This window comes from Cryptomeria japonica, chromosome 7 (assembly GCF_030272615.1).
Source record: "Cryptomeria japonica chromosome 7, Sugi_1.0, whole genome shotgun sequence".
NCBI classification, from domain to species: Eukaryota; Viridiplantae; Streptophyta; class Pinopsida; order Cupressales; family Cupressaceae; genus Cryptomeria; species Cryptomeria japonica.
Window position 1 is genome coordinate 55,735,996 of NC_081411.1, and position 72,089 is coordinate 55,808,084.

The 72,089-nt window shown below is 34.0% G+C and overlaps 1 protein-coding gene across 1 annotated transcript; it reads right to left on the bottom strand.

The window, feature by feature from the left end:
- Positions 1 to 40,694: 40,694 nt before the first annotated feature.
- On the bottom strand, positions 40,695 to 41,189 carry LOC131856412 (disease resistance protein Roq1-like). Its single transcript, XM_059208195.1, has one exon. The coding sequence runs from the start codon at positions 41,187 to 41,189 to the stop codon at positions 40,695 to 40,697; it is 495 nt and encodes a 164-aa protein (XP_059064178.1).
- Between the last annotated feature and the right edge of the window lie 30,900 nt (positions 41,190 to 72,089).

The window sequence follows — 72,089 nt, forward strand, 5'->3', positions numbered from 1 at the left end:
TGAATCAACACCTATTAATTCGATAAGATACAAGTCTATGATTGGAGGTTTACTGTATTTGACACAAACAAGACCTGATATTATGAATGCAGTATGTATTATTTCAAGATTTCAGAGTAATCCTACAGAAAATCATGAATCTATAGTGAAAAGGATTTTTCAGTATCTACAATGCACAACAAATATTGGTTTATGATATCCTAAAGATGAAAATTTTGATTTATGTGCATACACAGATGCAAATTGGGCAGAAGATGTAGATGACAGAAAGAGCACCACCAGCGGAGCATTCTTTTTTGGTAGTAGATTGATTTCATGGTTGAGCAAGAAATAGAGTTGCACATCTTTATCAACAATTGAATCAGAAGATGTTGCAGCAACAACTAATTGTACCCAGGTATTATGGATTAAGCAAATGTTGAAGGACATAAAGGTAAAATGCAAGGAACCTATAACCATTTACTATGATAATATGGCAGTAATTGATATATCTAAGAATATGGTATTTCACTCTAAAACTAAACATGTTTTTATCAAATTCAATTTTTTGAAAGAGAACATTGAAGCAAAGGAAGTGAAATTGGTTTATGTGAATACTAAAGAGTAGATTCCAGATATTTTTACTAAGCTTTTGCCTAAGAAAACTTTTGAATATCTTAGAGAGCGGCTTGGAGCTATACCCTCACTGGTAGAGACTTAGATAGTTGATGCTTGGCATCAAACCGACAGAAATTACAGAGAAATCTTTTTTCTGGCTTTGATGAGGAGAGCTACTTCTTAGGGGGAGTAGTTCGATAAATTGGAAAAATTGGATAAGTTGGTATTTTATAATAAGTTCTATGAACTGTTTGTATCTGGTTTTTGTATTGCTTTGGCATTTGATGTCAAAGGGGGAGAGATATCTATGGAAAAACACATTATCTTTTGGGGAGAGATTGTTACTCTCTGTATCTATATTTTGATTTCTTGTAATTGATCTCTTTGGGAGATTGTTGGTTTTTGGTTTTTGGCATTTATGCTTTGGCACTTAGATGGTTATTCCATCTTGTGTTTCCATCAATGCCAAAGGGGGAGATTGTTGGTATTTTGGATGTGTTGCACTGGTTTTTTCATTGATGTCAACACTTGTCAACACCTATCAGCACTGGAGATATTTGGTTATGTTCACCAGCATGTTCACTGACTTATGCACAGTCACTGGTATCTGGTTCACCGATAGGTTATATTGTTCATCGACACTAAGGATGACTTCCAGGAGATTACTTGGTTATGTCGAAGACATTGTTTGGACACTTGGTTTTGATGATTTGGTTATTGGTCTAATCGAGTTTGCATAGTAACTGTTACCGGCAAATAGGTCTAGGTTATGGACCAACAAGCATTATCTATTCCAGATCAGCACAACACATTATGGAGATGATTTGTTTATTGGTTATTATTGTAAATGCATTGAGCCAACATGATGCATCGCATATTGATTCATTTGTAATTTATTTTATTGTAATATTCTTAGTGAGCTGACCTACACATTTGGTCTTAGGTTTTGGTATATATGTAAGATCTCATTTGTGAGATTGAGATGGGAAACTAATAAGTGGTAGAGCATAAGTTATTTCAATATATGTAAATATAAGCAGAGCTATACACACAGACATCATTTGAAGATTCAAGGAAGGTTTGGAGAAGGCAATTGGAGCTTAACCAGTACTAAATCCAGCATATGAAGATGCTATTTTGAGCAGTACATTATCATTGGATTTAACCATCCAATTATAGTCAGTGTGACTCCCATTTTGTGATTGAGTAGTGAGCTCTAGGCAATTGGCCTTTCTGCATGTGCAGACCCCATATTGTACACACATACTATCTGCAATAGTATCATCTGATTGTGGGTAAGGTTTCCCACCATGGTTTTTCCCCTTACAGGGTTTCCATGTACAAATATTTGTGTTATGTGTTGTGGATGTTATTTGTCTTTCTGTTTCATGCATTAAAATTTACTGGTATTATAATTAACTGTTAAACTGTCAACCAACATAAAGTTTGGTTTACCGGTATTATGCATTAAGTTTGGTTAAGTTATATTTGGGTTGAAATTAATAGACAAGTGATTCACCCCCCCTCTCAGTTGCCTCCGGGTCCTAACAAAATAGAGACACAAAAAGGAACCTAGATGTGAAATTTTGAATAGACTATGTAGGTTAGGGGCGTTGGGCGCTATAGTGCAGATATGTTTGGGTTTCAAAAGGTTTTGTACCATTATCTCCTAGAAATCCAACTCAGAATGAAAGGATAGTGGTGTTGGGCACCTTGGTCTATTCAAAGTTTTTATAGTCTATCATTGTCTATTATATACTTTTATAACTTTTCCATTGTTGAATCTAAACCTGTGCACACAAAAAATGAAAAAAAATGTTATTGCATTTAGGGGCGTTCCTAATTCAAAATTTATTTTTATCTTTTCACTTCCAAAACAACTAACAATGATATCTAAGTGCATGCTATTACAAGTTCATAGGCTAATACAATAATGAAATACTGAATTGATTAGATATTTCCTCATATATGAAACCCTTTCATGGAATCTCACACAATTCTTGATTTGATGAAGTGGAATCCAACATGTTAGTTCATTCTTTTAGCATGAAGAAACATAATATATATTTTTTTAAGAAACACAATATAATTGATCTTTTTTTGTAGGAGACTTAAATGTTTGGCTCTATGAATGCATATATGTGCTTCAATTGATTGATAGAGTGTTATGATACTTATTTGAACTTTCTTGAATTGATGGCAACTTCAACCTTTTTGAAATATTTTTTTTGGGGAGAACAAATCAAGGTTAATCCTCACTAATTATAAATTTAACTTTCATTCTTCAAAAGTTTAGTTCATTTTGAACTTAAAAAAGGACACTAGGTTCCCCAGTCCTAGCAATACAATCTATGAAAATAATTGAGAATATTGGAATAATTTCAAAACTAGGCACAATCATCAAATCATCTAAGAAAAGAAAATCCACACATCAATACATGAGAACACTATATTTATGTGGAAACCTAGAGAGAATATATGCTTGGGTCTATGTTGCCCAAATATAGCCTCACAAAATAATAATGAACTTACAATGTTTTTTAGGCACCAATTCATGAGAATTTCAATTCGAGATGGAGAAACCAATCCCCAACCTGATTTGCAAGCATCAATCTATAGGAGACACCAATTCCGTAATCCAAATAACTGAGTACTAACATAGATTATGAGGAACCAACCTCAAATACAATTTAAAATATAAAAATATTATGTAGACCTTCCAAGCTCAATCATGATCATAGATATCTAATCCAATCGACATTAAAACACTCTTACAATATGCATAGGATATGCATCATATTTTGCACACTTCAACAAATCTATATTCTTCTTATTGACTATATAAATTTTATAACTTTTGCCTCTACCAAAACCACACCACATTGGAATGGAATTGATGGATATTGTAAATGTATTCGATTATAAATTATACCTTCATGTTGGCCTAGAAAATGTAAATTGCTATATTTAGAAGTCATCCACAAGTACATTAATGAAAACAAATGTGTAGTTGGCTCAATCCCAACATGTTATACTAGGAGTAAGATCACGTTATGCATTACCCAACACAAATGCAATTGGTCCCAAACTACCTTCAAACACTTCCTCCAATTGGTGCAAATTATTTCTGATGCATCCAATAGGAACATCTACATAGACAACAAGCTAACACAATTTGCTCTCTATCACTTCTAAATTTCTATCCACTTGATTAGATCTTTTGAAACTATAGGATGTTTTTCTTCATGTGTAGCATGACTTATCTTCCAAAACACATGTCATGATACCTCACTATGATAGAATATGGTGCTAAAAATCATGACTATGCAACCAGGTGCACATATTGTCTCTAAGCAATAGACCAAAAATATACTACAAACATTTGCAGACCTTCCCGAATGTACTAGACAATAAAGAATAATTGGTGTCTGTAATTGACATTATCCTTCAATATTCCTAAATGCTTTGGCATGACATTGATATCAATCACAATGCTATGTTCAATAGTAATGCCCACTTGTTCAACAGGAAGTTACATTCCAAATATTCAATATTATGAAGAATATAAATTAAGAATAACAATTTTCCACACATTTTGATGGGTAGTAAAACTTGTATGAGTGTTACTAGAGTGGTTCTATTGAGGTTGATCATGGAATATTCAATAGTTTTCTTTATGTCCCTTCATTATCTTTCAACATCCTTTCTATCTACCAGATTTCTCACAATGAGATAGGTAAGACAATTGAGTTCACCCTAGATTTAGTGATGATCAGAGATTTACATAGTAGAGAGATTATTGTAATTGGCAATTTTGATCATTCATCATAGTTATATGAGTTCTCACATTTTTCTCCCATTGAGCATGCTATTTCATTTATTGGTCTTTCCTCTCATGCATCAAGAGTGGATCAAGTATCTAAGGAGAGGTTTGGTCACTTGAACTTGTGTGTTCTTTATTCATCCATTGTGGTTCCTGGGCCTTGTTTTTTATCTCCTCCTCCACCTCCCGCTTCTTCAAAGATTAGTTTAGTTCAACAGGTTGATTTTTTCATTCTAGATTCTACTTTGTGTGATAAGTACTTGCTAGATATTTCAAGGTTGTTTGATAAATCACACACTCCAAATATTGGGGACATGATTGAGGATATTCTTTCCTCTTTGATGGAAATTTGAGCTCTTTTTACATCCCATCTTTAGTACCTTTTGAGGTTGTTCATTAGGTACCTTCATAATTGTTTGATCTTGTTTTAGCTGATTTGGCACATCATGATTCATACATGTGGATATTTGAGTTATCTTCTATGGCATGCACATCATGAGATTATTCCTTCCATCTCATTTCATGGAATTATTTCCACCTTGACCATTTGATTTGTTTCTTCCCATGGAGAGGAATGTAGTTTTCTTCTCTTGGATCTTGCATTTGATCTTCTCTCTTATGGGGGGATACATTGTCTCTTCTTTTATCTCCTATGGGGGGATATTGATTGTATTTATGTGAATAATTGAGTACTTAGGGGAAAATCTTAAGTCCTTCATTCTTTTCCTATGTACTCCCTTTTCATTTAATTCTCTCTCTTTTAGAGAGGAGCTTTCTCCCAATGGTTTTCTGTCCTTTTCTCAATTTGTGAGAGCTCCATTTCTTTACATTGGTAAATATACTTGAGTACTTGATTGAAGGCCTTGATTGTTGGGAATCATTTATGCTTGCATATTTGCATCCATCTTAGCTTTACTCCCTAAGTTAATCTTAAGGGGTTGTTAGGCCCAATATGGAAAGCTAATGTACTGAGAGGGGAGGGGTGAATCAGTACTCCAAAACTTCTCTTGAATAATAACTTTACTGTTATGCATAAACCAAATAGTACAGTAACATAAAATAAAGTTAAAACAAATAGATAACAATTATACATGATTCACTCCATAACACATATATTTTGGTTACGCAGAAACTCTTGGTTAGAGAGAAAAACTACGGTGGGGATGGCACCCACAACTTCACTACTGAAATGATAAACAGTGCTTGGTTAGAGCTACATGTTTAGCTATTTTTGATAGCTTACCCTATTAGGAGTAACAAGATCTGTTAGATCTACCTTGCTAAAGGATTTTACAACACTTAATCTAAATGCTGCACCTGGTTAGAGGCTTTACAATTTACAGACTTGATTAGAGTCTTTTACCCTATTAAAGGTTTCTCTTACAACTTCACAATATTATAATAAAATCATTACAAATATCTGCAACTTTACATCTGAAATGTTATAGCAGATTCTATGTGCTCAGAATAGATTACCTTGCTTATAGCATACCTTGGTAACCCATATAGTAACTTGGTAAACCCTTCTGTTTACTCTGTTCTTGGACTGTTCTCTAAACACCTTCTCAGTGACCTCTATGTCTCTATAACAGTCTTCTTACACTCATGCACACACACTTAACTCATGCTGTATAAATAGATCTCTTATGATGGTGATCCAATTCATTGCTTCGATCTTACAAACATGATTTATTGAATGAATAATCATGTAAAATATTTCATTGGTTAGATGACCTCAAAATCATACACAATCTTCTAGTGTAATTTCCAATGTGATAACGGTTAGATGTGCCTCGATCTTGTAACACATTTTCATATACGTCTAGGTTCAATGAATCTAGTAACACGTTTCACTCGGTGTGTCATCTTTGCTGCTCGGTAGACATGAAAAGATGCTCGGTAGATAGCTCGATGTATACTGCGTTCTGTGACTACTTTCTTCAGTAACCGACTAGACTGTGCATACTAACTGAATATTTCGGTAATAGTAACTGACTAGAGTATATAGTATAACTTTGACATAAAACTAATGGCAATCTGATAAGTAGTAATAATCTCCCCTTTTGACATTAGTTAAGATGTTTGGCAAAAACTACTTTCAAAGTTATAACCCAAAAATCTATATACTTTGCAAAATGACTACACTTGACAATATATACAATAGTCAATAAAATAATATATCCAGATATAATCCCCTTGTCATTATATAGTACATAACTCTGATTTTGCATGCTCGGTTCTATTCTTGTGTGCTTTGCTTACTGTGCTATATACTGCTCTTGGATACTCTTCTTTTTCTGCTCGGTATACTCCCCCAGTATACTATACTCTGAATACTATATCATTCTCTCAAATATATTGTATCACACTCAAGACTATCATATTACTCCCCCTTTTTGACAAACATAAAAAACTTAATTTCCATCCAGGGGCGGTAACTGATCAAAAATGGATTTGTACTTGTTCTGGGCGTCGGTGAGAGCGACAGAGAGTGCATCCTTTACATTGTCCATTAAAGAATTTTGCACGTGAATATCAACCAATAGTGATATTAAGCTATCAAGCGTGCTTCCCTCTTATGTAGTAGACAAGTGTGTAGCTCAGTTGATCTGTTCTTGGACTGGTGAAAGATGTGGAAGGAATAATGTCTCAAGTGTCATTATGTCCATCTTGATCTTGTGTTCTTCATTTCTTAAGTCCAATTGTTGAGCCATGAGCTGTTGTAACCTTGTATAAAAATTCTGAATTGAATTTGACTCTATGGTCAACTTGCTTGAGAGATCGGTGATCTCTTTCTCAATTGTCTTTGTTTTATTCTTAATGTCTTTAATGAATAAATAAAATGTGCACAGTTTCTGAAATAAATAATGAATGTGCTTGAGTTGAGGAGTCAACTCAGCAATAAATTTGACAAGTTTGACTTTGCCAATAGCTAGAGCTTTCTATACTTCTTCTATCATTTTTGTACTGAGCTCCTTGTCTTTTATCTTGCTCAAATACTCAAATGCATCAACTCCAGATGTTTCTATTTGATTAAGGAGTTTATCCAGTTGAACATGGATGGCTGCATTGGTTGACATTGTAGATGTAGGTAGCATATCTGATAGCAGTATCTTCACCTTCTGAAGTACTTTATTCTTCTTTTGTATGGCCATCTGTTTTTCTTATTCGGCCTTTGCTTTGCACAGTTCACCAAAATCAGTGAGTGCTTGCCCCTTTAATTTTGATATATCCACATTGGGCAACACTATTGGTTTAGACAAATCAACTTTGAAACTATGCTTTTTCACTTTCTTTTCTTTACCTTTGGCTGGTTGGACCAAGACGATAGCTTGGGAGGCTTGCTGACCCTGGATAGGTTGCTTGGTAGAGGCAACACTTTGGTCGGTTCCTGTAGCCTCTGTGGTGTCTTTTGGTGTCTTGGTACTGGGTGTCTCAGCTGTAACATTTTCAGTGCTCAAAGGTGCTTGTGAGGTCTGTTCTAGAGTAGTAGCTTCTCATGATGTAGACTTGTGACCTTCGGTGCCTTGTGCTATATCCTGAGGAGCTTCGGTAGAGACGGGTTGCTTGACAAGTGGATAAGGTTGAACTTGTTCTAAAATGGATTCACTAGATACAATTTTTGCATATGTAGTGCCTTCTATCATTTCCTACTCCGATGCTTTTGCATCCATGACATCTTCCTCAATTTGAATAGTGTCAGCAGGGTCTTGTTCGGTAGCATTAGGACCTTGCTCGATGACATCAGGATCGTGCTTGGTGACATCAACGATTTCAACTGTAGTTTGTTCACTGACATCCTTGATTTTGAAGATTTCCTGCCACTTTACTTTTGTCTCATTTTCTACATCAATATATAGCCCATTCATCAGTTTTAAGGCTCTTTGTTTCACAAGAAATTTTGAATTGTAGGTTGTCAAATGTTCCTTTATTTCAGCTACTGACATATTAGGAAAGAGATGGACTAGACTTCTTTCTCTGATTTGTTTCTCTGAGTCCATTGCATACTTCCATCTATTATCAATATGCAAGTAAAGTTCATTTGGAAGTGACTTTGCTAGTTCCAATGGAGCTAACCGAAACTTTAGAAGTGTGCATATGACAGCTTCTTCAATTTGTCTCTTCTCATCATCATTTCTAGTTTCATACTTGACATATCTAAATGAACCAAATCCACAATATTCTTTCAGATTAGCACAAAAGTTTTCAACACTATGTATGTTTACCTTCTTGCTCTTGACAATTTGGAATTTGTTTGCATCTTCTGATTTTGTATCACTAGACTCTTTTGCCAAAATGAGTCTCCAAGTAGATTTCTTATAGGTCTTTGTTACCTTGGGAGCAATAACACTCTTTTGTTTCTTACTCAATGATGCTGCAGATGCTCTTGTGTTAGGTCTCTTGGTTGGAGGAGTCGGTAGGGCCTTTGAAGTGTCCTGTTTCTTTCTTTTTAACACTTTACCCTTAGGCAATTCGGTGCTCAGTGTTATAGCTGCCTCTTGAGCTTCTGATTCCTCTTCGGTGATGGCAAGAGTGCCTTTGAGAAGTGTAGAGGAAGAGTCTTCTCTTAATTTTTCTAACAATGCCTTAATCATCTTTGTTGCCTTTCTTGTAGCTTTAGGTACTACAATATTCATTTTTACCTTTTCCTTTACTTCTTCATAGGTACCATACCTTAGCTCGGTAGCATGCCTTGGTAATGTAAGAAATGCATCAATTTGTTGTTTTGTGATGTCAAAGTCAATCTCGTAACCCATTGGTGACAAAGATTGAGTCCTCGGTTCCACAACATTCACATAACAGTAATTGGTGTCAAATTCAAAACATATATCATTCTTGTATTTCTCTACTAGTCGGGATGGGATTCGGTACCTGTTATGCATCTTCTCTTGAAATTTACTAAAGTAATCATCCATGATATCATTGAAATTATCTCCTAACTTCTTGATGAAGTCATTAATCTGATGGGTGATTGGTCAGTGTAGCTCCCAAACTACTTTACCGACTGATGGAAATAACTTTTCAAAGTAGAAAAACATGCATACCAGTAGTGATCCAAACTTTAGAGTATTAGCCAAGTTGTTCTTCTTCGACTTCCTGATTGTGTTCAGATTCTCAAACAAATTCTTCAATAACACTTCACATAAGTCAATTTTCATTCCCTTTTTCACAATTTTGTAAGCTAAGTCAACTGCTGCATAGGGTACATTGTTTTCCTTTGCTGATTGGAAGAAATAGTAACCAATTACTCTAATAGAAAACTTAAGTTTTGCATCAGTGACATTGTTCAGTTTTAGTCCTCTGTAATCAGATTCTACTCCGATTAGACTGATCAATTCCTTCTGTGATATCATCTTTTGGGCTCGGGCATGATCATAGATAGGGTAACCGATAATCAGATGAATTATTTCCTTGGTTATCTTGAATGGTTTCTCTTCTAGCCACATGAAATCATCATTAACTCTGCTCAGAACAAACTTGACCCATTGGGGTTGGAACACACGAGGATAGGTTAGGGCTTCAGTTAATCCTTTGATTTTGATGTGTTCATACTTGTTGTTTAATACACCATCGGTACATAGCTCATCATAGGTGTCTCCGATTTCAACATGACTGATTTCTTCAACACAACGTTTGGTGAAGAATCTCACATCTTCGACTAACAATACTCTGTCCAGGATGAGTGAAAAGGCAGTTTTGTCATCCAGTTCGGAAGCGACTTTGGGAGTCAAAGAGTATTTCAGCGAGGGCTTCTCTACATTCTTGACAACTATGGGATCTTGGATCTTGGGCGCCATTTAAGATTTAAGGTAAAAAATAGTAAAGAGTCCTTAGGGTTTCAAGATTTCAAAAGATAGATGCTTTATACTTAGCAGATAATGGCAACTAGATACGCTTGGTAAATCGGCTTAACAATCTATTGAGATTTGATGTAAATACCTTGGATTCACTTTGAATGAGGTTTTGATTGCCTTGGAATCGCTTTCTCTTCTCTCTCAAAAACTTTGGTAAGTGTGAATGACCACAAAAATGCTTTTAAGTACACAAAATACTTGATCGGGCTCTGTGCGGGTTAGGTCAAAAACATTAAATGCACTTGGTTCAACGTTAACCAATTTATTCTCCTTTTTCCATTTTAACCAAGTAACCAAGCTTCCTTCATTTATCGACTTGGCAGGCTTCTTGTATTCACCGACTTGACAGGTTTCTTGTAAAGTGCTTCAAAAAACTTTGATAGAATTTCAAACTTGCTAATACATCTTAACTATGTAGATTTTGAATTTAGTACATAATAGAATAGGAACTGTTATGATTTTAACCTTCAGAGAATGCAGTCCCTTCATACCTTTACCAATTAATTTGGAATAGGAGCACCTAACTCGGTAGGTAAGGTGTTTTATTCATTTGACACAATTACCTTCTTTTTCCAAATCATCTTTTATTTTTCTTTTATTTCCTCAGTGTCTTTTCTAGGTTGATCTCTGCAATCTCCAGCTAAGTGTCCTACTTTGTGACAATGAAAACATGCCATACCAGGATTTCTCCATGATCTTCGGTTATTCATTCCAAACCTTATAAAATAGTTAGCACTAATATGTCCATATCTTCCACAACATTCACACCATATCCTTGTATTGTAATCCCATGGTACTGTTGCATATTGTCGGTAAGGATTTGTGTGAGCTCGATAACCTCTAGCATTTGCTCGATGTGCAGACCACATATAGTTCTTTTGCTTAAGCCAGCACTTCTCGGTACTATGCCCATATCTATTGTAGTTTTTACAAAACCCTTTGAATTTTGCCTTCTGATAATTGTTAATAGACTTTGTCCTACATTGATTAGATGTGTGACCATATTTATTGTAATTGTAACAACAACCATTAGACTTAGTGACATTCAGTTGCTTACCTTTTTTGATTTGGCATATGTTGGCAGTGTGACCTTGATTTCCACAGTAGTTGCAAATAGGCTTCTTTCTGTTGATGTTATTCCTGTTTCCAGCTTGCTTTGATGATTCTCCTCTCTCGGTAGTATGAATTCCTTTCTCAGTAAAGTCTTTTCCTTTGTAACCAAGTCCTGCATCTTTGTTGGGTCTTCTTGTATTCAGTTGTTCATCCAACATCTTTGATGCTTCATAACTCTTCTTCAATGTTTCTTTGGATTTCTTCTCTATTTCAAGTTCATCAGTCAACCTTGATACTTCAAGTCTCAATGCTTGATTCTCATCATTCTTCAGAATTACTTCATGATGTGCATAACCTAGTTGATCTGATAGGTTTTGTTGAATTCTAGTCAACCTTGAGATTTCATCATTCTTATCAAATACTAAGACTTCAAGTTGTTGTTTCTCTCTTTCTAGATTTCTTACTTTATCCTCAGTTGTTCTTAATGCATCTAGATTTTTAGTCATCTCTGTGCTGAAATGTTCATGTTCTCTTTTCATTTCTTTTAGTTAATCAACCAATGCTTTGTTCTTTTCTTTCAATACTCCAATCATTTCTTTAGTTTCTTCAGATATACTGTTCTCAAATGATGTCTCAATTTGTTCCACTAACTCTTGAGTCCTGCAAATCATCAGATAATCTTCTTCTCACTTTCAAAGATTTTTGCATTTGCCTCTACATGTCTGCAATCGCTTGATTAGCATGATCCAGCTCTTCTTGCAGATATACAATCCTCTAAGATTGTTTATAGCCTTCCATTGATAAGATCTTTCTCTTTAGGTAGTTAAACCCTTTTCCAAGATTCAAGATTTGATACCAATTGTTAGGCCCAATATGGAAAGCTAATATACTGAGAGAGGAGGGGTGAATCAGTACTCCAAAACTTCTCTTGAATAATAACTTTACTGTTATGCATAAACCAAATAGTGCAGTAGCATAAAATAAAGTTAAAATAAATAGATAACAATCATACATGATTCACTCCATAACACATATATTTTGGTTACGCAGAAACTCTTGGTTAGAGAGAAAAACTACGGTGGGGATGGCACCCACAACTTCACTACTATAATAATAAAGAGTGCTCGATTAGAGCTACATGTTTAGCTATTTCAGATAGCTTACCCTGTTAGGAGTAACAAGATCTGTTAGATCTACCTTGCTAAAGGATTTTACAACACTTAATATAAATGTTGCACCTGGTTAGAGGCTTTACAATTTATAGACTTGATTAGAGTCTTTTACCCTGTTAAAGGTTTCTCTTACAACTTCACAATATTACAATAAAATCATTACAAATATCTGCAACTTTACATCTGAAATGTTATAGCAGATTCTATGTGCTCAGAATAGATTACCTTGCTTATAGCATACCTCGTTAACCCATATAGTAACTCGGTAAACCCTTCTGTATACTCTGTTCTTCGACTGTTCTCTAAAAACCTTCTTGGTGACCTATGTGTCTCTGTAACAGTCTTCTTACACTCATGCACACACACTTAACTCATGCTGTATAAATAGATCTCTTATGACGGTGATCTAATTCATTGCTTTGATCTTACAAACATGATTTACTGAATGAATAATCATGTAAAACATTTCATTGGTTAGATGACCTCGAAATCATACACAATCTTCTAGTGCAATTTCCAATGTGATAATGGTTAGATGTGCCTCGATCTTGTAACACATTTTCATATGCATGTCCAGGTTCAATGAATCTGGTAACACATTTCTCTCGGTGTGTCATCTTTTCTTCTTGGTAGACATGAAAAGATACTTGGTAGACAGCTCGGTGTATACTGTGTTCTGTGACTGCTTTCTTCAGTAACCGACTAGACTGTGCATACCAATTGAATATTTTGGTAATAGTAACCGACTAGAGTATATAGTATAACTTTGACATAAATCTAATGGCAATCTGATAAGTAGTAATAGGGGCATGAGTGTTGAAGTAATTAGGACCCTTTATTTAATTATTTAATCAATTAGGTCCTTTAATTACTTTATCCACTTTAGCTAAACCTAGGTTCTTTTTCCTTTTATCTAACTAAGCCAACAAGAGATTAATTTGTCTCATTTAAATCTAATTTGAGGGTTTGCATATAGTTTTTAATCATTATGATTTATAAATAATTCATTCATTCATTGTATCATATTCTTTTGTGGAATCAATATGAAATTCTCAATTTGTGTTGAGAAAATTATCCTTTCATGATTTCTCTGTGTACAGGTGTTTTTCTTGCAAATGATTCTTGGCTCCTACCATTGTATCATCAACTTCTACATCCACAAATAGGGATAGTACAAAAAACAACAATGCCTCCAAAAATAGGGCACAAAAATTCAAAAATTATTTATACATAAGAAATCCTTCAACAAACTAATATTTTATTTAGATTATTGACCTAATTTTTTTATAATATATATAATTTTTTAAGCATAGAAAAGTTAGATTAAAGCACTCCAATTTTGCCTAGAAATTTTAGAGATGGTTTAGATTGATTTTCTTTTATTTTTCGAAGATGAAGATGATTAGAAGTATGCATATTTAGACACAAATACCTTAGAAATGTCTTAATACCCTAGTAGTCCTTGCCAAAATTCCAAGAAAACTATTGTTAGCTTTGTCCCACTTGTCACTTTTGTTGCTATCTTCAAGGGCAATAAAAAATATGAAGACATTTTGCTAGAGATTATCTAAATATGAACTTGTAGCTATGAATCTCACCTCTAAATTTGCCTCCAAACTTGATAGAGAAACACATCTCTGAAAAATGATGTGCTAGGGCATCACAAACCAAATCCCTTCCGTTTAAACACATCCTTTTGACTAGGGAGATGCCATATGTTTCCCTAAAACATGTTTCAACCTTTAAAATTTTTTCTAGGAAGATTCATTTAACACATAAATAATATTATTTACATGCAAGCTCTACTTGACTTAAGTTCACTCTTCTCCTTCCCATAATTGCCTATCTTGTTTCAAGATTTTTGCACCAACCTTGATTTTTATGGGATCTTCTTTCTTACCTCCTTAGCATAAGGAATATTTTTAAATGAACAAATTTCTTATTTATATCATGGAAGTAGACTCTACATAGCTTAAATTTTGTTCACCATAGTGACTCAAAAACACTGGTTCTATTTGGAAAATTCTATAAAAAATAAGGTATTTTATGTTTTCTCCATGTCATCTTCTTTCTCATACTAGTGAAAAAGAGAGGATCGTCATAATTTATATATAATTTAACCTCATCAAAATAATATTAAAGTTTATAAATATTTAATATTATTCTAATTTTTCATTAAACGTAGAGGCCTTGGTATGAAAAGCACTTTGTCTCTTCAAATTTACAATTTCCTTAAAAATGTAGAAATATGAGAGTTCCCTTGATTTCCATGAGAAAGAACCCAAACATTTATTTTTATTTTCTATTGAGAGAGTCATCAACTCTACTACAATGAATATAGAGATATTATCCAAAGGATATTTATAATCTCCAAGATGTTTGGTGGATCTAGTTCCCATGTTGTAAAGGTAAGAATATTCGTATTTGTCATGATGTGGTGCATTAAAAAGTCCTTAAAGAATGAACCCAAGGAGTTATAGATAGCAGCAAAACTCAATAAGTTATAATAGGATAGAACCATACATAATGTTGATTAATTGAAATCTTAGTTTGAACTTAATTTATATTTTAAATTGAAACATTTTTTATTGATTTCAAATCACTCCAAGTAATTTTAATATTAAATGTATCTTGAATCTAAATAAAATCCTTCATGATGAGAAAGGCATGAAGGATGCTTCCTTTTCTAATGTGCTCGATGATGTAAGTTATGTCTCATAATTACACTCTACTTAAGATGACTTAGGATAATTCATCTCATATTAGTTTGCATATGAGACACATAGGGAAGTGTACACATAGGGAAGTTGCTTATAGGAGAAATTCCACCTTTTTATTGTCTTATCTTGTTATAACATTCAACCTTTGGTGGGTTATTAACCTTTTGTGTAATATTCTATTATTTGTCCTACCTACCCTCACCTACCATTGTATTTCATTGGGCCACATGTCATGATTGTGTGATCTTATAACCTTGCCTTTATGATAGGCTCTTTTAAATTGTAAGCAATTTTCAAATCTAATCCAATCCAATCAACTCAGTTAGTTGGGTATTTTGTATCTTGATATGAATATAATTTATTCTTGTCACATATTTTGTTCTCTCTTGTTTGTGCTATCAATTGGACTCTATATCTTGGAAAATTTTCATAGTGCCTCACATATGAAATTTATCAAGAGATGAATTGACATATCAAATTATTTAGACCTTATTTCCTTCTAGAGCATGGATAGTAGAGGAAGACAAAATAATTATTTGAAGAATATTTTCTAGCTTTTGAATGGGATATGTAGAAGTAATTGGAAAAAAGAGCCATAAACATGAGCCACTACCAAAATAGTCATACAAATCTAAAATTTCACTATAAGTAAAATAGGCTTGGTAATCTAGTAGGCTATATTTTTCTAATTTTGGAGATAATAGCCTACCATCTAGTGAACAAGGATGCTTGTAACTTAAAAGGAACCCCAAGAATATGAAATATCTCCATGATTAATCTCGATTCACACAAAATTATTGAACCAAGGAATCTAGGAGAAAATTATTACCTATAAAATTGAATTTCATGCCACTGAATGCTAGGATGTAAGGCTTTCTAGAACATATCTAGATAACAAAAGGATTATTTATATTTTCTTCATTGTCTAGAGTAATAAGAGAATCATCAACAAAGTGTTGGTTTATTGATTGTGTTAAACAATTAGAAAAAGGAATGCCTTCAACCAAAATTTGAGTTATGATATTACATAGTAGATATCCAAATCCATTACCAACAAGAACATACAGAGTAGGGACTAAAAGACATCCGTAATGGATATACCTAAATAGATCAAAGGCATTGGGTTATCAACCAATAATATTAAGGAAAACATAAGTATCAACAATTGTTTTTATCTAATTGAACAAAATGAGGGTCAAACGCTAATACATGAATCATGAAAATGATAAAAGGCCACTCAGTTCAATAATAGGCTTTTGCATAGTCAATTTTGATAAACATAATGTACAATTATTATCTTTGGGATCATTCCATAAACTCCCAAACTGTAATAATATTTTTAAAAATATGTCTAGATCTAATGAAGCCAACTCGTTTAAGATGCATAATCTATTCAAGGGGAGGTCACAAATTTAAGACAAGAGCCCTATAGATGATCTTATAGAAGATATTAAGAAGATTTATTAGTCTCTAATCACATGTATCCTATGGATGTTTATACAAAGATACAAATTTAATATTTCCTTTGATTTATGAACCTTATGTAAGGAATTAGCATACAAAGCTTTTAGGTATACTTTATGGAGATCCTTAGCAGCTAAGTTTTAGAAAGCCTTGAAATTTACATGGAAACCCATCATAGATCTAGGAGTTTAACAACTATCCATTGAAAAAGTGGGTTCTTAAAGATCAAAAAGTGTAAATTTTTTATCATAATAAAGTTGTTGAGTATGGCATGACTTATTTTAAAATGAGGGGTTAGTTATTCTTTTTTTCAATGGTAAATAAGATTGTGGGAATTAATAAAGTTTATCGTACATGTAATAATTATATATGTAAATATATACTTTAATATAGTTAATGGATCAATGTGATGTATATATATTTAAAAATTTAGTTTTGAATATTCTTGAATCAAATATTATTTTATGTAATTTCTAAATTGATTAACATTATTTTTTAAATAGCTTAGATTGTGTTTTTAAATTAACACCTGGACCAATAGGATAATGACAATATTTTCAATAGGATTAGATTTTGAGAGTGAAAGGGAATATTTGACTATAGACTCGGTGACACTATGTTGCTTAGGGCTATATATGGATCAAGTTGTACCATAGTCTAGCACTCTTGAGAAAAAAATATAATATATACTTGTGAAGTATAATGTAGCATATATGGCCAATGATTGATAGATTGAAGGTAATCTAGTCTATTTGCAAGTGGCTTGGTTAACAGTTGACCTTGTTAATAATTGGTTAAAATGTTGTAATAAGAAATCTAAAACTAAATTTCTAAACATGGACCCATGATCAAGAGATCAAGTTGATTTTGTGAAAAAAAATTGTTACCATGAACTAGGTCATTTTGTGTAGTTTCTTTAAAATAATTTGGTTGGGTCATTTGCTAGTGCAATATTATGAAATTTATTGACGTTCACTTTTGTATTTATTTTTTCTAAGTTTGATCATGCTTATGAGCATGGTGAGACTTGTTTTGAGACAAAGTAAGTGCTCTCACCTTGTGTCAGTGCTCGCTAAATTTTGACTAAATATTACGTTCAACAGGATGGTACATATTCAACACGGCGATTCCCAGTCTTAGTCTTCTATTAGTTTTTAATTCAAAATATATACGTCACGCTCGACAGAATTTCAAATACGCTTGTGAACGACTCTTTGCATGGTCTGACAAATTATTAAATAGAAAGAAGTGGGAAAGATTACGAGTCAAAATCTGCTAACTTTGCCATTAATGACGGCATTTAAAGATATGCAAGGATTTTACACACGAGATTTTCAATTTGAACCTCTCTGATCGGCAATACTTTGAATTGACCTGCTTTCAATTTGTGTACGTGTCTCGTATCAATATAAATAATTCAGTCCTGCTTCCAGAAAAAAAAATATAAACATTTGTGTACGTGTCTCGTATCAATATGAAATACAATTTTTTTGTTTTCTTCAATAATATAAGGTTATTATATGCGGTAGGCGAGAAGTAGGAGCAAAAATAATGGCCGTTCACTCGCATTTGACAATTGTTATTGTAAAACACATCAGTAAGCTGATAAATTATTTTCAAACAAAAATTAAAAATTAAAAATTCATGGTTTGAAGTTTTTAATTATTTTAAAATTTATATTTATAATGTATTACTATTAGAAGTATAAGTCTAATATAATATATTTAGTTCAGAGTCTAAAGATTGAAGATATTTATTATATTTTTGAAGGGCTTGGATTTCAAGGGCAAAAATATAAATATAAGTTAATTTGGAAACTGAAATAGTTACATAAATATTTCTATGCAATGATAGCTGTTATTAAAGTCTCAAGAATAAAAATTCAAGGAGGTTTCTTTATAGAACCACTTCCAAGAAGCATCAAAAGAGAACAAGAAAACAAAAAGACACTAAGAACAAGACATAAAACTATTAGCCTAAATCATATGATGAAAGAGCGAGAGAAGTGAAAAGGCCATAAAACCCTATCAAAGGTCTTTGACATGTCTAACTTGATAAACATGGCTCCTTTTTCTTATAAGAACCCATAGAATGGATAGATTCTACAACAATAACTATTCCATCAAGAATTTGTTGCCCATTCACAATGCCCCCCCACTCAAAGATATAACAAATCTAACATATGTTTAAGACAATCAATCATCAAACTAGCAATTATTTTGTAAGTAACATTGCAAAGAGTTACCAGATGGAAAAAAATAAAATGAATTAGCCCAAATTTTCTTTGTGATTAAAGATAAAAAAGTGCCATTAAGATCTCTAAGCACATTGTTGGTGTAAATAATTATTTATCATGGATATTATTAAACCTTACTTAAGTTTACTTAGGTACATGCATTTCATAGTAATTTGGGTAGGAGACACTTGGGTGTTTGTGCCACATTGGGATAGTGTGTGTAGGAGAATTTCCACCTTTTATGGTGTTGATCTTATCTTGTTGTTACATTCCACCTCATGTAGAATATTATATTGTTTCTCCTACCTACTCAAACCTATTTCGTACCTACCTTTTTTTCTTATTGAGCATAATTTCATGCTTGTGTGCTCACATATCCATATAGCCTTGCCTATATAAGTAGGCTCGTCTACATTGTATGTAACAACAACTATTTGAACAATGATTGATGATCCAGTTGATCACATTTTGCATCTTGATAGAATACAGTTTATTCCTACCATCTATTTTGTTCTCTCTTATTTGTGTTTTTCATTGCCTCTAGATCATGGCAAAATCTCATATGGTATCGGACCCATTAGAGTGTCATTGGTTTTCCAATTGAGAGAAATTTGGGGTTTTGCGTTTTGGAGCTTTTTATTGCAAGTTATTATTGGAGCTTGTTGGGTCAAATCTGAGGTCACCATTGGATTGAGGAGGTTTGAGAAAGTAAGAATCACCTTTTGTTTCATCCAAATCCAACATCTAAGGCCAAATCTAGAGCCGTTTGAAGGTGGAGGGTGGTGACTTGTCCCGATAGCGATCTGCAATTTTGGAGCATTTTTGGCCAAATCCGTCATCGCCATTGTGCTCAAAAGGCCCTAGACCCCAAGATCAACTATCGATTCATCGAAATTGGCCTCCGTTACCCTGAGTTGGAAAAATTTCCCCTCTTGGCCTGCCGTACGGACTTGTAGGTATAGGTCTGAATTTTTATTTATTTTCCGTTTAGTAATTTTTTTTCAGAAAATAAAATTTTATTAAGTGGGGGGCGTTTTTTACAAATTTTATTGTTTGTTAATTTTTGTTTTCTTTGGGATACCCATGGTACTACGGGTACACTGTAGTGTACCTATGGTCCCACAGGCACTGTGGGTAATCGCAGTGTACTTGCAGCCCTGCAATGTACCTACAGGTAACCGCAATCACTGCGGCCCCGCAGTGTACCTGCGGGTGACTACAGTACTCTGAGGGCCCCTTCCCGTGGGGGGGGTACAAACAACTTTTTTTGTTGTTTTTTTTAATACAAAATTTTAAACTTTTTTCTTATTTATTAAAAAGTTTTTTTAATAAAAAAAAATTTAAAGTTTTTTTTATCTTTAATAAATTCTTGTTAAAGTTTTTTTAATCTTTAATAAATTCTTATTAAAGTTTTTTTTTTAATTTAAAAAAAAAAAATTGCCTTTTTTATGTTTTTCTTTATTTTTTAATATATTTATTGGCATAATAAATTGGTTTTTTTTAGATTTTTAAAATCTTTTAAAAACAAAAATATCATGGAATAAGTCAAACTGGGAACACAATTTTTTCTTGTCACTTCATACTCGTCTTGCAGTGCTTCCAACTGGTAGTCAAAGGGAGGGGGTGGGCAGGGGGTGGCATTGATTTGCTCCTTTATATCTCTTGGCCACATCCCAATCAGAGGCGTCTTTTTCTGCAATATTCTACAGGGCTTCTTTGGTGGCATCATCTTCATGTTTCCAGATTTGCACTATCATGTTGTATGCTCTTGCATGAGCAATGTTGTACTCACACTATCATAAAGTGCCACACCTCTTTGTATCTTGTCATTGTTGACTATTTGATGTAATCCTCTTGTATACGTAGATTAGGAATAATTGTGAGACTTGGTGCATGGCTCTAGTTGATGCTTAGATTGTACACATTTGTGCATGGCTCTCGTGACACTTAGATTGTACCAGTATTTTTGGCATTTACGAGTATCTAGATGATGTTCAAAGCAAATTGTCTCCATGCCTGACATTCATTTTGTTGCAGCGAGTGATTCATCGTCATTGACTTGGTACCTGGTTTTGTCACACTTTGACATTATTGGTGCAACATTGGCTCTCTTTCTTCCTAATGGGAAGGTATTTTGGTCAGCATCATTGGAACATCTTTGCAAGAGATTCGACATTGAGGGAGGTTTTCATGGTCTCTTCTTCTCTCTTATGGGGGGGACTTTTTCCTCACATGAGGTTTTGTTCTTCTCATTCATCATTGAGAGCATTGTGTGCTTTCATCATCTCTCTTGTGGGGGGGAGTTTTTTCCCATGTGGTTTTTCTCTCTTTCCTTTCTTTATGGGAGATTGCATTTGCATTTGCACATGGGTACCTAACATGGCCTCATAGCCAGGACCCATCTTGCATTGCTCAATTGCATTGTAGACTTTAGTGCATTCCTCTAAGTTGCACTCAAGGGGGGGGTGTTGTTGTAAATAATTATTCATCATGGATATTATTACACCTTACTTAAGTTTACTTATTCTTTCTCCTACCTACCCACACCTATTTCCTACCTACCCTTGTTTCTTATTGAGCCACATGTCATGCTTGTGTGCTCACATATCCATACAGCCTTGCCTATGTAAGCAAGTTCATCTACATTATATGTAACATCAACTATTTGAACAACGATTGATGATCCAGTTGATCACATTTTGCATCTTGATAGAATACAGTTTATTCCTATCATCTATTTTGTTCTATCTTATTTGTGCTTTCCATTGCCTCTAGATCTTGGCAAAATCTCACACATATGTTTCTAGGATTAAGACTCACACACAACCTCTAGAATATCATCTTTTGCAATATCTCAAAATTATTTAAAAAATCTAATGAGAAAACCATAAGGACCACAAGCCTTACCTTTATTCATTTGAAAGAGAATATTTTCTAATTCCATTAAAGTTATGGGTGTGTTATTAATTGATTCTTCATTTTTGACAAAACTAATGAGTGAATAGAGGTAAGAGTAACTCTTTCTACCTACTTTCAAACTCAACAATTTTCTCAAAATAGGGTAGCGAAAAAGAAATAGCTTCATTATAAATTTGTTGAAAAGAAGATAATTGAATATCTTGAGAAGATGCAATAGAAGAAATGACATTGCTAATTCTCCTATGACAAAAAGAGGTATTTTGATCACCCTCCTTAAGCCAAGTAATCCTAGACTTTTTCTTATGAAAAATCTCCCAAATTCCCATTCATGAAATTCTTGAGAAATAGTAAATTCCTCCTATCTTTCAAAAATCATACCAAATTTTTCTATGTATAAAGTAAGCCCATTGAACTTTTCTTCTACTTGTCTCTTAAAAAAAATAAATGTTTGCAAAAGTCAAATCTATTCTATTGTTTAAGCCTTTTACAAAAGGAATACATTGCAATACGAAAGGAGTGATTTCCTTGCAACTAACAACTTGTAATATTATCTTTTATTTATTGATTGTGAAGATCCAATATTTGTATTTCACTTTTAAAATTGCTCACAACGAATTTTTTAAATGTTTTTTAGGTTATCTCCTTAGCTTACATAGACCAATGTTCAATTCTACTAGCTTCGTAAGATTAGACATTCCTCCTAAACTTAGCAGATGCCAACATTTATAAATTCTATTTTTTCCTAAGCACCCTTGGAAAACACTCCCTTTTCTATGTGGCATAGTTCCTAATGTTCAACACCATAGAAAATGGTCCCCGAATAATCTTAGCTTTACTCTACAAAATGAGTACCAGTTCCACCAAACACCATGGGGACTCTACATAGCCTTCGAAGAAGATAGCAATGTGAACTATAGTAGAGTGGATGTCTCTCTCAATGGTGGATGAAAATGAATCTCCAAAGTACTTTCTCTTTCGAATCATTAAAATGCCCATAATTTCAACTTCTCAAGAGATCTCTAAAGTTCAAGAGCCTGAGTTTGTTTGATATCAAGACCTTTATGGTTGATGAAGACATTTTGTCTGTAAATATATTGATTTGATCTTAATGAATATTTGTTAATAAATTCATTTATTATCACTTATGCATGAAAATTTGAGATAGTTTTCCTCCTTGCTTTTAAATTTGTAAATATAATTGTCAAATTCATTGATTTCGTTACTACTAGATAGTTTATGTCATAGATTAAGCCAGGACGCTACAATAGTATGATCTATTAGTTTTCTCCTTCAAGGAAATGCCATAAATTGTCAATGGTTGTTCTTGCATATATTAAGTTTTGTCTCTCCCATTTGTATTTTCCTTTCTCAGTTTCCTTATGATATTGTAGATTCTCTTCATGAATTGGTTCGAGTAGGATTTGTTTACATTTTTATTATTTTATTATAAAATTGAGCTTTTATAATTTGATAACTATTTCTGCCTTAGTCTTTACTAGGCTCTTTGTTAAGATACTTATAGTCTACCACATGACTATACTTAAAAAGATGACATCACAATTTTGAGACATTGGAGAGAATCAAATCTCCCCTCAATTGAAAAGTTAGATCCTTCACTCATGAGTTTGGTGGAAACCATCAATCTCATGCATTTCTTCTATTAACTCATTTTAGTTTTTGTAGGGTCGAGATTAATTTTACACTATGAACAATTTTGATAGAAATGCAAGAAAAGTGAGATATATGGGAGGTGTATATATAAAGAAAAATTATGATTAAATACACAAGAATGCATAAAAAAGATAAAGATTACATTAAAAAGATAGACCAATTTCACAGAAAAATATATGACAAATATATAATCATATTAACTCAATCTCTTATAGCTAATTCAATTAAAAGAGATAAAAATTTATCCAATCACAAAAAACAAATGCTAAATAAAAAATAATATAAATATTTAACACTAAGCACAACCATATTTATCTAATATACAACACTTGAAGGTGAAAACAAAGAAAGATAAATCTAGAAAGGAACAAACGTAGCTATCCGTTGCAACTGGGTCCTTACAAAATGATGAATTTATATGTCAACCGTGTTCAATATATTGTTTTCCAAATAAACTTCCCATATTCTTAATGACATGGCCATCCTTCGCTCGTGGGTTGGGAGTCAATACCTTTTGTAATACGGAAGTGGACTTTCAGACATACTAACATATATTTTATGGTACAGAGGAAAAACAATGCTAGCAAAATACTAAAATATTACGAATATGAATATATTTTATCATAGAAAGGAAATATATGCGAACTAAATACTAAGATATTAGGAATAGAAATATATTTTATTGGTAAGGTAATATTCCAACCAAAGATAAAGGATAGCGACGAAAGAAAAAAACAACGATGGAAGGTCGATGGGAAGACTTAAAAATTTTAGTGTAAAACTCCAACTACAGATTGATTACTTAAAAACTCAGATATTGACTTTTTAGCGGAATCAAACTTTATTTTTTCGCATAGTAGTCATCGGTGGCGGCCTGTTTTCAAAGCATTTTTCATAGTTATATTGGTCGTTTCCATGAATTAACAATTTCGAATCCAACATCTACAGTTTTTATATAATGCTCTCTCTCCCTTACCCCGCACAAGTAATCCATTTTCTTGATTTATGTTCAGCATTAAATCATGGCATCCTCATCAGCATCTCGCCGAAGAAATGATGAACATGATGCTTTCTCTGGAATTGAACCTCGCGGCATAAGCAGGAAACTTGATGAATCTTCCAGAGTGTTTGATGTGTTCATCAACCACAGAGGACCTGATGTCAAACAAACTGTAGGGCTTCAGCTTTACAAATCCCTTACGGAGCTTGGAATACATACATTTTCTTGATTCGGAAGAGAAAGAAATGGGCGATTCATTTCCTTCCACAATTGAGAATGCCATCCACTCTGCTTCGGCTCACATCACTATCTTCTCCAATGGATACGCAGAGTCTCCATGGTGTTTGGTAGAGCTTCTTCTCGTGTTTCAGAGTGGAGCTAAGATTTTTCCAGTGTTTTATGTTGGCGTACGTGGACTCCAGCTGGACTCCACTAATCTTCCCTGCCTCCGTAACTTATCAACTCCAACCACCACATTTACTCCTCTTTCTCGTATCTTCTTTTACTCTGTTTTTTTATGCATCTAGATTGTTCGAGTTTTAGGCGCGCATTCTAAAAACAACTTTTATTGCTGTGAACAAGGCTCTGTTTTAAAAGAGAGCTGTAATGTAATACTTTGTTTTTTGGTGTGGGTACAAGGCATGAGAAACTCTATACAATGCAAAAGTAGTGACAGGCAACTCTGTTTTTTGAAGGCATTTTTATAAACTGTTATAAAATCTGTTTTGGTAATGATATAAATTGCTTATCTATTATTTTTTGCTGTCTTGTGTTCTTTCTCCCCTACAAAGTGGTATCAGAGCAGGGAAATCAGGGCAAAAGTTGCAGATAAAGGCAAGTAGAGGAGGCAGCCAGTCTGCAAGCAATCATCTCTATGAGGTGAAGTTGTTGAAGGTAATATCGATGTGTGGAGAAGACACAAGGTAACAAACAACTTGTTGCTGTTGAAAGTTAACATAGCTACTAGATCAAAGCTACTAGATACATATTGTTGTTGATAAAGAAAGAGAGACGCTGTCATTATTCAGAAGTGGAAACTAGTAAGGAAAATCAAAGTTTAATTAAGGTAGAAGGGGCTCGTGTAGAAACAAATAGAGAACTCTGTAAAGACAAAGTTTTATTCTGAAAAATTATGGCTGGAACAAATGGAAGTATTTCACAACCACAGATTCCAATTTTTAATGGCAAAAACTATGACTGTTGGAGTATTAAAATGAAAACCTTATTTTGCTCCCAGAGTATTTGGAACTTTGTTGAAAATGGGTTCCCTGAACCACCAAATCAACAAGCATATCAAGCACTTTCACAAGCTGAGAAAGACTTGCTAGAGGAAAACAAGAAGAAAGATGCAAAGGCACTATTTTTCATTCAACAAGCAATGGAGGAATCAATCTTTCTAAAGGTTGCAGCTGCCACAAGATCAAAGCAAGCATGGGATAGTTTACAAATAGCATACCAAGGCATAGGCAAGGTAATAATGACAAAATTACAAATACTTAGAAGCGATTTTGAAAATCTGCAAATGAAGGACTCAGATTCAATAGATTCATTTTTTACTCATGCAATGTCAATAGTAAATCAGCTAAGGTCCTATGGTGACACTATTGAAGATCAAAATATTGTAGAGAAAATACTTAGAAGTCCGCCTGACAAGTTTGATGTAGTTGTAATAGCCATTCAAGAGGCCAAAGATCTTTCTCAATTATCAGTAGATGAATTAATGGGGTCATTCTTAGTGTATGAGCAAAGAATAAATCGATCAGGGACATCATCATTGGAAAATGCATTCAAGACTCAACTTTCATTTGGCAAAACAAGAGGGAGATCAAATCACAACAGAGGTAGAGGATGCTTTACACCAAGGGGAGGAAGAGAAAATACACAATTTGAAAGTAGAAGACTAGCATCAAGCCCACATGCCCATTCTACACCAACAAGAGGAAGGGGGAGCAGTCATTCTCATAGCCATCATCAAGGAGAAAGGTATGATAAATCAAACATCCAATGTCATTATTGCAATAAATTTGGGCATTTTGCATCAGAATGTAGAAAAAAACAATATGATATGAACAAGAAAAAGACACATTTTACAAATGAAAACCAGACAAACACTAGTGAGCAAGACACCATATTGATAACATGCAATGTAGCACAAGAGAGTTCCAAAGAAGTATGGTTCCTAGATAGTGGTTGTAGTAATCATATGAGTTGTAATAAGAAGATGTTTGCAACAATGGATGACTCAGTAAAATCAGAAGTAAAATTGGGAAATGATCAATGAGTTTCAGTCATGGACAAAGGGTCAATTAGCATAAGAACTAAGCAAGGTGAAGAGAAGCATATTTCTGATGTATATTATGTTCCTGGATTTCAACACAACCTCATAAGCATTGGACAACTAGTGCAAAAAGGATATAGAATATACTTTGAAAATGGTGAATGTGTTATTCTAGACAAGAAACCAAGCAATAGGCTAATTGCAAAAGTAGAAATGACAAAAAAAAAGATGTTTCCATTAAGAATTCAAAGTGAACTATTTGTAGAGCCACAAGGATTACAAAAGGTTGCTGATTTAACTTTCAAACCCTCATATAAAAATGAAACTTGGTTATGGCATTTAAGGCTTGGGCATTTAAACTTCAAAGGGTTACAACTGTTATACAAGAAGAAAATGGCACATAGGCTGCCACCAATAGAGCCACTTAAGACCACATGTGAGAGTTGCATATTGGCAAAACAACATAGAAAACAATTTCTAGTTGGAGAGTCTTATAGGGCAAAACATCCACTTGAGATAGTACATTCAGACCTTTGTGGACCTATGCAAACACCTTCCATAAGTGGAAAGCTTTATTTATTGACATTCATTGATGATTTCAACAGAAAAGTATGGGTTTATTTCTTGAAATATAAATCAGATGTATTTGCTATTTTTAAGGAGTTCAAGGCAAAAGTTGAGAAAGAAAGTGGATACTATATTAAAACATTGAGAACTGATCAAGGTGGAGAGTACATATCAATTGATTTTTAGAATTTTTGCAAAGAAAATGACATAAATAAACAATTTACAGCAAGGTATACTCCTCAACAAAATGGAGTAGTTGAGAGAAAGAATAGAAAAATTATGGAAATGGCATGAAGTATGATAAAAGCAAAACATCTACCAAATGAGTATTGGGCGGAAGTGGTTGCATGCTCAGTATACATATTAAATAGGTGTCCAACAAAAGCAGTAATACATAAAAAACCAGAAGAAGCCTGGAGCAAAAGGAAACATAACATATCACATTTAAGAGTTTTTGGTTGTGTGGCATACTCCTTGATACCTCAAGAGTTGAGAAAGAAACTAGATGATAGAGGAGAGAAGTGCATATTTGTGGGATATAGTGAACAATCCAAGGCATATAAGTTGTACAATCCTATCACAAAGAAGTTGATTATAAGCCGTGATGTTGAGTTTGTTGAAGATGAAGCATGGGATGGTAGCATAGACAAAACAACTACAATTGCAACTAGTGTTCCACAAGAGAATGAAACTCAAGTTGAGAATCCTACTACACAAGCAAATGCACCTACAACACCTTCTAGAGCACCTAGCACTCCAAATGCTACAACACCAGCTAGTAATAACAGTAATGAATCTTCTAATCCAACCCTTGCATCGCTAAGATCAAGATCCATAAACACTTCAAAGAAGACACGTAGTCTAAGGGATATTTATGATGAAATCCAAGAGGTTGGAAATGATGATATATGCACTAATTTTGCATTCCTGATACAAGCTGATCCAATTTACTTTGAAGATGCTGTTAAAGATGACAAATGGATTGCAGCCATGGATGAAGAAATCCAATCCATTAAAAATAATCAAACTTGGGATCTAGTTGAGCTTCCTAAAGACAAGGATGTGATTGGAGGTAAGTGGGTTTACAAAACAAAGTATAATGCTGATGGAAAAGTAGAGAAACACAAGGCAAGACTAGTGGCCAAAGGCTTTGCACAACAACCGGGTATAGACTACAATGAAACATTTGCACTCGTGGCAAGATTGGATACAATAAGAATGGTCTTATCTGTAGCAGCTCAAAACAAATGGACATTAAATCAGCATTCTTGACTGGTATTTTAGAAGAAGTGTATGTAAATCAGCCACCTGGTTATGAAATTTTGGGATGAGAACATAAGGTATACAAACTGAAAAAGGTGCTATATAGTTTGAAGCAAGCTCCTAGAGCTTGGTACAGTAGGGATAGATTCTTATTTTGTGAACAATGGTTTTGGGAAGTGTGGCAATGAACCAACTTTGTATGTCAACGTGAATGATAAAAAAGAAATCTTGATAGTTTGTTTGTATGTAGATGATTTGATATTCACAGGTAACATATCCATTGACTCATTCAAGACAGCTATGAAAAAAGAATTTGATATGACTGATTTGGGGCTCATGAGATACTTTCTTGGCATGGAGGTAAGTCAAACTGATCAAGGCATTTTCATATGTCAAAGCAAGTATGCTAATGATTTGATGAAGAGATTTAAGATGACAAATGTGAATCTAGCACCTACACCCATTGCTTTGGGTTTAAAACTTAGTAAGGATGACAAAAGTCCTAGTGTTGATGCAACTTTATTCAAAAGATTAGTTGGCAGCCTCATGTATCTAACTGCCACAAGACCGTATATTATGTATGGGGTTAGTCTTATTTCTAGATTCATCGATAAACCAAAAGAATCACATTGGAAAAATGGGAAGAGAATTTTAAGGTATATAGCTGGAACAAAGAGTTTTGGGATTCTATATACAACTTTAGATGACTACAAACTGATTGGATATACAGATAGTGATTGGGGAGGTAGCATGGATGATAGAAAAAGCACTTCCGGGTATATCTTTCATCTTGGTTCTAGTGCCATCTCTTGGGCATCAAAGAAACAACCAATTGTCACCCTCTCATCACCTGAAGCAGAGTATGTTGTAGCCACATCAACAGCTTGCCAAGCAGTATCTATGAGGAGAGTACTTTCAGATTTGGGGCATCAACAAAAAGAACCTACTAAAATCTATTGTGATAACAATTTTGCAATTGCTTTATCTAAAAATCATGTCTTTCATAAACGGAGCAAGCATATTGATACAAGATATCATTTTATTCGAGAATTGGTGAACAATGGCAACATATATCTTCAGTTTTGCAGGTCCAATGAACAACTAGCAGACATTTATGTTTTTGAACACCTCCGAGAAGGAATTGGTATTGTAGACATATATGGCAGTGAAGATTAAGGGGGAGTGTTGGCGTACGTGGACTCTAGCTGGACTCCACTAATCTTTCCTGCCTCCGTAATTTATCTACTCCAACCACCTCATTTACTCCTCTTTCTCGTATCTTCTTCTACTTTGTTTTTTTTATGCATCTAGATGGTTCGAGTTTTAGGCGCGCATTCTAGAAACATCTTTTATTGCTGTGAACAAGGCTCTGTTTTAAAAGAGAGCTGTAATGTAATACTCTATTTTTTGGTGTGGGTACAAGGCATGAGAAACTCTGTATAATGCAAAAGTAGTGACGGACAGCTCTGTTTTCTGAAGGCATTTTTATAAACTGTTATAAAACCTGTTTTGGTAATAATATAAATTGCTTATTTGTAATTATATCTCTGTGTTTTTGCTGTCTTGTGTTCTTTCTCCCCTACATTTTACGGAGTGAAACCTTCCGATCTTCGTTTCATAGAAAAGGGAAAGTATGCCAAAGCGTTCACTGAATATGAAGAGAGGAGGAGGTATATGGAAAAGCTTAAGGATTGGAAGGAAACCCTCTAATCTGTTTCATTTATCACAGGAGGCGAAGTGAACAGCAATTTCAAGTAAGATCTCTGGTTTCCATTGTCCTTGGTCATTGTATATTCTTTTATTTATTCTTGCATGAAATTTCTAGAGTTTAGGCAACCGAATTTATTTCATATTACAATCCCTCTTTCCTTTGTAAAGTACCAGTGACTGCAAAAATATAGTGTCAGCTGTCGAAAAAGAAGTTCGTAGGAAAAAATCTCTACGTGTTGCCAAATACCCACTGGGACTTCATAAGCTTGTGAAAGATTTTGAAAGGCTGTGTCTCGATAGGTTTGTAAGAGATTTTGAAAGGCAGTGCCCGACGAGTGTAGGCGGCAAAGTGAAGGCTCATGAGATTGTCGGCATTTTTGGAATGGGCGGAGTGGGTAAAACAAGATCTCAAAAATCTCAAAATCTGGTATGCTTGGTCCTCCTCTCATGCTCTGCTTTGTATAAAATGGTAGATTTGCATCTTATAACTCATTAATACAACACAAATCTGAGCTGCTTCTATGATTGCAGGAATCGAAGGGATTCAGAAACATCCTCACTCAAACCAAAGCCAGATGTTTCCACTCATTTATTGACGAGGCCATGTATTGTCGAATTACATACTTTTTAGGGGAATCAGATGTCAGTGCTGACACATCAACGTCTTTGATGTGGCTTAAGCTCCAGTATCGGGGTTTCCATAGTCAGTATTAAGCATGCATTCCTTCATGGATTCCTCTTCAAAATTTACGATGTTTAATAATCAGCAATTTACATCTCAAAACATTGTGGCGCGGCCATGTGAGGTAATTTCTTTATTATTGATTGTAATTTAATAACACTTTTTTAATTATTTTGAAATGCCCACCCTGTTGAAATTTTGGAACTCACTGTATCGTAAAAGAATATATTTATTCAAATATAAATTTTATATAATGGGTAGAAATTATTTCAAATTCGTTTTCCTAAGAGGTAGTTGGTTTTAACAACTCACTCGACAAACAGTCATGGTAGACGTGTTTTCTGAAATTAGCTCTAAATATATTACAGACAAGTATTTCTTCAATTGTTCCGCTCCAAAATTTGGGACGTTCAATAATCAGCAAATTTTGTCTCAAAACATTGTGGCAGAGCCACGTAGAGGTATTATATTCTCCAATGAAACTTAAAATCAATTCACTTTACTTACTTATTATTACTAGACATTGAATGTAAGTTTAAAACAAATTTATTTTGAGTTTCAGGCGTCCACCAGATTGAATGAGCTGCAGACATATAATAGTTCTGCCAAAGGTTTTTCAGATTTATCAGGAATATCAAATAATTTGGAAAAAAATATAATTGACAACTGTAACAGTCTGAAAACCATGTCAGGATTATCCCATCTTAAGAAGCTGATAGAATTGAATATCTCTAACTGCTCAGATATTCAAAAAGTAAGTGTTGTACATTCGAGCTCCCTGGAAAAAATTGTACTTCACAATTGTCATAGTCTCAAAACCATGTCAGGGATATCTGGTCTTAGAAAGCTGGTAGAATTGGACATTTCTGAGTATCCGGTGTTTGATAAGCTGTGTCTAGTGGGTTTGAACAACTTGAAGCGTATTACGGTCGATAATTCTTTCAAGCCAGCATGTTTTGAGCTTGTGGATTGCAGAAATTTGAGAACAATATCAGGAAATTTAAATCTTGAAAATCTTTCAAGTATCAATATTCGCGACTGTCCCAAGCTTGAGTTGTTGCCATCTCTTGACCGTTCAAACAACCTAGAGACTATCACAATTGATGGATGTGTGAAGCTCAATAGTCTTAGCTTGTCCAGATGTCAAAATTTGAAAAGAGTGATGGGTAAATTTGATCTCGTAAAATTATTCATATGGGATTTGCCCAGACCTTGAAAACTTGTCTTTTCTTCACGGAGTAACTTGCCTTAGACGATTACTGTTGATGGATGTGGGAAGCTCAACACTCTTCAGTTGCTCAAATGTCAAAATTTGGAACAATTATACATATCAGATTGTCTAGACCTTGAAGAGTTGACATGTTCTGCGGCTGAAGCATGCCTTGAGAAGATTAGTATTGCCGGATGTGTGAAGATAAAGAATATAACTTTGCCAACAAAACTTTTGGGACTCGTAATAAAAGCTGAAGTTGCAAAGAACTGAAAACAGTGGCAGCAGTTTGTGATCATAATGAATGTCTTGGCTTACAGGAGTTGTCAAATGTGGCCCAACTGAGCTATCCGAAGTCTATTTTACGTCAGACTTCTCTCAATCTGTAGACCATACACGACTGTGGGAATCTTACCATCGACAAACGTGGGATTGTTACCATTGACAAATGTGCGATGCTGAATAGTCTAAAGTTGCTCAAGTGCCAAAATGTGAAAGATGTATGCATATCGGATTGTCCGGAGCCGCAGGAGTTGTCAAGTCTTTCCAGACTGAGCTGTTTGAAGCGGATTACAATTCATTCTTGTGACAAGGTACAAATTATAAAAGATATTGATGAGGTGTATGCATTGGAAAGTTTTCAATTGTTCAATTGTGGGGAGCTTGTAGAACTGTTATTTTCTGTACTCCAAACAAACCTTAAGAAGATTAGTTTGGTTAGATGTGGGAGGCTGCAGAATGTAACTTTGCCAACAAAATTAGTGGAACTCAGACTAGAAGAATGCAGAGAACTGAAAACAGTGGCAGCGGTTTGTGAGCATAGTGAACTACAGGAGTTGTCAAGTGTTGCGCGACTGAACTATTTGAAGCTGCAGACCTTGCAAGGCATTGATGCTCTACTTCGGTTGAAAAGGATTCAACTCTTGTATTGCAGCAATGCAACTATACGAAATTGCATTTCCACGTTGAAGGTACTAATTTGAAGACTCCTTTAAACTTTAAACCATCATTCTTGCTTTGAAAGTAGAGAAAAAGTGTAAAATTTTTAGTATTAACCTTCAATTTTATTTGACCTTCCTTGATTTTACTAAGTAATATCCTAATTTATTGATTAATGAAAATGGTGCTTTTCCTTTTTCTTTTTTGACTGCAGGGAATGTCTCCAGAGCTTCTTCTTCTTGTTGGAAAAGCAGTAGATGGAGCGCCTTCAATTTTAAATCCACAACTCTTCTCTGAAACCGATGCACTAATTTCAGAAATCGGTACTCCCTCTGGTGATAAACGGCAAAAAATAATGTGGTACACCATCGTCATCTATTGTGTTGTGGTTGTAATTAATAGTTCTCTTGAAAACCCTCACTCGTGGTCAAATAATAGGGTACATAAGGAGGAATGGGTAATTACAGGGGTAACTACTGACTGGTACTATGGAATGAGTAATTACAATTTTCTTCGCCATTTTGAAGATGTTGAGTGGCATGCAATAATGAAGAAAGGCTACAAGTTAGGCCTAAAGAAAATAGAAGATTGGAAAATTCAGCATGTATTACATACGGTTATTGATAGGTTATACAAGTAGTCAACTTCTCATTAAATTGAAGACTATCTCTACTCGTATTTTTAACTGTAACTTGGGTAATTGTACACCTAAAATTTGATATTTATAAATTATTTTATACAGAATCAAAAAATTATTATAAGTAATAATTCAAATTTATATTCAAAAGTCATTTCATATATGATAATAATTTTGTTTTGCTTCTTATAAATACACATATAATTAGTACTTTTATCGATATAACTAGCATTTTCATCAAAAAGGGGGTGAAGGATTAGACCAATAAAAAAATTATATATAAATTAATATGTTAGACTATAATTTCATATGTGTATAGAAGATACATTAACATAACTAATAATATTTTATTGAAAAGGTCTACAATATTGGATATTGCATGCTAGGTATTGTAATTCAAATTAATATTTTGGATCAGTGCATCTAGCACTATTTATTTCATAAAAGATATTAAATCTCAAAAGAGTGCACATGAGATTATGTTATGCATGTACAAGTCTTAAAGCTTCTAACATTCCTTCTTGATCCCACAACCCATCATTGTAAAAGTCATAAGTAATATCTATGATTACTTGTGTGGGCTTATGTTGTGTGCACACATGCCATTTGTGGGGGAGATGCAAGTTCATGACTTGTAACACCACAAAGGGTGAGAAAATGATTGGAATCCAAAAGCCACACACACACACACACCACACACAAAAAAAACAAAAAACAAACAAACTTGTAACACCACAAAGGGCAAGAAAATGATTGGAATCCAAAAGCCACACACACACACACACACACACACACACACACACACACACACACACACACACAGAGAGAGAGAGAGAGAGAGAGAGAGAGAGAGAGAGAGAGATGCATGAAAGTACACAAACACTTGAACACAAATTTTATAAAGACGACTTAGTGGACTCATTTTTGCACATGTTTACACGTCAATGTATATTCACATAACACTTTGTCATCTTGAAAAAAACCAATTCTCATGTATCCAATATAATGTACACCTCCATATGAGATCTTCTTGCTATATATTGGAGTCATGTATCCATAGATTCTCTTATTTGTAGGAAAGCCTATATGTGTACAATAGTAACAAAATCTAACACCCTTATTACATGTTTTGGTCAGCTTTAACCTCTAGACCATGAGTGTGTGTCATGTGATGTCTTGACATGTTAACACCATTTTAACCTTTAAATTGTTGTGCCTAGCCTCATCCTATGTATAAACCCCATTTTTTGCTTCCTCAAAAATATGTAAATGGACTCATAATTTTAAAGAAGACACATACCTCTATATGACCCTCTTTGAGCCTAAGGTTCACTAGGAAATTGAGCTTAAAATTTATTTGTAGAAATTACCCATAGTTTTCCACCTAATACTGTTCTTGTGTCTTTTTATGCTTCCAAATTATCATCCTTTGAATTCCAAAGCGAGTCTTTAAAATTTGGTCACATTTGCCTCATTTTAACATACAAAAAGTGATTTTGTATTAATTAACTTCACAAAGTTTTATGTTATTTTTCCTTATGCATGATGTACTACAACATTGCTTAATTTTTCTTAGGATGAGTTCTCTTTGAGCCCAAGGTATCAAATAATCTTTATTTTACCCTTTGAAAAAATTCTTCAATAGATTTACTAGAGCTAGGCAATTGATTTCCAAGGTTTCAAGCTAGATTATAATATTTGTTGTTGTGTTTCAAGAAAATCAAAATTATTTCTCTAAAATATTTGTAGTGTTCCATTCCTACCTCAATATACCATTCTTCTAGTCCTTCACCCTCGATTTCTCTCACAATTTTGTTAGGTATTCCCATCTCCACTTTATATCTTTGCATTTCTATTTCATATTGATTCATTTCTTTGTGATTCTCATTAAACCCTTCATTGTTACCCTAATGCTTTAGATTTGCATGCCTTCTTGAAAAATTATCTATAATTTAGATTTTTTCAATTTTATGGCATTAATGATGACATTTTAATATATAAGCAAACTTTATATTTAAATATTTTCATTTTGAACAAGTCCAAATCTAATCAATGCTGGGAAGTTCTTTGAATTGACCATTTATTTTAGTGTATACTTAGCATGCCATCCCTTTCTCCTTGATTCAAAGAACTCACATATTTCACCAATTCCCATTAATAACTAGAAAATTACAATTATATGTGATTTTATTAGTTGTGAAGCTATTATCAAAGTGTTTTACATCTACATTATTCAATACTATTATTAAAAATAGAAAAAATATGTATGTTATAGGGGAGAAGGGTTGGTATAAATGTGGGCTAAATTTACAAGCATATAGTGGTTATATGGAATATCGTAGGACCTATATTTATTTTAGAAATATGAAATGAGGTCTTATCTATCTACAATTAAAGTTTAGATGTGTGAATCATTATATAACTTGGTGCATTAAGACATCTAATGAGAAATTATTTAAAGCTATACTTTTAAATATTATATGAAAACCTAATCATGAAATCTGTAGTAGTTGAATCAATAATTATTGTTATTTGGTAGAATAATATCATTCTCTTATTCAAAAAATAGCTTATATGTAGCATAAATGATCTCAATAAATTTTGGTAACCATAAATCTTGTAATCTCTAACCTTTATGTACAACACAAATGACCCAATATTTAAAGCCCAAAACTAGTATATATCATTATAAAAAACAACACGTATTTATTTAAAAACACAACTTAAATTTGAATTTAAATAATAACACATATTTATTTGTTGTATCTATGCATTTTTAATATGACATTCATAGGTTCTGATGCGTTCATGTTGAAAGAGCAATGCCAATGTTTTTTATATAGAATGAATGATTTTCAGTGTCACATTTGGTAATGTAAGGATAATTTATACAAAGGATTTGATGCGGCTGTGATAACCAGAGAAATTGTAATAACTTCATTAACCATGCATAACAATAATGTAATATATGTCAACATTCCCCCTTTATTTCATTGATCCTAAAACTTACCCTAGGGGTTCCCTCAAGGATTTCACAACAAAAATTTATGATTATATTATATGAATACATATTTTTAAGAGGATCTTCTCTTGAAGAAGAAAATCCTAAACCAAGTGGGGCTCCATCAAGTTGTGTTCTCAAGCTCTTAGTCCTGAGATCTCTAATCACAAAGTATTGAATTATTCAACAATGATCCCTAAGAGAGATGATATATCTCTATCATTTTCTTATGACAATGAAATGGTATAATTCTCAATCATATACTCTAAAGCTCGCTCGATAGCAATCCATATTGAGCTCAACACCAAATCTCAAACCTGTCTCCAAAATATGACCTTCACAACACATGTACTCTTCAAATCTATTATCATCAACAAAGAAGGAAAAAAGAAACAAGAAAGACTAAAACCAAAAAGATTCTCATGCAAAAAACATCATATCAAAGCAAGAAGCTAACTTGAGATGATGAAAGTCCACTATCCTCTAGTGCCACCAACCTCTAAGATTTGAAATTTTATTTAATGCAAATAATTAACGAAAAAAACTTGCAATAATTTTCCTATTGTGATCTATATTAATTTTTCTTAACTTTTCTTGTACTTGAAATGTTGAGTTTACTTATGAAGGCTTCATCAAAGTTAATTTTTGCTAAATCCCATTTATCTAAGTCATCCATCTTTTATTTATCCAATTTGATATAAGGATTGGCATTATCCTTTCTAATATTATCTTATTTAATTATTTAATTTAGGAATCAATACTTAGCCTTTAAAGGTTTGCATATTTTTTTTTTAAGAAAGAGTAAACGATAGTTTTAAATTTTTGGCAAGGAAGTGCAATACCCCAAGCTTTATTTATATGTCACATTCTACACTTTCACATTCACAATGTGTAATGACTTAATATATAGACACAATGCACAACACATTTCATAATGTTTAAAATGTATATTTATTTATTTTAGACCTATGTAATTTAGGGATATATGCATCACATGGCTTAAAAATTATTAGGAACATTATTTTGTAAAACCGTATTACTAGACACATGATTTATATGTGGTTGCATTGCATCCTTGATATATATTGTTGTGTTATATTGGGTTGATCTTATGAAATTCTTCTAATAAGATTTCAGACATCTTTAGCCTAGGATAGCCACCTCCAAAGCTATTCATAACATTGTATTGATTCTAAGTTACCTTTGTTCAAATATCCCTTCCATAAAACATTCTAGACATGAAGCCATGTAAAAGAAAAGATCTACATTTGAAGGTACCTACTTTTATTTGAACTACTTTTATTTAAGGTCTTTACAATTTTTGATACTTTGTACTCTTTTTTTTGCCCCATCCCATGACTAGAACACACTATAGTGAGATCAACCAAATCGAGGTGGATAATGACTTTAAAGAGATTGATGTATGGATAAGCATGAGAATTAAATATAGAGATGAAAGGTGCAAAGATATGTGAGCATATAATAAGGAAAGAAGCATATGAAAGTATGCGAATACAACTAGATAAATAGGCACGACTTTGTAGTGGATTACACCATTGTCATTATATACATGAACTACCATTTTGTCAATATAAGAATTATACTAAATAAGAAATAACATAAAGACAGTAATTTTACCATTACACCCACAAAATTAATTGTATTCTTACAATAAAACCCTAATTTATACCAACATATTATTTTCAAATTGTTTTTCGAAAACTTAATATTCAATTTTTTTTCTTCAATTTCTTTTCAAATATTAATCAATAATATTTTCTCTCCAAAAAGAAACCATCATATAGACTCCATTCCCCTAGACTACTGTGAACACCAAGACTACCCTACATTGACTTCAGTTCTGGTGGAGCTTATCAACAATTGTACGTAGCACATTCAAAATCTTCTGTTCTTCACCTTTCATCACGGGCATCGTCACCCTTTTCACCATTACATCTTCCGGGAAACAAAGGTAGTCAAAGGGGAAACAATAGCCTTTGTTTACAATGTAACTGTTTATTTCATCTTCCTTGGTAATTACTGAAGTAATCATCCATTCGCCTTGCCGCACCTCAAATTTCAACCATGGATTAATATCATATTCACAGATGACCTCATTTATCATGTTTGTTGCCGTAGAAGTCTTCACCACAATAACAGCGCAGAAGATGATTGCACTCACCATGTATCTGCCCAGATGATTACAAGTGTTATCGATGCCGATTTCGACGACTGAATTGGCGTTAATAAAGTCGCAGAAGAGGTTTGTGTTGACAGTTGACTACGCTCCATCTACTGCTCTATCAATTACTTTAATAAAATCTGAGTAGAATGTCTTCGTTTACAGCAGATTACATAATAATCAGAAATTCTAGGCTATCTTCCAACAACAAAGGAAAAGCCAAAGGTGAGTAAATTAAGGAGCGTGGAAATCAATACCTCCATATTGAGAATACAATTCCGAATTGTTTCGTTGCCGCAATATAAATGTTCAATTTTACAAGTTTCCAAAATATTCCGTCTACACTAATCAAATTTTTGCAACCTTTCAATTCAATCCTCTTCAGCCTGGGAAGTTTTGAAATTATACAAAATTCCAGACAGCCGAGTCGAACAAGGCTTAACTCCTCAATCTTTTCACAGCTGCTAATATGTAATTTTTCTAGCTTTGCAAGATCAGATATTCCTCACACACTTTTCAGATGCCCACAACTAAAAATATTAATTCTTTCTACGCAACTGAGTTGAGTCAAATTTATCTCCTCCAGCTTACATAGATTAATGCTCAATTCTACTAGCTTCCTAAGATTAGACATTCCTCCTAAAGTTATTAGACGTCGACAATTACGAATTCTAATTTTTTCTAGGCAGATAGGTCGAACAAAATTAATCTCCTCTAGCTCCGAACAAATGGCAATGTTCAATTCTACCAGCTTCCTAAGATCAGATATTCCAAATACATGTTTCAGATTCTCACAACCATGAATTGTAATTTCCTCCAGGCAGCGCAGAAACCCCAAATTTAACTCCTTCAGCTCCGTCTGGTTGTAGATCCGCAGCTCTTTTAACTGGAAGGGCACCTAAAAATCAAAAATGTTTTTTTTTTAATTTCCGAATGTAAATAAAAGTGACCTAAGTATTATTATATAATAATAATGAACTCGATTACCAAGACTTCACCTTTCAGACATACCTGCACATTATTCTGCCACAAAATTTTCAGACCTCCACCTATGATGCTTAAGGTTTGTAAATTTTGAAGACGAATCCATGGAGGAATGTTTGTGACTATATGGTCATAAAAATTAACCTCAAGCCATAGTAAAGCGGCTGAAGTTTCAGACATATTATTTGAATCCCCAGAAAGTATTTAACATACACATGCCCGGACCGATCTATACAAGTATGCAAACACCGACCTTTTGTTTGGGTGAAGATGCTTTTGATTCCCTTTGATATCTGCATTCACAGGAACAATTTAGATTCGTATTCTAGTAAAATCTTAAAGATTTCGAATATCACTGTAGGAAGCAGAAATCTAAAGGAAAAACATACCAAAGGTTTACAATATACAGTACGCCACAGTCGACGAGGATTATTCAGTTGATCTGCCATTTCTCGTCCCAAGTCCCGCAAATGGCCATGCATTCTTAATACAAATAATTCTTCTCTGGTATCTTCGAAGGAATACATGATTTTTGACTTGAATTTATAACCATTTATTTCTTCAACGAGACATTTATTTTTTAGCCTTCGCAGTGCATGTTGAGCGCTCCACCCTGATCTTTCCCACACTCTGATGGCGTCTTTCTTCAATTCTCCTATGAAAAAACATGCCACATCCGTGAAAATTTGTTTTTCTTCATTGTCCAACGTGTCAATGCTTATTTTTAGTTTCTAGTGTATGTCCTGAGGCAGCGTCTTTTTTACTTTTCCCAATTCTAACTCCCAAAACTTCTTATCTTCGCCATGAACATGCCTGCCCAGAACTTGAAGAGACAGTGGTAAGCCGCCACACAAGTCTACGAAGTGGTCAACCAGCTTCTCGTATCCACCAAATGGATAACATCGGCTAAAAGCATGCCAACAAAACAGCTCTTTCTTGTCATCTGCATCCATTCCTTTCAAATTATAGGCAACTGTAATTCCTGCGTTTATGAGCACTCCTACATCACGAGTTGTAGCAATTACAAGACTATTGCCAGATTTATTTAGCTCATCACTGACCACTAGGGCTTCTAATTGTTCATGGTGATCAATATCATCCACAACAATTAGGAAGCTCCGATTGCGGCTCCTTGCGTAACGATTGCTGAGACAGCTTATGCCATCATCTACGCTTGGAAAACTTGGATGATCATTTTCATCATAGAGTTCTCTGAGGAGCTTCATTTGTAAGGATGGAAGATCCTTCTTCACATGGGCTTCCCGAACATCAAACAGAAAACATGAACGACTATAATTGAATGTTTTCTGTTGAACAATTCTTTGGACGGAGTTGTTTTGCCCACCCCACCCATGCCAAAAATGCCAACAATCTTAGGCATCCCTTCTTGTTTGTTCATCCCGCACTGACTTTCAAAATCTTTTACAAGCTTTTCATTGCACTGCTTTGCAAAATCTTGTACAAGCTTAGGAAGTCCAACCGGATATTTGGCAGCATGTATACGTCTCATCCTTTCTACTTCCTTTTGCACTGCTGACACTATCTTCTCACAGTCACTGAAACTTTATAGATACAGGAAAAATTCAATGACAAAAAATTTGTACCAGATTCAAAGAAGAAAAATCTTATCGCTAAATCGAAATATCAAATACGTTGAAGCCATACAAATATTACCTATTGAACTCTTCGCCAGCAATAAAGGAAATAGATTGGAGGGCTTGCTTCCACTCCTCAAGTTTTTCCATGTACCTCTTCTTATTTTCATAATCAGCGAATGCTTTGCCATACACTCCCTTTTCTATGTAACGAAGATCTGAAGGCTTCACTCTATAAAACACTGGAATAATGTTAACTCTACTCTGCAACATAAGAACCAGCTCCGCCAAACACCATGCCGACTCTGCATATCCTTTGGAGAAGATAGCTATGTGGACTGCAGCAGAGTGGATGGCTGTCTCAATGGTTGATGGAAATGAATTTCCAAGTACTTTCTCTTTCGAATTGAAAGAAAAGCATGTATTTTCAACTTCTCAAGAGATTTGTAAAGCTCTAGAGCCGGAGTTTCTTTCACATCAGGGCCTCTGTGCTTGATGAAGACATCATATAATCTTGTAGATTCAGAAACCTTCCTCCTCTGGATTTGTGGTTCGATCCCAGAGAAAGCTGGAGGATTCTCACCTTGTTTGTGGGAACAGGAAGAAAATGCCCTAGAGAAATTATAATGTTCGGGAGGCGAGGAAGAAGATGCCATAGATGGAAAATTAGGAAGGGAAAAGCGAATTGAAGTCGAGCAGAGAGTCCATAGAAATAGATGGCGTTGATGAAGCCTCGTAGAAACAACTTGTAAAGATGGAAAATGGTTAGAGAAGGTAAATGGTTAGAGAGGTTCGAGTATTGCATGTCACTAACATCTGTTTTGCAGGATGGGAAGATTTTTTTTACTATTTTAGGCATTTGATTATTTTCTTGTTTCTAACTTTTTCTAAGTTAGTTATTAGATGTTTTTCATTTTCCTTATTAGTAAAAGAATGAACTCATTTTCCTTTCGAGTTGTTTTAAAAAAACAACAAAAAAAAATCGTCTTCTTGCTTTCTTAGGGAGACAAACACTTCATTTTTGGGATTTAAAAAGAACAAGGACAAATTTTACTTTGGCAAAGTTTTAAAATCAACATCACCATCCTTTTGTGCTTAAAAGGATCCACTTCATTTTTGCATAAGTAAAGAACTTCACTTCCAAATTCTAGATAAAGCAAAAGAGGGAAATCCTTCCCCTTTCGAATTTATTTTTGTTGACCCAATATTGAAAATTTTCTTTGTTGACTAGGATTTCATTACTTACATAAAAAATTATTGATTTGAAAATAAAAAGAACACCATGCCTTTTTGGAGCAACATCTCCCAATAGAAGTTAGCAAATCACTGAATTAAAGGGTTAAAAAGAACCATTTGTGCCTTGTCTCGAAAGTGGAAGGTATACGCTGTCCCCTTAACTGGGTTACCAAAAAGTCAAACCACTCTTATGATTTTTTTCATTTCAAGCATTTACAACCATTAACAAGCCTACCCTATCGAGTTTCTCTTAGAGCACCATTTAAATGGTCGGTGAGAGGGGAACGACCTAAGTGGGAAACGAATTTATTTTCAAGTGTTCCAACCCACTATAATCAAAAGTGGAGGTTGATGAAAGTCCCCTTCAACGGTTTTGCTTAGCGATTAACCTTCTCCCAATATCTTTACGATATGTAAAGCCTTTGTTCTAAAGGTTGGGAAGCATCCCGAGGGAGTTTATCACTGAAGACCGAACATGAAGCTTGATTACGAACTTTAGCAATAGAAACCTTGAACTGAGTCAGTATCCAAACATCTTCAATATCATAGTGAAAGGATGGGGAAGAATCTACCCTCAAGATCACTCACCATATATCTCCCAAGATAGCTACTCAATTGTGAAGCAATTCACTTTGAGTTAATTTCTGGCAAAAAACAAAAAAAGGGCACCCCCTAGGGGTTGACACAACTGTTTGAGCTGACGCAGTATCGAGACTAGTGGGCTATGATATTGTTGATGACCTTTTAAAAAAGAGTCTGTCTGATTTGTCTTCTCTGTATCCAAACCTGTGAAAACATTGGGGATTTGAATACATCCTTGCAGAACATACACTATCTCTTCAGAATAGGCAAAATTGGTTGTCTCTTTCATGTTGTGTTTGCAATTTATATTTTCAGAAAATCATCCATCAAAATTAAACAAGTGTTGAAAATTTCCAAACAGCTAAAAACAGAGAAATCGAGGTAGTTTAGCGAATAAGAAAAACCTCTTAGCGCATCGGGAGCATACTTTAGCGTGTACCAGTTAAAACTTAGCGCACTCACCCTTAAAAATAGCGCATGAGTCTAAAAATTTGACAAACTTTTCACTAGCACTTCAGGACACCATCTTAGTGCTTTGAAGCATCAGCCTAGCGCATTGGGGGCAAACTTTGGTGCTTTGAGTTTAAACATTAGCGCATATTAAGGACATAATAACGGGTAATCATCCTTGCCAAAACAAAATTTAAAAATATGGGTTAGCACATAGCATAGGTAGCTTAGCGCATTGGTGGCTTTTAATAGCGCATATAGATCACACTTTAGTGCGCTAGGTCTCTATCTTAGCAGATAGGTAAAACTTAGAAAAACAGAGAGCAAAACTGAGAATTTTTGAAAATTTTTATCATCAGTCTCAGATACCCTTTTGGATCCTTAGTTGACGTCGCTAATCAAAACTTGAACCATTACATTAGTTGACCTCGCCAAGTCCTTCTTAGAACAACATTTGTCAAAATCCAAAACTAGCTAGGGGTAAAAACTTTATCCTATCAGAATCAGGTAGTATCATTACATTGATCAAAAGATCCGCCATCTAACGAATCCTATCAAACAAACATACCTAGTTTAAAACTTAAGTTTTCAAATCGAGTTTCCATATCGGGAGACTTTTATCCATATCATTTGACACACTTTGTCGTGGGGGGGCATCTAAACCTCCACTAGCTTAAATTTTTCAAACAAAGTATCATAATCCAAACATCAAAGGAAACCATTGATCACTCTTGTATGACCACTCCTCATATTTTGAGAAGAAAAGGTCTTCATCACAAAACTAAGTTGAAGAAGAGACAACCTAGTTCTCAGAAACTTTTTAAATCGCATCGTGCATTCTTGCGCCATATGCAATTATATCTTCAAGGCAAATAAAATGAGTTTGATGAGGAACCCTTAAGAAGCAGAGCTTTTCGTCAAAAAGAAACATTCAGTCAATGCTTAAATCAAGGAGGAAGAATCAACCCTGAATTCTTCCCATAAATTTGCATCACTTATAACATAGCTCAACCAGAACCACCAACCCCTGAACAAGTAGAAGAGGAGTTCATTCCTTTTGTCATAGAAATATTCTACTAGATGCCCATTGTCACTCGCTCTTAACAAAACAAAAAAAGTGAACCGCAACCAGAATCCAATATGGCTTGAAGATTATCCAATCCTTTTGAGTATAATAATCTAGGAGACACTGAAAGCACGAAAAAGCTCCTTCAAGAATGCTAAGAAAACCCCTCATTCCAAAGGCTCATGGAAAGAATCATCAAAGTTGACAAAGAAAAATATATACTCATGTTGACTAGCAAAGGAGTTAGACTTCCTGAAGATTTTGACACTGAAAACATAAGTAATATCGATGAACAAATCTTTAGAACAAGGTCTCGAATCTATGCCTATCAAGAACAACAGAGAGAAGAAGAAACATATAACCCATAACAAGTGAACATACCTGAACAACCTAACATACTAGAACACAACCATGCCCGGACTAGGGATAATGAAAGGAGAGAAGCTCTTACTCAAAAAATCATGCAAAGACAAATGCAGGACATGCGATAGGGGACCACAGTACGATACTCCTTGAACAAAATTTGTCCTTACCCCTTTGACATGACATTAAACATAATATCCTTTCCCCCAAATTTAGATATACCAAGATACGACAAGTATGATGGAAAAAGTGATCCCCACGATCATGTTCCGAAATTTTGCACTATAAGCCTAGAATTTGCCCATGATGACACTTACCTAATGAGACTATTCCCAAGAAGCTTAGAAGTGAAAACAATGGAGTGGTTGTCTAAACTAACACCTCTGATCAAACACTTTGATGAATTGATAAACAAATTTATCACACAATACTCCTATAATATTCAACACGCAATCACAATGTTGGATGTATGTAATACCAAAAATAAAAACGATGAGACATTCATGGTGTTTTTACAATGGTGGAGACATATGGTTTCAAGATATCTTTGAGATGTACTTGAAAAAGAAAAGATGGAGATCTTTATCGATAATTTAAATACTAAGACGAGTTATCAACTCAAGCTCTGATGCATCCCATCTTTTGCCAAACTAATCGAGAAGGGAATCCAAGTGAGGAAGCCTACATCAAGAAAGGAACTCTAAAATTTTCTAAGGAAATAACTCCTCAAACTTTAACAACCAACATAAAAATAACACTGCAGACAAATCTATATTTTCAACACGAAACAAAAATCTTCATGAGGGAGGAGTTGACGCTAATGACATGAAGTCCAAGCAACTAGTATTAGCTTTATCATGAAATTCACAAGCTAACAAAAATAAAAAGGATGCTAACCAAGGCACTAACACTTATCCACAAAATACCAATCAGGGACCTTCAACTTCAAACACCAACAATAATACCGAAAGCAACAATACCAATCGAGGGACTAATCCAAATCAAAGGAGTAACACCAACAATTTCCCAAATAGACACATCTACACACCATTGGGACAATCCTTAGAATCAACATTCTGAGAACTCTTGGTAAACAAGATTATAACATTACCAACCATAAACAACTTTGAACCCCAGATCAAACCACCTTGTGGATTGACTCACATTTTTGTGATTTTCATCGAAACAAAGGACATCAAACAAACAACTGTATGAGGCTTACAAATATTGTTCAAGACATGATTGATAGAGGTGATTTAATGGTCGATGGTCTCAAAACAAACAGTGATCATGACACGTTTAAAAATACTCTTCCAAATTACAACAAGGAAGGAGCTTCATCATCAAATGATATGAGAGGAGCTTGCATAAATCACATATACAATAACACCATCAATCATATATCGACAGATGACAACAAAGTAAATGTCATTAAAATCAAAGACAAACATGAACATGAGGCGATCAATGTAACCACCAGAGCTCAAAAATATGTCTTGAAAGGACATACATCAACAACAACCATCCTCCCCAAGACTCAGTATAACTTAGTTGATCAACTGCGGAAAACTCCTGCTCAGATATCCATACTTGAGTTTCTCAAACTCTTGCCGAAACATAAGGACATCTTGGAACAAGCAATCGTTGAAACAAATGTGCCTCAAGATCTAGATATTGACAAATTTCAAGCCATGATGGCTCATATGATAGGGCATCATAATCTCGCCTTTTCCAAACATGATAATATTTCTTTGAGTCATCCATATAATACCCTCCTTCACATTAAAGTAATAATCTACAAACATCGAGTCAAAAGAGTTTTAATAGATGGAGGAGCTGGTCTCAATATCTGTATCCTAAAACTTATCTGTGCATTAGGCTTCTCTGAGAAGTCTATTGATCCACACAAAAAGATCACCATCAAGGCATATGATGATGAAGAAAGATCATCCAAGGGAACATTAATATTCCCTATGCAGGTAGGACCGATACAAAGGACACTATGTGTGAAGTCTTAGACATAGACTTAACATACAATATTTTATTGAGTCGTCCTTGGAAACATGAAATGCAAGAAGTACCATCAACCTACCATCAATGTGTCAAATTCCCATATAATGGACAAGAGATTTCCATCTCTGCTGACAATAACCCTTTTCAACATTGCAATGCTATGGGGGTAGCTGAAGATAGCCTAGTTCCACACAACAGGGAAGCCAAAATTTCCTCAGCACCAGATCATCATCAAGAAAAGATTAAATCTTTATCCATGGATTTCAAACAGAAGATGAAAATCAAAGAGCAAGGCATAGGAGAATACTCGTTCGAACCTATGTGCTTATTCAAATTGCCAACATCACCAAAATCTTACAGACAACTTTCTGCATCAACACATCAAGAAACACACCCCATCACCAAGTTTGATGGCAAATTTATCCAATTGGGCACACTAGCACATGAATCATAAGAGAAAGACATCCTTAGTTGAATATACAAGGATGAGGAAGAAGTCTGAGCTACTACTTTGGAGGTAGCCATACCAACACAACAATATGGAAAAGGATTCCGAATTATGCAAAGGATGGGATACAACAACAAAGAACCTATAGGGAAGCGTCAAGAAGGCATCACAGAACCACTGGACCCTCCTTCACAATTTTCTAAAGACAAAACAAGATTGGGTTATGGACACAACCTACGTCCAAGGCAAAAGAAGAATAAATATCAAAAACCTCAGTGGAAAGCAAAGAAGAAATACAATGAGGACTCATGGCAAGAGGCACTACACCAAACAATAGAAACAATAAGAACAGAGCGAGAACACCAGGACAAAGAGAATCGACAAGAGGAGTTAATTGTTCAAAAAGAAGAAACGTCTTATGAGGAAGTGCACCATGTTCAAGAACCTATTCAAAACAAGGCAGAGTCACCTTCTGAAGAAATCACTACTCCCCAAGGAGAGACAGTATGTGAACAAATGCAAAGAGTACAAGTAGGTTCTGATTCTGAATCATCGATGTAAATATAAAAATTATACATTTATGTGCATATGTACATGTACGTACATATGTACATATGTATGTGTGTATTTATGTTTGTTTATATGTATGTATGTATGTATGTATGTATGTATTGAAATAACAAAATCCAACATAATGAAAATATATTGAAGCATAGAGTTGACGATGACCTATAAAGTTTTAAAGCTACGATTTTCATCTTGAAATCTATCTTTGTCTTTAGGTGAAGTAACAATAGTCTTGGATTTCCTTCATAACATATATGGAAGGGTATTGATCACCTTTAAGATGCTTAAAGAATTAACCCAAGGAGTCCTAGCTAGAGGCAAAACTCAATAAGATATAATAGGATACAACCATATAGAATTTTGATCAATTGAAATCATAGAGTGAACTTAATTTATATTTTAAATTAGAAATTTTTTGATTAATTTCAAAGATCTCCAAGTAATTTTCATAATAAAGGTACCTTGAATCTAAATAAAATACTTCATGATGAGAAGGGCATGCAATATGATTCCTTTCCTAATGTGTCTCCCATACAAAATTTATTAAGACATGTACTAATATATCAATTTTATTAGGACTCATTTTGTTCTAGAACATAGATAGTACAATTGATGTACAACCCTAAACCTTGTCATTAAAAATAAATAAATCTCAACCCTACAAATTAACAAGGTAGTTGGTAAAATTTCAAAACCACCTAATGAAAACCTCTATGGGTTATAGAGGAAGACCAAATAAATTTTTGAAGAATAGTTTTTAGATTTTGAAAGGGATATGTAGAAGTAATTGGAAACAAAAGTTGTAAACATGAGAAACTACCAAAATTTTCAAACAAATCTAAATTTTAACTACAAGGAAAATAGGCTTGGTAATCTAGTAAGCTATATTTTTCTTATTTTGGAGATGATAGACTACCATTCAAAAGGAACCCCAATAATATGAAATTTCCTCATGATTAATCTAGATCCACACAAAACTATTTAGCCAAGGAATCTATGAGAAAATGGTTACCTATAAAATTGAATTTCATGTCATTGAATGCTTGTATGTAAGGCTTTCTAGAACATATCTAGATAATACAAGGATTATTGATATCATCCTCATCCTCTAGAGTAATAAGAGAATCATAAACAAAGTGTTGGTTTATTGATTGTGATAAATAATAAGTTAAAGGAATGCCTTTGACCAAAATTTGAGAGATGAAATTAGATAGCTCAGATATTATAATCCCTTAGCAACAAGAATAGAAAGTGTAAGGACTAAAATCTACATCATTAATGGATTTACCTAACTAGCTTAAAGGAGCTGTATTATCAACAAATAATAGTAAGGAAAGTATAAGTTTCAACAATTTTTAAAAAAATTTAAATGAACAAATTGAGTGGCAAACCCTAATAGATGAATCATGAAAAGAATGAAAGGCCACTCAATTCAATCATAGGATTTTTCACTGTCAATTATGGTAAACATAAGTACAATCATGATCTCCAGGTACATTCCACAGACTCCCAAACTATAGTAATATTGTTCAAAATATATCTAGATCTAATGAAACTAATTTATTTAGGATGCACAAACTATTCAAGGAAAGGTAACTAATTTAAGAAAAAAGCCTTCCACAGACTCCCAAACTATAGTAATATTGTTCAAAATATATCTAGATCTAATGAAACTAATTTATTTAGGATGCACAAACTATTCAAGGAGAGGTAACTAATTTAAGAAAAAAGCCTTGAGGATGATCGTATATATGATATTAAGAAGATTTAAGAGTCTTTAATTATAGATATCTTATGAATATTTATACAAAGGAACATATTTAATATTTTCTTTGATTTATAAATCATATCCAAGGAATTAGCATACAAAGATTTTAGGTATACTTTATGGAGATCCTTAGCAACTAAGTTTAAGAGAGCCTTGCAATTTACATGGAACCCATTCACCGATCTAGGAGCTTTTATGATTAGCCATTGAAAAAGTAGGTTCTCTAAGATAAAAAAGAGTAAATAATTTATCATAATAAAGTTGCTGAGTATAGCATGACTTATTTTCAAATGAGGGGTTAGTTATCTTTGTTTCAATGGTAAATAAGATTGTGGGGATTAATAAAGTTTAGCATACACAATAGTTATATATCGAAATATATAATTTAATTTAATTAATGGATCAATGTGATGTATATACTTTAAAATATAGTTTTTAATATTTTTGAATCAAATACATTTTTGTTTGATTGTCAAATTGATTAATATTTTTATTCAAATAACCTAGATTATGTTTTTAAATTAACACCTAGATTAATAGGATAATGACAATATTTTCAAAAGGATTCAATTTTGTGAGTGAAAAGGAAAGTTTGAATATAGACTAGGTGACAATATGTTGCCTAGGTCTATATAGGGAAATATATATGTTGCATATTATTGTAGTCATGGTTTGACCTAATTAGCACTCAGACCAATAGGGAAATGCCAAATTTTATGAAAGTATTAACTTTTGAAAGTGAAAAGGAAATTTTGAATTTGATAGAGTACGTGACATCATACCATCTTGTCCTATATGAACTAGGTCATACCATACAATTCATCTCTCTTAAAAATAATATAGAATGTATAATCATGAAAATTAAATTAATTTAAATAATCTATTGATAATGAATAAAAAATAAAAATCAATTTAGAAATAAGTTTGTTGACAATTAATCTTAGCATTAACAGACTAAAAATTAAAAAAAAATTCTGAAACTGAAATTTATATACGAACTTACATTAAGAATCCAAAATAATCAATACAAATATCTACTACTACAGACTAAGTTAACTACACGTAAAATAAATTAGTTCGATTAATATATCAAATATTACAACCATAAATTTGAACGTATAATTTAGTTGTTAATTAGTATGCATATAAGAGTTCTGAAACAAGACGGAAAGTGTGGCTTAACACATAAACTAAATTAAATTCATACTCAATCCTGTCAGAGCTGTGAGCAGTTAACTGAAGTTAGCTGCACAACACATAACCATATGAAATTCAAACTCACTATTCTCGCACTGCGGAAGTTTAGTGGATGGTCATGAAAAGTTCGGTGAGCTAAATGCTCGTACACTTCACAAGATCGACTGCCACAAGATGAGAGTCCGACATTACTAAGGTAGACTGTAAATACTGTGAACGCTTTAAAGGCTTTGATTGGGAGACATTTTGAAGACAGTCGTTGAGGTTGTTTCAAGGCATGGAGGAGGCACCTAAGACAGGTAAGTCTTATGCCACTGAGAATAAAACATTTGGCCTTTCTAATTATTTTTGTTGGGTTAAATCATGCATTTAAATAGAATGGAAATAGTTTTTCCATATTTTTAAAATGACTTTGAAATAAAGATGTTATTTTGTCAAGAAGAAAAATAATTAGATTGGAATTCTAACAAAAATGAAAAAATATATTTCATTTTGTTTTAAGTTTATTTATAATTGTAATTGTGAATTTGTATATTTTTGTCATTCATATTGAATTTTAGGTCTATTTTAAAGGAATGGATAATGCAATTTCATAGTGACAAACTTACATTGACTTGGACTCATTTGCCTACCTTTCATTTCTCTCCATTTACTGGCATTTTGATATATTTTATCATTTTGTTTAAATAGATATAACACATATTTATATATGCTTAGCATTTAATATACCCATTATTGCCTGCATTTCTAAACACTCATTCCCCACAATGATATTTAGGTTCCCTTGTCCTAGGTGGAGCCGACTATTCTCAATGTACAAAACAACACCTAATCAAAAACATAAAATATACAAATCACAATGGATTTTTATGCAATTTCTACTAGTTCAATTCTCTTAATTTGTCTTTTCAATGCCATTTAACAACAAAAAATCTGCTGAAAAAACAATAATGTTATGCGAATTTGTGTTTTTGATCAAGTGCTATTTTGTTTGGAGAATAACCATTGTCATCCTAGGTCAACTTTGTGGCATGTGAGATTGATCTCATGCCACATATAATTAGTTCAAAAATTAAAAAATGAATTATTTATTTATCTCGTTGATTCCTCTAGTATTTAAAAGTCAATTTAGTGTACATTTGTATAAGAGTGGAGGATGAAAGCCTTATAGTCTCTAAGGCATCTATTTTTAGCAAAAGGGATAGGGAATATTGGTTGTAAATTTGATAGAGGTTAGTTGGATGGCCGTATATAATCTAGTAAAGTCAGAATTTTATTAACCTTGATCTATTAAATTAAATTTATATGACTATACTATCGAAGGATGACAACATATTTATATGGCTTGCTCTATGATCCTCAATCATTTGTAATAACTTTATATATAGAAATCTCAAGCCTCAAAGCTAATCTATGTTAGTTATAAGGTGACACAAAGCTATAGGCCCCATGAAGTTCATGTAGTTGACCAAGTCTAAACAGCCTCCAAATTAAATTTGGTACTAATAGAATGGAATATCCCCATGCAATGTTCACAATAGGTTTGCCTGGACCAAATTTACCACTAGAAGAGCTCCTTTGTTGGTGTAAACTCCCAAAAGGTTGGTGTAGTAGAAAACCATTTCTACTTATCATTTTTATTGAGACTTGGAGAGCACACTAACCCTTGTGATGACCTAGATCTTTTGAAATGTGAATATGACATCACTCCATCTTTTCACACCATACTCTCTAAATTATGAGGCCCAATTAGCATTTGTGAGAAAGTATAATAATTTATTCTATAACTCTCTAGTGGCTTACAAATAAACAACATGGTGAAAAACAATAATTAGATGGATGCAAGATAGCCATCATACCTCTAGGATTCTCCTATGTAAGAGAACAACATCATATCTTACAATATACTTTCTAACAACTTCATAATGTAAGATCCAAACATCATCAAACATCAAGTTTATAGATATAGAGTAATTTCACATCCATGAACTAGAGATTCATAACCATGAAGTTGAACCAACACATAGAAAATAGAATATTCACATTCTAATTCATGTGCATGACTATCTAGAGAATTTCTTTATTTGGAGGCACACATATCTTATGGTTTTTAGCAAAGGATAGTTATTCTCTCTCTCTCTCTCTCTCTCTCTCTCTCTCTCTCTCTCTCTCTCTCTCTCTCTCTCTCTCTCTCTCTCTCTCTCTCTCTCTCTCTCTCTCTCTCTCTCTCTATATATATATATATATATATATCTTCAATTATTTCAGTCCTAATAACTAGTAACATCCCCGAATTTAATGGTTAGCTTAATTTTTACTTAGTTGTTCATGTTTACCTAATTAGTGTAAGGACTCCTTATTGTCATTTTTATTAATTAGCGAACTTTACAAACTTACCTAACCTTGAAACTATAGTTAGGTGTTTAGTACTGCATTTATCTTTGATTTATAATTTTTAAATATGATTTCCAAATAATGTTAACCTATCCTTCTTCTAAGGTTGTGGATCACATTCCCTAGTTATCAATTACTTGCTATACCCACCCTTGCTTAGAACTTGGGGTTTAAAATCATACATATTTTAGCTCTAACCTAGAAATAATGATATAATGTAATATCTAATTATTCATTCTTTTGATAAAGCTTTATTGTTTATAACTTTATAGTATGAATTCTCTTGACTTTATATACTTAGATTCTCTTGATGCTACCATTAATGAATTCAATATATTTATATGTTTTGTGATATGTAATTCCAATATTTTTGAGCTACTTATAACATTTTATCATACTAGTGGGGTTATAATATGGAAGTATTACATGATTGTTTATGTTGCTCAACTTTTATGAATTGCATTATTATTTTTTTTATTAGTAATTATTTAATTTAATTTTTTTTATAGATTAAATCCCCATACTATATGAATAGTGATAGTGATCATGTTGTGCATGTTTCTAATGATATATTACCTTTAAGTATATTTTGTAATTTGCATGATTTACCTATAGATGATGGGATAGGGTCTACATGTGTTAATGCTTCTACTTGCAATTATTTATTTTTTACATTCTATAAAAACCTTGTCGATGATCATATAGATTGTGATAATAATGAGGTTATACAGCTTGTAGGAAATGTATTGATGACAAAATCTCATCTCCAATTCATGGCATTGCATATTTCTCTTATAAGTCATAATGATATCCTACATTATACATTACATTGAAAGATTTTAGGTTTTTTAATATTTGGGACTCCCTTATTGTTTCACATTCTAGTGATTATCTATTACATATTTTTCCTAGATATACCCTGATTATTGTCTAGATGCATTACCTCACTTTATACATGATGATGATGCTGAGTTTTATAATGATTATTCTATTACTCCATATGACCCCTTAGGTATCGATAGGGGTCACATTGCGTCCTAAGGGGTCATATAGTGTCTCCTGACACAATATGACCCCTTAGGACACCATACTGTGTCATTATGGGTCTTCTTGTGTTATAAGGGGTCATATGGTGTTATATGACCCCCTAGGATACCATATGACCCTGTAGGACACCATATGGTGTCGTAAGGGATCATATGGTGTTATAAGGGGTCATATGGTGTCCATGACCCCTTAGGACACTATATGACCCCTTAGGTGTCATCATGGGTCATATTGTGTCCTAATGGGTCATATGACGTTCTATGAGCCCTTAGGACTCCATATGACCCCATGGGACACTATATGGTGCTATGGGTCGTATGGTGTCCTAAGGGGTCATATGATGTCCTATGACCCCTTAGGACACCATATGACCCTTTAGGACACCACATTGTGTCATTAGGGGTTGTATGGTGTCCTAAGGGGTCATTTGGTGTCTTATGAACCCTTAGGACACCATATGATCTCATTAGGGGTCTTATTATGTCTTAAGGGGTCATATGGTGTTTTATGACCCCTTAGGACACCATATGACCCCTTAGGAGACCATATGGTATCGTTATGGGTCATATTGTGTCCTAAGGGGTCATATGATGTTATATGACCCCTTAGGACATGATATAATCCCTTAGGAGACCATATATACTAATTTTCAAATAAGGAGAGATATAAGGGTGAAGAGAGATGAAGAACTAAAGAGAGGGAATAGAACTAAAGGACAAGGACATAAATAGAGATATAGATATTAAGGAGTATGAAGTGAGAGGGAGAAAAAATAAAGGACAAGGATGGATAGAAACAGGTAGACATATCTAGATATTGAAAAGGAGAGAGGAAGATACAAATAAAAAATGAAGATAAAGGGAGAGGAAGATGGATAGATATAGAGAAAGAGAGAGGTAAAGACAAAGATAAATATATGAAGAGATGGAGAAAAATGGATAGAGAGGGGTAAAGAGAGAGATAAAAAAAGGAAGAGATAGAGACATATAAAGGAAGAGAAATATTGATAGATAGAGAGATATAGATAGTGCAAGAGTGAGAAAGAGAGAGAGATTATAGATAGGGATAGATAGAGAGGGAGAGAGAGAAAGAGGAAGATATAGAGATATATAAAGGCACTATCGAGATGGATGTGGGGAGAGAGCCAGAGATATATAAAGATGGAGTAAATAAAGAGATAAAAGTAGAGAAAGGGAAAGATACTTCAAGAGGGTGATAGAAGAAGAGACAGAGAAGTAGATTAATCATGTATAGAGGAAGATATATAAAGATAGAGGAACATATAAAAAGAGAGATTTATAGGGAAAGAGATGGAGATGGAGATAGATATGGATAGAAAGTGATAGAGAGAGTAAGACAAATGGAGGGAGAGATGGAGTGAATAAGTGAGATTTAGAGATAATGAGATATAAATATACATGAAGATAGATCTATATGGATATAGAGATAGAGGGGACAAGATAGGGAGAGAAAGGAGGTGATAGAGACAAGTAATATATAAGTATAGGTAGGATAAGGTAGAGGAGGGAGATAAATAGAGAGAAGAGAGATTATTAGAGATAAATATAGAAATAAAAAGTGACAATGATGGAGTGGGAGAGGGAGAGATAGGAATAGAAAGATGGAGATATATGCAGACATGAATGTAACTTGGGAATTTATTTATCTAGATGGAATGAGAAATAAATGACATAAGTAGAGAAGAAAGAGATATATAAAATATATTATATAAGTATAGATAGACAAGTGATAGATAAAGGAGGTGATAGGAAAAAAATGAAACTTTGTATGAAAAATTTGTGAGTATTTAAAGTTTTAAAATTGAAGGAATAACTTCAAATAGTTATAATTAATTTTTTTTCTATAATATCATCAAATAATCACATCCATTTGATAGGTCTCTGAATTACCTTTCCAATTCCTATAAAAAATCAAAACTTCGATAAGAAATGCAAAAGTTATGCCCATTTTACTAAACTATTATTTTTATGTTAAGAAAAACGGATATCCGATTTGAAAAAGTATGATATCACAATGGTGACATCACAAATTGGATATCCGATATTAACAGATATCTGATTTGGTTTGGTATTACCAAACCAAATTCAAATTTTGGTCAACCCAAACAAAAAGTCAAAGCGGATTTTGGCATGTTAGGAAAGGTTTAAAACACATTTTTTTCTCCATTGCCACTTTTTGGCCCCCCATGATCTTTCACATACCCACAAGCAAGAAGAGAGTGTTATTTCCAGATCATACATCTGTTGTTCCCTAGCAGTTGCAATAGACTCAAAATCCCTTAACTAGGTAGGTCCTAATAGGTTTGATTGTATAAATCCCTTCACCGAGTGACTCATTAGCTTGGGTTCTAAATCCTTTCACAAGGTTACTCATAACAAAGTAAATCTCCTAAAAGGGTTCGGGTAAATACCTTAACTACTCCTAATAGGGTTTTCTCCTAACCAGACATAATTGTAAGCTCCTAATCAAGCTAGGCTCCTAACAGGGTGCATTCCGAAAGAGTGTAAAATCTTTGTGGGTACCAATTCCCACCATGGTTTCTCCCATTTGGGTTTCCACACGAAAATATTAGTGTTCATGTGTAGATTGATTTCTTATGTGTTGAGTTGATATCTTTCTAGTACATGCATATTGATGAACACTTACAAGAGTAGTTTGATAAATATGATGAGAAATATGACTTTAGTTATTACTGGTACGGTTTATGAGTTGTTTTGAAAGAATTTTATGCTGATTGTTAAATTTTCAAAGTTTATTGTAATTACTTATTGCTGATTGTTAAATATTTTTGCTCATATTTCTTCTTATGTTGAGAAATGATCAAAGTAGATCCATTATTGCAATAAGAACAATACTGACTTGCAAAAAAGGGTGGGCCAATAGAAGTATAGTGAGAAAGAGAAACATCATCATAGACCACAACATTACCAACAAAAAACATTAGAATAATCATTGGCACCACTGTGAACCTCAATTTTTTTATTTTCTAAAGTAGAATTAGTTTTGTAAACATCAGCTGTAGAAATAACAAAAGTGACCAAAAACCCAACTTTAATCTTTTCATTGTTAGTAATAAAAAATGAAAATTTTAATTATGAAAAAATTTCATAATATCATCTCAAGGTCGATGATATTTTGAAAATTATCATCTTCTTGTTGCCATAAAGATTCTTTATGCTTGATGCTTACAATGTCAAAATCATTATTTTTATTTAGCAACTCCATGTCATCAAAATTTTTCCCTACATTTTGAATGAATTTAATATCTTTAACCTAGTCCTTTGGGACTTTATCATAAGATCTATATTTATAAACTTTTCCAACCATTGTTTTCCCAACAATTCAAGTCAAGTTAAAAGAGGCACTTAGTTGGCTTATTGGTTGAGGAAAGGAATCAATAAATGATTTCAAGCGAGTATTTAAAATTTTATCATTTATTTTGATTCATCCTTAGTTTGGTTGTCTCTAGTTGATCTCACCACAAAATTGGCAGCTATCACCTGAAAATTATGAGTTCATCTCCATCTATGGTAGAAGGTCACAAGTTATTTTGGTGACATTTGAGTCCAATGTAGTTTCCCATCTCACATCATTTTGTGCAAAAAAGAGTGCCACTTTGATGCACATGTTCCCTATGCCACTATATTCCATTAGCCTAGATGTACCTTTTAGTTTTTTGTCTTTTGGAGTTATTTGAAGTAATTAGGTGACAAAATACCTATATGGGAAACTTAATTGATTTTTTTTTTTGTTTGCAAAGATTTTTTTTTATCCATGAGGAAGTAGGGTTTGACATTGATTTTATAAAAGGGGAAACAGAATGCAAGACTCTCCTAAGAGGAGTATTGGATACTTCTATTTGAAGGGAGGAAGGAGGTGTTAAGCCAACCATCACGGGAGAAATTTGTGAAAAATTATGTGGAGGATAATTAGGTGGGCCATGAGAAGAGGAAGAGTTTCTGGTTTGGGATGGATATGAAGGCATGTCTAATTATTCTTCTTTCGAAACTTCCTTCTCTTATCTTTTCTCCATCTCCTTTTTTATCTTCATTGCAATAGTATCTTAGTAAGTTTTTCTTAGGAACTCTCTTCTATGGGGGATCTTCATCATCATCTCCTCCACTAATTGAAGTCATTTATTGAGCATCAAAAGAAGAGGTTTGTGGGATAGATGAATATTGTTCTTGACTCCTCTCTACTTGTCCTACAATGTCTTAGGTCTTTTGAGACACTATACACTTGATTTTTCAATAGTCTTCTTTCCCAGGCATTCTTGAGCTCTTCTGAGCACAACTGTAAATTTGGCTTCAATGTATTTAATCTCCTTAATTCTTCAATCAATTGACACTATTTGTTCTATTTGCACATGATTAATACAAAGGAATTCTTCCAAATCAAAACCACCATCTTTAATGAACTAAGATATCCAATCAACTTGAAAGTCACCATATGAAGTGATGTGAAAATGTGAATCGAAATAATAAAAATAATGCAATGTAAGATCCAAACTTACAATCCACACAAACATGAAATGGGATTTGAGATCTATGCTCAAATAAAATGATAAATAATAATACCGATACAAAGACCTTAGGAGACTCCATTGTTATCATCATGATAATATAAGGGCTTGATGCTTTATTTATGATATTGCTATCTCTTGATAGTGATAGAATGCTTGATAATTTGACTATAGTGCAAGTACTCAAAAGTGCTAGATAGGAAAATAATTGAATGAAGGTCTTATTTATATGCCTCACATCACATTTGATCAATAATGGGAATTAAATTACAAGAACCATACTTGAGAAGAATTAAGAGAGGGTGAGACCTATAATGCACTTGGATTGATACTATGCATAATCAAATAGTTATATTTTTTTATTAAAATAAGTGAGGAAGGGCCTCAACCCATTATAGATTTGAGAAAAACCAACGAACTAGAATTGGAACACAACTTGATAGAGAAATAGAAAAATAGAGCAACCAACAAAATAATAATAGAGCTAGAGTGTAATAGGCTACATCATATTTTAAATTATATCTTTGGGGATGCTTACCTAACATCCTAACTAGAGAAAGTGAAGACTTATTAGTGGGATTGTTGGCATAACAGCATAACTAATAATATTAATGGATATTGGCATAATTGTTGATGATATTGATGAACCGGTATAAGGACTGTTGGTAATGATATAGTTGAGATGTTGTTTGATGACTTGATGATCAGTTTGTGTTGTCATTGATGGCAACTATGGTTACATTGTTTTATCATGTTATCTAAGTCATCTATGGTTGATCGAACAGCTATGGAATGTATGTGAAAGTTAATTGGCAAATAGGACTTAAAATGGTAAATGTGAAATTGTGTTACGCTTAAGTAATTAGATCTGGAGATTGATGAGGAATTTGATGTTGCATTTTGGATTATGTGTTTGTGACATTGTAATGAGGTTATGAACAGAACCGCATAATGTTTTTTTTACCAGAAGTCATGTTTCTTTTTGATTGATGTATTTTCTATAGGGTTTTAGTAGGGTTTAAGAACCGGTATTGAAATCTTATAACTTGTAATAATTTTGACTTTGATGGTGTATTACATTATGTTTGTAAGATGGTGATGATGTGGCTGAATCCACGTGAAGTGTTAAACAGTGTTTTTAGCACGATTAATGATGGAATCTCTTGGAAAACAACGAAGAGCATATAAGAATGTTTTAAGGGCTTGATTGCTTATCAGATTGAAGTACGATGATGATCTATGATCATTCAATGACTGTAATTGATTTGTAATTTGTTGTAATGATCCATATGATGATCTGTAATGATTTGTAAAGATCTATGATGATCTATGATGTAAATCTTAGTATGAGGATAGGTTTTTGTAACTGACTAAGTTGTAAAGTCTATTTTGGGTAAGCTTGTGATGATTTACCATGTCAGTGATCAGAAGAAGAGTGTGTGGCCTAACGGGTGTGTGTGTGTGTGTGTCAGCAAGAGAGAAGTAGATTAGAGATGAAAAGGATGTGTACAAGAAAGAAGAGAGTGTTATTTCTAGATCATACAACTGTTGTTCCCTAGTAGTTGCAATAGACACAAAATGCCTTAAATAGGTAGGTTGTAATAGGTTTGATTGTATAAATCCCTTCACTGGGTGACTCATTAGCTTGGGTTCTAAATCCTTTCACAAGGTTACTCCTAACAAAGTAAAGCTCCTAAAAGGGTTTAGGTAAATCCCTTAACCTAGGGACTCCTAACAGGGTCTTCTCCTAACCGGGCATATTTGTAAGCTCCTAATCAGGCTAGGCTCCTAACAGGGTGCATTTCGAAAGAGTGTAAAATCTTTGTGTGTACCAATTCCTACCATGGTTTCTCCCATTTGGGTTTCCACGTGAAAATATTGGTGTTCATGTGTTGATTGATTTCTTATGTGTTGAGGTGATATCTTTCTTGTACATACATATTGATGAACACTTACAAGAGCAGTTTGATAAATCTGATGAGAAATATGACTTTAGTTATTACCAGTACGGTTTATGAGTTGTTTTGAAAGAAGTTGTTGCTGATTGTTAAATTTTTTAAGTTTATTGTAATTACTTATTGCTGATTTTTAAATGTTTTTGCTGATATTTCTTCTTATTTTGAGAAATGATAAGAGTAGATCCAGTATTGCAATAAGAACAATACTAACTTGCAAAAAGGGGTGGGCCAATAGAAGTATAGTGAGAAAGAGAAACATCATCATAGACCACAACATTACCAACAAAAAACATTAGAAGAATCATTAGCACTACTGTGAACCTCAATTTTTTTATTTTCTAAATTAGAATTAGTTTTGTAAACATTAGCTGCAGAAATAAAAAAGGTGACCAAAAACCCAACATTAATCATTTCATTGTTAGTAATAAAAAATGAAAAGATGTGCCAAAATTTCTAGGGAACCTTTAAGCACAACATTTTGGCTACTCCAAGAAAAATAATTTTCCTAACATTTTGAAACCACAATGCCACCAAAATAGACAATATCAACTTCACTACAATAGGAAATGTATAATATCCATTACATGGTCTTTAGTTCAATTCAAAAGTTTAATATTTTGAATGAACAATATCTCCATTGATTTCTAAACATATCTTTGGTTATAAAACTTTCAAAATAATAAAGTATCAAAATATCTATGGTAGAGCACCAAAATACAACAATCTTCAACAACACAAAAAGAAATCATATATAATAAATCAAGCCTATCACTAGCTGTAACCATAATCCCTTAAACTAAACATGTAGTTCAACATAATAATCATATTTTTCAAGTAATTACTTACAAATATTTAACCAAGAGCCATAGAAGTAAGATACAAAATAATATCACTCACCCCTATCTACATATTTTTTTTATTTTTTTTTAAAGTAAACCAAGGTTATATCTACTGACCCATAATCATCCTCTCATAATAGTTCTTCACTAAGACCTATAATTTCATCATGTAACAAATGAATTAAAATTGGTGTCAATGTTAGATAAAAATTAAAAATATGTGTACCATCATTATGGAAGGTGTTATTATGTTAAATACTACCCTCTAATATACTAGGTTTCATATATGGTTTCATATATGGTGTAAGAGGTAATCATCATGAAACATACTATCTTGAATAAAAGAAGGCAGTGCATCAATTGAACATGTTTTATAATCATAGAACTTTAATGTATATTACTAGAGATAGGAAAAATATAAGTAATATAAAGTTAGCCACTGCAATGTCCTTGGCTAAGTTCTGATTTAAAATCTTAATATTCTTCACTTAAACATATTATCGAACACTTGGCTGCCATAGTTTAGTCTGTTGTTCTTAGTTTTAGGTGGATATCAGGGACATCTAATACTGATTCTTCGTGTAAGGTCATTCACCATAGAAAGATAATATCATAGAAATGTTTGGACAACAATCACAAGTAATTAAGAAGCAAATGAACTTGTAATCGGACATATATTATTGCTGTAATTCTATCAAATGGTTGGCATACAATCTCAGAATCTACTGATCTAAAATGCAACCCCATATGGTTGGAACCCTTATTTATTTACTTATTACAAGACTTATTACAATTCTAATACATTGACTGAAATGTACCCTAATTCTAAGACTGTGTCTGAGGACAAACACCATGCAATAGGGAAAATACAAATGGAAGAGATGCCTAGAAACCTGTTATGAATGCGGCCAAGGTAAGGGATGAAGAATGCAAGGAATATCCAAGCTCATGGATCCTTCAACATGCAATATTGAATCAATCCTAATGTCGTCTGAGATGCAATAGTGACAGTCTGACAATAAATGATATGTCTGCCGATGGCCTTCAATTAATGTCACAAACTGATCGCCTTAACCCCTAGGGTATAGCACCATTCACCAAGAGGAAGTCTGAAACTCCAATAATGAGTTGTATGCAAAATCACGGATTCTTACCAGACTGATACAAATTGTTATGGATGGAAAATCTTGGTCGCACTCTTTCAATCACCCCGAAAATGAATCACCTTGCTTTCTAGATGGAGAAGTTGTTCTCCAAGGTGGAAAACGATGCATCAAAAATGATCAATGAACAAAATCGAGGTTAACATGAGGTGTGCGCCAATCTGATGTAGGCCAGCAATTCGATGGATTTTACCTTCCAAAATCATCAATATAACATCGTCCTCCTCTCTAGGAAAATCGTTGATCACAATAATGAAGACTTGCAACAAACATGCCCCCAAGATAAAATCGTGGCTAGTGTAGGTCTGATGCAATCTCCCAAACTGTCCTGAATTCTCCTTAAGCCCAATATGAAAAGCGAAGTGCTCTTCACTCACTAAGAAACCCTTCAGAGGGTCTTTCACCTCTTCAGTTATGCTGATCAGAGGGAGGTATCATTTCCTAGGATCTATTTTGCGGACAACCTTTAGCTCCACAACTCAAAACAAAACATAATCAAACAACTGATGCCCATCATGTCTTTCCTCTCTTCTATTTATCCATTACATAATACATCACAATCACCTTCTAGAAGATAAGGCTAGGTACACTTTATATTATTTAATAAACATGTTATTTTAATGTACCTTTAATTTAATAATTAAATAAAATTAACATGTCTCCTGATACGTGTTATCTCCTTATAACATCAAAATAACAAATAATAAAGAGATGTGAAGTCACCAATCACTGCCATGTCGACCCCCTAAACAACTCCTTGGCCTACGAGGGTCAAATATAGGCCAACCTTGACACAACTGCACATGCTAAGGAGAAGGGGACATTACAATCTACCCTCCCTAAAATTGCGTGTCCTCAAGAAATCTCAATGTAGGGTGTTGCAAGATCTCCTCACCTTCCCAAGTAGCATCTTCATCAGGCAAATCCTTCCATTTAATCAAATATTCCCTGATAGCTCTCTTCCTCAACCGCCTCTCCCTAACACCCAAGATAGCTTAAGGTACTAAAATCAGCTTACCCTCATCATCCAAGGGTGGCAAAGTCGTGGAAGGAGTCACATGATGCCCGAACGCCTTATTGAGGCATGAAACATGGAAGACATTATGCACTCTACTATCTGTCGGTAGCTCAAGCTCATAAGCCACCTCTCCCACATGCCTAATAATCCTGTAAGGTCCATAGTATCATGGCTTAAGCTTCTCGACACTGCTCCTCTTGAGAGTAGACTATTTATACGGCTGTAGCATCAAATATACCATATCGTCCACTTCAAATGTTCTCTCTACTCTTTTGATCTATGTACTGCTTTTGCTGGTTCTGTGCCTTCTGAAGATTCTCTTGAAGGGCTCTCATGATATCTGGATTCTTCTGTAGCATATCTCCATCGCTAGGCACTCTACTATCACCAAACAACAGATCCACAAAACTAGGTGTCTCATACCCATACAATGCCAAAAATGGTGTCATCTGAATAGAAAGGTGATAAGTGGTATTATAATAATACTCATAAAGGTATATCAACTTGACCCAACCTTCTGCTACCCCGCAATGTAATTCTTGAGATATCCCTCCACCCATTTATTTACTATTTTTGTATGTCTGTCTGTCTGCGGGTGGTAGCTGGTGCTCGGAGTGAGCCGGGTCCCACAAAGTCTAAAAGGCTCTTGCCAAAAATGGCTCATAAACTTGCTATCTCTTCACTATACTCTGAGATAAACCATGCAATCTGAATATCTCTCTGAAGAACAACTTTTCTACCTATGTAGTGGTGATCGGAAATAAATGGGCATATTTAGTCAAATGGTCAACCACTAAATAGATACAATACTTACCCTACACTTGGGGTAAACCTGTAATGAAGTCCATGGAAATGCATTCCCACTTCCTATCAAGAATCAAAAGTGGTTGAAGTAAACCTGCAAGGTATGTGTGGTCCTACTTATTTTGCTGACACATAGGACACTCTCTAACATAACGAAGAACATCTGATTTCAAACCTTTCCATGTGAATCTTTCCTGCACCTATTTATATGTCTTGTAGTAACCAGGATGACCTACCATGGGTATATCATGAAAGGTTCTCATCACTATGTTCTTTACAGTCGATCCTGGGGTCAAAAAGATCTTTCCCTTGTAAATGATTAAATCATTCACAATGGTATATCTATCATCATGAATCAAACCCTCAATGAAATCTGAAGCCCAAGAGTCCTTGGCATATTGTGCCACAATCATGTGCTTCCAATCTTTTGAAATCTATGTCATGGCACTTAAATGAGGGCGGCAAGATAGTGCATCAACCACTACATTCTGTGACCCTTTGACAAAAGAAATGGCAAAGTCATATGATTGCAGCTTACTCACCCATTTATGTTGTCCATCATTAAGATCTCACTGCCCAAGGAAATGACTCAAGCTGTTGTGCTCTGTTTTCACTGTAAATTTGCTGCCTACCAATTACTGCCTGAATTTGGCTAAGGCATGGATGATGGTCAACATTTCCTTGTCATAAATGTTGTAGCTCCTCTCAGAATCTCTCAACTTCCTACTCTCAAATGCAATCAGATGTTTGTCCTGCATAAGGAAAACCCCAATCCCTTCACCTGAAGCATCATGCTGCAACTCAGAGGGTTTACTGAAGTATGGTAATGCAAGTACTAGGTAAGTGGTCATAATTTGTTTGAACATCTCAAACCACTCATGTGCTTTAGGTGACCAAAAAAAACCTCCCTTTTAGTCAAATCACTGAGCGGAACTGCATGTTAGTAGTATCCATTAACAAACTTGTGATAGAAACCACATAAGCCCAAAAAACCTCTAAGCTATGTCAAATTCTTAGGTGTAGGCCATTCTACAATCACCTTGACCTTATCGAGATCCATGCGTACACACTCTACACTAATGATGTGACCCAAATAAAGTAACTCTGTCATGCCCAAGTCACACTTGGATTCCTTGGTATAAAAAGACTCCTTGCCAAGAATACCCAAAATAGTATCTAGGTGTGTAATGTGTTATGCCCAAGTCCTGTTGTATAGAAAAATGTCATCAAAGAAGACTAGCACAAGTTTTCATAGCTGAAAATGAAATACCTTGTTCATTGTAGGCTGGAAAGTGGCAGGTGCATTGGTTAACCCAAAGGGCATAACCACAAACTGAAAATGACCACAATGACATTGGAATACTATCTTCTCAATCTATTGCTCCCTAACTCCTATCTCGTGATAACTTGACCTTAAGTCAATCTTAGAAAAATATTGTGCACCATGGAGCTCATCAATCAACTAATCAATTATAAGAATTGGATACCTATTCTTTATGGTCTTCCTATTCAACAATCTGTAGTCTATGCACATACACAATGTTCCATCTCTCTTTTTCACCAAAACTATAGATGAAGCAAAAGGTGACATACTAGGTCAGATATGTCCCATAGCTAACAACTCCTTGATGGTTTTTTCTATCTCATCCTTGAGCCATTTGGGATGTTTGTAGGGAGTGATTATCACTGGCTTAGCCCCTTCCTCCAACTCAATGATATATTCAATTCCTCTATTAGGAGGTGTGCTAGGTGGAATCTCACTGAAGACCTTGTCATGCTTAATCCTCAGCTCCTGGATGTCAGGTGGATAGATGGGCTTTTATTGTTCCTCTTGCATAGGTTTCAAAACACATCTTGTTGTCCACTCGATCATGTCATGACGCAAGAGACATTACATCCTCCTAAATGAAATACACCCGCAGCTGGTGTCCTGGAGTTCCTTCAACACGTGTCTTTCCGTCCATCTAAAACCTCATTTCCATTTCATGGAGGTTGAGAGTAAATATGCCAATATCATGCAGCCATGTCATGCCTAGAACCATATTGGTGTCACCCATATTCACAACATAGAAATCTGCCTTGAATTCAAAATTATTCAAGCACATAGGCAAGTTAGGTATCAACCTATTACACTTAAGAGTGTAACCATCAACAACCTTCACTCTTATTCCCTCGAAATCCTCAGTGTGTATGCTTCATCTTTCCACAAGCCTTGCATCAATGAAATTATGAGTTGCACCAGTATCAAGAAGTGTGATGACTTTCTACCCAACAGGAACACCTCTCATCTTGAAAGAGCCCTCATGATAAATGCTAGTGAGGCGAGCCTCCTTGAGTTTCACCTCAGGTTCAACTTCTCCTTCTTGTTCTGACTTCTCTGACTTGGACTCTTCATCATCAGTTTGCTGGTCAGAATCTGATCCTTCATATAGTGTCCACATAGCTTTATTTTCTTTTCCCTTATTCCTTAAGGGACAATCATGATTAGCATCATAAGGCCCCTTACAATAGAAGCACAATTTCTTCTTCCTTAAATCATTCAATGTCTCACGATCAAGAGAAAAAGTAGATTTCTCCTTAGTTTTGTCATCCTTCTTCTGAAACTTCTTATTATCATGATAGGAATAAGATCCTTTTGAAGAAAATTTGCTAGTAGGCACTGCAAATTCCATCCTTTCCTTTTCAATTGCTTCTTGTAGAGAGGGGGGGTCAAAGGCTTCCAACCAGCCTTTGAGAGGTTCCATTAGTCCTTTAGTTGAAATGACTACCAATCTTATTTCACTGATACTGGGAACCATGACTGATAACTACTAAAATTCAGTGATGTATGATTCAAGAGAGCCATGTTGCTTAATTTGAGCTAGCTAATGAAAGCTTACCGTAGGGTCCTTTACATCAAATCCGTCAATGAACTTCTTAGTGAATTCTACATATGTTGTGATTAAGTTATGATCAAGGGTTACTAACCTATGGTACCACCACTCATGGCCAACCCCTTCCAAATGCAAAGTGGCAAACTTAATTGCATCTTCCTCCAGGATTGGTCTTAAGAAAAGATAAATATCAAACTTCTGCACCCAAGACCTTGTTGTACTTTTATTGCTACCATCAAAATAAGGCATAGGTATCTTACCAAGTTTCTGCTGATAATCATTCCTAGGTGGATTGTAGTGATCATTTCTAGCTCCACCTCTTCTATTCCTTTGATTCATGTATTGATCAAAGGTCCATTGGTCCCTCAAATCAGTAGGTAATGCAGTATACTCTTGGTACGCTTGCCTTGCTTCATCCCCAAATGTGGTAGCAGTAACTATGAGGAGGTTTTCCCTTGGTGTGAAAGTGGGGAAGAGAGGTCTAGAGGCTGATCCTCTAGTAGTAGTCCTTTGGGAAGACCTATCTCCTTCAACATTTTTGATGTTTTCATTGCTCCTGTTGTGTTCAACTTCATTTCTTTGGTAATTGGTGTCATTGTTGGAATGCTGCTCCATCTTGCTCAACAATCTTGACATCATGTCCAACATGGTATCAAATTTCCCCTCTATCTGAGCATCTTTGTCATCTTCCGCCATTTTTCCAACGTCCCTTTCCCTCAATGCTGCTGATAATGTGTCTATGTTAGGTACCTGTGGGTTTTGGTACTGTTGTCTCTGATGTCCCCCTATTATAGTACCTTAATTCCATTGCACTCATTCACCAATTTTGATCACAGGATGGCAGGATGAAATCTTTGATACAACTGTAATGTCCCTGGCTAATTTCTGATTTAAAATATTAATATTCTTCACTTACACATTTCATCAAACACTTGGCTGCCATAGTTTAGTCTGTTGTTCTTAGTTTTAGGTGGATATCAGGGACATCTAATACCGATTCTTCATGTAAGGTCATTCACCATAGATAGATAATATCATAGAAATGTTTAGACAACAATCACAAGTAATTAAGAGGCAAATGAACTTGTAATAAGACATATATTATTGTTGTCATTTTGTCAAATGGTTGGCATACAACCTCAGAATCTACTAATATAAAATACAACCCTATATGGTTGGAACCCTTATTTCTTTACTTATTACAATCTCTAATACATTGACTGAAATGTACCCTAATTCTCAGACTGTGTCTGAGGACAAACACCATGCAATACTAAAAATACAAATGGAAGAGATGTCTAGAAACCTGTTATGAATGCGCCCAGGTTAAGCGATGAAGAATGCAAGCAATATCCAAGCTCATGGACCCTTCAACATGAAATATTGAATCATTCCTCGTGTCTTCCCAGATGCAATAGTAACAGCCTGACAATAAATGATATGTTTATCGATGGCCTTCAATTAATACCACAAACTAGTCACCTTAGCCCCTAGGGTGTAGTGCTATTCACCAAGGGGAAGTATGAAACTCCAATAATGAGTTGTATGCAAAATCATGGATTCTTACCAAACTAATACGAATTGTTTCAAACTTGAGATGGATGGAAAATCTTGGTCGAACTCTTTCAATTGCCCCCAAAATGAATCACCTTGCTTTCTAGATGAATTTGTTGTTCTCCAAGGAGAAAAATGAAGCATCAACAATGATCAATGAACAAAATCGAGGGTAACATGAGGTCTGTGCCAATTTGATGTAGGCCAGCAATTCGATGGATTTTACCTTCCAAAATCATCAATATAACATCACCCTCCTCTCTAGGAAAATCGTTGATCACAATAATGAAGACTTGCAACAAACATGCCCCCAAGATAAAATCGTGGCTAGTGTAGGTCTAATGCAATCTCTCAAATTGTCATGAATTCTCCTTAAGCCCAATATGAAAAGCAAAGTGCTTTTCACTCACTAAGAAACCCTTAAAAGGGTGTTTCACCTCCTCAGTTATGCTGATCAAAGGGAGGTATCGTTCCCTAGAATATATTATGTGGACAACCTTTGGTTCCACAACTCAAAATAAGAGATAACCAAACAACTGATGCCCAACATATCTTTCCTCTCTTCTATTTATCCATTACATAATATGTCACAATCACCGTCTAGAGGATAAGGTTAGGTACACTTTATATTATTTAATAAACATGTTATTTTAATGTACCTTTAATTTAATAATTAAATAAAATTAACACATCTCCTGATACATGTTATCTCCTTATAACATCAAAATAACAAATAATAAAGAGATGTGAAGTCACTGATCACCACCATGTCAACCCCCTAAACAACTCCTTGGCCTACGAGGGTCAAATATAGGCCAACCTCCACACAACTACACATGCTAAGGAGAAGGGGATATTACAACCACTATCGATCCTATCATATCCTTCATAGAATAACATGCGACTATTGAAATTTTTAACAAAATATGATGATTTCAAATTTATAAATGATTTAAAAAATAATTATTTAAAAAATAATATAAATTTAAATTTTAACATATTACTATATTATTATGCTCTTATATAATAGATCTAAAGAAAGTTAAGATAGTTTTTTACTATTAATAAATTATTGAACATACAATTAAAAAAATATTTATAGATAAATTATAATTAAAATTTATATTCAAAAAATATATAAATATGTTATTATATCATTAATTAGATAATATTAAATATGTTAATTTGATATTTCATTGATTTTTAATAAAAATAAAACAATATTACCTTTGCTTTTGTATGAAAACATTCCTTTCTCTTCCTTCCAATAGGGAAAGTGCACCACTAGCTATTATAGCTGATTTTGTGTATCCACAAATTCTAAATGACACATTGAATTTTGATGATTTTTTTGTTGTCTCCATATGTGACTTATTGCTTCTAAGTATTGTTCTAGCTTTTGGGTAGTAATCACACAGATTGTGGGACCCGCTATGCATGCAAGGGTCAAAATATGGTCATTTCAAAGTATCACTCAATACCTACTTAAAGGCGCCCCAATAACTAGCACTTAGAATTGGAAATACTTATGCACAAATGTCCCAATAGTCATGTGCTATGGGTGCCAATAAAGATGCACAAGTGAACCAATTATAATATAAATTGTTAACTAAAGATAAAGTGTGTAACGATGCATATATGTGAAATTTATTAATGAACTTCTAGCTATCAATATTTTAAGTCTTGAAAATTAGTAATTGAAAGATTAGATGAAATAAAACATAACACAACTAAATGTTCTTCCCTAATAATAATAATTAACAATGATATAAATATTGAGAGTTTCCTTGCACCTCCCATGAATGTAACTTCTAGTTAATAATCTCATGAACATAAGGGTTACGATATTTCTCGCAATGGACTGCCTACAACATTAAAACAAGATTGGTTATTTTTGCATAACAATGCATCTGTGATGGATATATTTGGTGTTAAATACTATACTGTATATTGCATGGATTCCATAAGCATGTGGGATTGTTGAAGGTCATCCTCTTAACAATGGGAGAGAAGTGTAAGGGTCTACCGAACTATAGGTGTTGTCTGACAAACCTGATTTATTAGAGGCATGCATACATACATTGCATAGTCACCACCAAAGACCAAGGATCAACTCACTTTTTTTTCTCCCCACTAGGGGAAGAGCACCAGTAGTTGAGAATGTATGAATTGTTGTGAGTGTTGTTGATACTTTTTGCTCCAATAATAGTACAAATAAAAACTATTTTTTGAAACATAAAATATCAATTTTTGTGTGTTTATGCACCAATAGTTGTGACTTTAAAGTTGTTATTGGTAGGAAATGTACCATTAGTTGTGAAAAGTAACCAATCATGTGATGCCACATCAGCTGGACAAGTATAGGGGACTCTTTTGCACACCTATTGGTCTCATGTTTTTTTTTGGGTTGTTTTGGATACCTTGGCCAAAAGCATTCTGATGTGGCACCATACTTGATGATGTGGCACTGAAACCTTAGTTATAAGTAGGGGACTTGCCAAGTAAGCTAATGTAAAAAATTGGGAGTGATTTGAAATTTCCACATAGGATTTTGAGATGCGCGAAGTTAGGGTGCACAACTACTGGGTCCTCTCCCCTACTCGACTTCATTTCAGAGCCCACATGCCAAGTTTGCCAACTGATAAAAG

Coding starts and splice junctions, on each gene's coding strand:
- LOC131856412 (XM_059208195.1), bottom strand. CDS start 41,189: ATGAAGCTCCTCAGAGAACTCTATGATGAAAATGATCATCCAAGTTTT.